We start from the raw sequence: 72089 nt of genomic DNA, 5'->3' as shown, positions 1-72089 counted from the left end.
CACAAATACCTCTCCCTAAATTTATAAGATCTGCATTGCTGTCAGATGCCCTCTAGCCTCTGTTTAAAAATCTCCAAGGAAGGAGAGCCCGCCACCCTGTTCCACTGAGGAACTGCTCTAACAATCAGGAAGTTCTTCCTAATGTTGAGCCAGAAACTCTTTTGATGTAATTTCAACCCGCTGGTTCTGGTCCAACCTTCTGGGGCCACAGAAAACATCCAGGTTGGGAAACTCCTGGAGATCTGGGGACTGTGGTTGCCATCCCACCCCCCTCCTGGCCAGAATAAGGTTGGGAACTGATCTCTGTAGTCTGGAAATAAGCTGTTATTTTTGGAGGATCCTCAGGGCCCACCTGGAGGCTGGCATCCTTAGCTCCCCCCCTCAGTCCTGCATTCTCTCTTTCAGATGTTTAGCAACTTTTTAATGCAATGGTGAGGTCTAGATCAGTTGCTTTTGGTCATTTTAGAAGGGGATGTGTCAGCTGGCTGTTGTTTTCCTTTCTCAGTCCAACATCAGAAAGGGCCAGTGTTGCTTGGAACAGCAAGAATCTTGTACTAAAAACTGGGATAGATGTCAAATTGCAGAATACCATCTACCAATCAAATATCTGACTGTAACTAATAACAACCACCACCACCACCACCAGCAGCAGGAGGGTTGGGGGAGAAAAAAAATAAAATAAAAGTTAGACCTTGTCTACTTACAGAAAGTTTTGACTGTAAAGTTCTTTTTAAATTCCTAGAACTATATGGAAGTGACAATGTATTGTCATTGTTAAAAAAAATTTGCCAAATAAAAAAAGCATAGCTGAGGGAATTTCTGCCAATTCCTAGAGGTACACTTTGTCATTTCCAGGTAGCACCAGTCATTGCCAGGAACTCTATGGTCAGAACTTCCTATAAGCAAACGAGGCCTTATTTCTCTTTTGAATTTTTCTCCCAAGGATGATTCCCGCCCCCTCCTCCCCAGTTTGGCCCCAGTTTCTGCCTGCCAACCAGATAAGCATCAGCAGACAATTATTGAGATGTTTCCTACTATAGAAGAGCCCTGTGGCGCAGAGTGTTAAAGCTGCAGTACTGCAGTCTTAAGTTCTGCTCACAACCTGAGTTCGATCCCCGGTGGAAGCTGGGTTTTCAGGTAGCAGGCTCCAGGTTGACTCAGCCTTCCATCCTTCTGAGGTTGGTAAAATGAGTACCCTGCTTGCTGGGGGGAAAGTGTAGATGACTGAGGAAGGCAATGGCAAACCACCCCGTAAAAAGTCTGCCATGAAAACGTGAAAGCAACATCACCCAGAGTCGGAAATGACGGGTGCTTGCACAGGGGACCTTTCCTTTTTTCCCTTACTACTATAAGCATGCAAATGTGAACCCTATTTGACTCACCCAGTACAATTTGGGGTATGTCAGTGTTAGAAGTCCTACTTAGCCAGTTTTATTCTATCAGTAATTTGGATCTAGCCCTATACGGATACAAAGCTACAAAACTGCTAATAATTGTTAATTTTCAGTTGCTTCTTGAGGAGCTGCCTCTATCCTCATCTCCATTAAGTATGTACACTTGTTATGTTTTTATACAGCAAACACACATGGCAGGTCCTGGTAGCCTCTTCTGTATATTTGGCCCAATGTTAGACAGGGCTGATATATTCATAAACTCCATATGCATGATCAGGGAGTTTACCAAAACAAAACAAACAGAATTCCTAATTGTGTGGTTAGATCCTATTCAACCTAGCTCATTCTGAAGTATAACATCAGAAGGAAGAAGAGCCTGTAGACATGATTCTGCTCCTTCCTGTGTACTCCTGGTTAAATTTCTTTGGGTTGTCTTTCCATCCTGCCTGGTGAGACATTCTGTGTCTCTTGAGGTTCTGCATGCTTCTCTAGTGGCATTAGTTTGATTTTTAAAACGATGTTACTCAACTTGGATATATTTCCTGAACCACTCATTAAAAATATTATGATAATGGAGAATTTTGGAGATCAGCTTGAACCATCACAAATAGAATGTGCTTTTAAATGAGAAATCCCCACTTAACTCCCCTTCTCCCCATTATCACCAGATGGCACCCGTCACACCTATGTAAACAAGCAGTCAAGCAGGCAGTCTGAATAACTCACTGCTCTGCTATTTGAATTTTTCAGGTGCAAAGGCTCATTGGTTTCCTAGGCATTATTACTGCATTTCCTGACACAGTCCGGGCATTTTGTCTTGAGGAATGCAAGGAAGTCAAAATAGAGACATTAATGGAGCTCAAGAATCAGAGTTTTCATGTTTATAGTTCACAGAAACATGGCAAGTCAATAAATACCCCTGCCCTCAAATCAGAAATCAGTTTCCTCATTTCTCTAGATCTTTGAAGTCATTTCCAGTCTGGATTCTGCAGATCTCTATATTGATATGATCTGTCAGGGTAGTTTAAGATGATAGATCAAGAAGTGAATGGACTGGAGAAATGAACTATTAGCTCAGCTCAGAAAGTGGATGTCCATAGGTGGTTTTATCTAACTTTGGCAGGGTTAAGATATCCTAAAGGAGCTAATATGTGGCCAAACTGAGGGAAGGAAACATTTATTTATTCACTTTATTTATAGCCTGCCTCTCACTGACACTGAAGGCTGACTATGAAGATATGAAGATATGAAACTGCCTTATACGGTCCATCAAAGTCAGTATTGTCTACTCAGACCGGCAGTGGCTCTCCAGGGTCTCAAGCTGAGGTTTTTCACGCCTACTTGCCTGGACCCTTTTTAGTTGGAGATGCCGGGGATTGAACCTGGGACCTTCTGCTTACCAAGCAGATGCTCTACCACTGAGCCACCATCCCTACATGGAATAAAGCAGTGCAATTAAAATAACATGATAGCATGAGATATTTAATAAAAAATGCAATATGGCTATATATTACCAAAATCAGAAACGTGCAGACAAGTACCAGATATGGTGTCAAACAATGCAGATAATGGAATTATAGAATTAGAACATGATAAAGAGCAACATAGCACATGCTATAAGCAGATATATACCATAAACAGTGGTATAGGCTATTCCCTTTATAAAAGTATATTCCTTAGCCATTCTGCAGCCCAGTGGTACTTGCTCTACGGCTCACAGATAGCCACATTGACACCTGTCATCAGCCAAGGGTTTGGAGGCTGTGGCTGATTGGTTAAAACAGAGTCAACTGTAGTTAAACTCAGCAAAGATGGAGGTCCTGTACCTGAGCTGCAGAATGATGAAGTCAGGGGTCCAACTTCCAACCCTTGAAAGAGCATTATTGACACCAATGTCTACATTTTATTTATTTATTTATTTTTATTTCAGATTTTTCTGCTAAGTTGGGGCCCTTTTTACCTGTTGCTTAAAGCTAGAGGTGCTCCTTTAATCATTTTTAGATTTTTTTAAAGCCCCCATTTTTTTATTTTACAATTTTCTGCATACCTATGGCTCTTTTTCATGTTTGTAAACAGATCTGTCTTGGCCATTCACAGCTCCGGCAACCAGATTTAAGTATCCAGATATTTGGCTGACTTTGCTATTAGAATACAGATGTATAAATGTACGTTCTGTTTTGTGGATATATTTAATTTAGTTTCTTCTGAAATTATGTTTTTTTCTAGAATAATGAAACTCCCTAAATCCCCATGTGTAAGGTAGTGCCCCGTGTTACAGAGTGGTAAGCTGCAGTATTGCAGTCCAAGCTCTGCTTATGACCTGAATTCAATCCCAGCGGAAGTTGGGTTCAGGTAGCCAGCTCAAGGTTGACTCATCCTTCCATCCTTCCAAGGTCGGTAAAATGAGTACCCAGATTGTTGGGGGCAAAGTGTAGATGACTGGGGAAGGCAATGGCAAACCACCCCATAAAAAGTCTGCTGTGAAAACATGATTATGTGACATCACCCCAGAGTCAGAAACGACTGGTGCTTGCACAGGGGACTACCTTTATCTTTAGGGTAGTATATATACCTAATGACTTGACCATAGCCATATTTCATCAGAAATATGATCAATGTTCTGGATAGTCTGTGGATCTTCCTATTATCATGAGTTAAGGTTTTTAAAATTATTAGTGTAGCTATATTACTATTATAGTACAGTAGTACTATTACTATTACAGTAGATATATTATTATTAGTGTAAATACTTCCCCACATGCAAGAAGTTATTTTGTCCCTGCAGTATCATGTTTTGATTATATCTAAGTAAAATGTGTGGGAGGGATTAGACCCTTGTGGGTTAGATTGTGTGTGCTTGATCTGCTGAGATTTCTGTCAACAAGTGGACAGTAGTGAATATGTATAGTGATTCTTAGCTTCTGTGATTTCAACGGGGCTTTCTCCTGTCAAGTAAATATGTTCAGGGTTATAGCCCTAATATAATTAGCTTCCTCAAAAGAATGCCCTAACAATTAAAAGAGACAAAGAGACAGCCAGTGTGCTAAACACTCAGCACAGCCCTAAGCAGAATTACAGTTATGAGCTGACTTTCTATGAATCTGAAGAGACTTTGAGAAATGAAATCAAAAAGGCAACTACAAATCCCATATATTGCAGATACAAGGGGCTTGTGGATGCTACCGCATGCAGTTTCTTTTAATAACTCCTGTTCTTAATATTGGGATATTAGGTTAATATGGCAGAGTTTGCCCAGTCATAGAAATGTGATATTGAGTGCAGTAAATAAATCTCCCAAGAAGTATATTGCAAAAAAGGTAAACTTCCAGTTCACATTCAGGTTGCAGTCAAAAGGAGAAAAAGAAGACTAATCTAAGCAGTACTTTCGCTATCACAGATGGCCAGCTAATCTATCATCATGTGTATGTGAGTATGGGGGCATTGCTTCTACAGAAGAGACCTGCAAAGACTTGTGTCTCCATGGAAGTCTATGTGAAGCAAGTGAGAGGATAAAAAGCAGGGGGGTTTTTTGTAGCTGGAATTCCTTTGCATATTAGGCTACACTCTCCTGATGTAGGCCCTGTAAGAAGAGCCCTGTAAACTCTTGGAAGATTGGCTACATCGGGAGGGGGGCGGGTAGCCTAATATGCAAAGAAGTTCCTGCTACAAAAAAAGCCCTGATAAAGAGTTCCCAGGTAAAGACAAATAGAGGCATCCCATCCAATGCCCAGGTATTCTGAGTTGCTCATTCCAACACTTAAGGAGGAGGAGGAGAAAAGCTGGATTTATACTCTACCCTTCACTTGGGGTCTCAGAGCAATTTACAATCTCCTTCCCTTCCTCTCCCCACAATAGATATTCTTTGAGGTAGGTGGGGCTGAGAGCCCCCTGAGAAAACTGGTCTTGGGAGAACAGCTCTGAGAGAACTGGGACTGACCCAATGCCACCCAGCTGGCGTCATGTGGAGGAGTGGGGAATCAAATCCAGTTCTCTGGATTAGAGTCCACCACTCTTAACCACTACACCAAACTGGCTCTCTTTAGGAATGCTTCCTAAGGGTGCTGTGCCTAATATCAGTGAATCTTAATATTCTCTCCCTTAAAATCCAGTTTGGGACAGATGGCAGTATAGTAAATATGCCAAATGTGCTTCTGCTGTACACAGTGGAGCTTGGAAGCATACAGATGTGATTATGACAAAGCTTAGCATATCTTTTGTTCATGAGTCCCAGACTGCCAAAACTCTGTAGGGTTATTATTATCCTAACCTGTCACATTGAGTTGAACAGGGAGACAACTGCAAACAAGAATAAAGTTCAGAACAGTTGATGAAAGGTTAGTGTCATTCAAAGTAGAATGGATTGAAGGTTTATGGTCCCCCCACCTTGTTTGTTTATATTTACAGATCAATAAGTAAGGAGAAGGATACAGCTGTTAATACAGGTAATATCCCCAAATAAGGTTCATGTTGTCTTTGGATTCCAACATTCTTAGAAGCCATCAGCCTAAACTGCTCCCTCCAACTCCCTCTGTTCAGCTGCTCACACAAGAACAAGGTTTTCTTCTCTGTGTAGTTATGTTAGAGAGTCAGAAGTGTAGTGGCTAGATCAGGATCTGGAAGGTTGAGATTCAAATCCACTATCTGCCATAGAAATGTGTTGGCTGACCTTTGTCCAGTCACTTTATTTTAGGCTAACCTACCTCACAGAGTGTTTTTTTAATTTGTTTGTTTGGATTAAATAGAAGGGGAGAGAATGATATTATAATCTGTTTTGGATCCCCAGTTGGGAAGAAAAACAGGATATAAATACACAAATAATTAAAGACTTAGAGGAAAGCCTGCCTCGTGCACACTTCTAATGGCTTAGAAGGGAAAAAGAGGTTATAAGAGATACTTCCTGGAGGAGGTGTTGAATTCATTCTTTTGAGTGATTTTAGACTAGGGTGACATGTTAGGCTCAATAGATATATTACTGATATTTTGGATAAATTCTTAACATGGTGGTTTTAATCATGTCATGCTAAGCAGCTGAAAATTATGCAGATAAACTTTGGGCTTCACCAAGGATAGCATAAATGTATGAACTTGTTATAAGCAATAGTTAACTCATGCCAAGTGGATGGGAAATTGTAACAGCCCTGATAACTTAGTGCCTTGACTTCTACTGATGAGTAGTTCTATAATATTTATGGGTATACTACTGATAATCAAGAACCCAATGGCGCAGAGTGGTAAAGTTGCAGTACTGCAGTTGGAGCCCTCTGCTCATGACCTGAGTTCGATCCCAGTGAAAACTGGTTCAGGTAGCCGGCTCCAGGTTGACTCAGCCTTCCATCCTTCCAAGGTCAGTAAAATGAATACCCAGCTTGCTGAGGGGAAAGTTTAGTTGACTGGGGAAGGCAATGGCAAACCACCCCATAAAAAGTCTGCCATGAAAACCAAAATGGGGGTGGAAAGTGGACGGTCCTCTCTTTCCACTCCCACACCTGCATGCACCTATCTGTTTGTGTGTTCTTCTCCAGCTTCCAAGCATTCCTAATGCCCATGTTCAATTGCCTGCACCACCTACACACTCCTTCCTCAACAGTGCTGGCCAGTGTATGCAGTTGGGAGTGCTGTTGCCATTGCCATCAGCAATGACAGCACTGTGTATCACCCACACTGGGCCCTGGCAGCCGCTCTTCCTCAAAATATGCTGAAACATTTAGTAGGCCCTTCCTTCAGCTGCTACTACTGGAACCCTGACTCAAGCTATAACCAAGCTTGCTTGGTTTCAAGAAAATCTTTCGACAGCTATTTTTCATACTTTTATTTGGCTGAAACACTGGGAAATTGCTGTGAAAGGTAGCAGAGAATTGTACTACAATTAATGAATTAACTTCCAGTTATATGAAGTTCATACAAGCTTTTCTGTAGTTATCCCAAAAAGGATATTTATGAGGGGCCTGCAGCTTTTTACTGGCTGTGTTTCCCATGCCTTTAAAAGCAACCTGTTTTGCAGATATTTAGCCAGTGAACTTTTTAAATCCTTTTTAATATCTACGGGAGGAGTTTAATTTTGGTGTCAGACAGCTGTTAAAAGCAGGACTAGTAAAATCGCGCCAAGTTCATAGTACCATCACTTCCAGTGCTGTTGAGATATACTGCAGTAATCTCCAATAATCTCTTTCTGCCCTACACCTCTCACTCTCACTCACACAGAAATCTCATAGAAAGACCAGCTGGCTACAACTGGGGGTGCCAACTTTTCATTGGCAGAGCACCTATGTCTGCAACAACAGTATGATGAACAGAAAAGTTTCATCCAGTAAAAATGGAAGGAAAGAAAGAAAGAAAGAGAAAGAATGAAATGGAAGGAGAGGAAAAGAAGACATAGAAAGAAAGAACATAAGAGGAGCTATGTTGGATCAGGCCAGTAGACTATCCAGTCCAAAATTCTCTCATACAATGCCCAAAAAGCACCAGAATGTCCACCAGTGGCGCCAGGGCACTAGAAGCCCTCCCACTGTTGCTTCCCCCGCTCCCAGCACCAGGAATACAGACAGAGCATCACTTGCAGGGAAAGAAAGAAAGAGGAGGAGGAGGGAAGCCTTGCTCACCATCAGATGACCCTGGCCAGCAACAATTCTGCCCAGGGACCATTTGAATGCCCCTACTGGAATGCCCACTCCCCACCACTCCTGGCTGAAAAACACACACACACCGTTCTTTGCTGCCCAGACCTCCTGGGGAAATCTCCCAAAAGAGCATACTGCAAGCCACATGAAAGCTCATACCCTGAAGAACACTTCATGGGTCTAAAGTGCCAGTGGACTCCAGCTTTTCTCTTAAACACTGGGAGGGGGGGAGAAGGAAGTAGAGGCAGCCCAGCTCCTCTCTGCACAACACAGAGACGGGGGAAGGAAGGAAGTCAAACAGAGAGGCTTTGCAGCCTGTCAGTCTTCAAGGCTAGCTTTTTTCTGTACAACAGAAAGACGGGGGAAGGAAGGAAGCCAAATGGAGCGCAGGCTTTGCAGCCTTGTCAGTCTTCAAGGCTAGCTTTTCCTTGGGGGAAGGAAGGAAGCAGAGCAGAGGTCATGCTTTGCTGGGGGCGGGGCTAGCTTTGGTTTTTCTTGCGACCTGGTAGTGAAGCTTCCGTGGCCTGGTACTGGGTCACAACCCTGCAAATGGGAAACACTGGTCCAGACCATGTGTAGACATAGCCTAGAACTCTTAGTAGCAATTACTGAAGTAATAGATTTTTTAAAACCATCATGACTGTGGATACCACTAGGATACCTGTGGTTATATCTGTACATTGGAGTTCTCTTTTCTCCCTATTGTTTTGTAATTCTATCTTTCCTTCCATTAGGAGAGCCAGTTTGGTGTAGTGGTTAAGTGTGCGGACTCTTATCTGGGAGAACCGGGTTTGATTCCCCACTCCTCCACTTGCACCTGCTGGAATGGCCTTGGGTCAGCCATAGCTCTCACAGGAGTTGTCCTTGAAAGGGCAGCTGCTAGGAGAGCCCTCTCAGCCCCACCCACCTCACAGGGTGTCTGTTGTGGGGGAGGAAGGTAAAGGAGATTGTGAGCCGCTCTGAGACTCTTCGGAGTGGAGAGCGGGATATAAATCCAATTATGCTTTCCCTATTTCTTCATCTATTTCCCATTCATCACTGGTTCCTTCCCATTCACCATCTTAGACCTGTAGGTTTCCTGTTGTTCCAAAAAGGCAGCTTATCCCACTTATCTTAGCATTCAAAAGTTTCAAAGGTGATGTGTTTCAAGGGTATGGTTGCCAGGTCCAACTCAGAAAATGTCTGGGGACTTTGGTGGTGGAGCCTGGAGACTTTGGGGTGGAGCCAGGAGACTTTTCCATTCCCTACAATAAATAAAAATAGAGCAGTGCAGTTCCCCTGAATACAGTCTTCATTTCCTCATCCCCCAGCAGCTGCACTTCCACTAAATGAAAGTGAACATGCACACACACACTCTCACAAAGCAGCAAAAATGAATAGGTTGCAAACAAACATTTTTTGTGATCTCACTGGGGGAACTTATTCATGAGAGTTGCTGAATGTAACCATCTGTTATTTTTCAATTAACTTCTTCAGACTGACAAGAAAACAAAAGGACAGCCTAGGGGGTGGAGTTTTGCTCCAAACAAACAGAGGGACTGTGCTGACTTCTCTTGTTTTCTTACATGCTCCACACACTTACAGGGTAGAGCCACATGGCACTGTGTGCTTGCCCTGCCCATGCAGCTTTTGTCCTGTTGAGATTTAAAGGCACACACACCTTCTGAAACATAAGCAGTTTCCAAGCTTCTTTTAAACCTGCTGAGGTTTAAAGGTGCATGGTGGCTGTTGGGACAGGGCTTTCCCTTGCTGGCCAGCTGGTTGGCAGCTGGGAGGAGGCTGCAAATCCAGGGAATTCCCCACTGGAACCTGGTGTTGGCAAACCTATTACTGTGCAATTAGAACACTTGAGGTTTGTGGTATCTTTATAAACACTGTTTATTTTCAACAACAATGAAACAGCATTTCAGAGGCCAAAAGATAGCTAAAGCAGGCAACATAGTCACTAATCCTGCATCAGATCCAATAGCTACAATAACAAGGCCATATCTGGCTAACTCCAGCTGAACTTCTAGTTCCCGAACCCTGTTTGTTTTCCTGATAATTGCTTCAAGGCATCCCATACTCTGATGTTTCTGCTACTCCAGAGACTGGAAAGAATCAGTGCTTTGATTTTTTTTTTTGGGGGGGGGGGGGAAGGTGCCAGTACTCATATATCAAGTTGTGCCTATATTCATCAGTTCCCTGTTCCCACTTCAGATCTCTACTAGGCTGTTCCTGAGGGTCCACTCTCTCTTTCTGAGTGGGGTAGGCCAATGCACAAGGATCAAGACTGGGAGAGCCCCCCAAAATAAAACAAAACAGAATTAGCACTCAGTATTGGTGAGTATCGTCTCTCTCTCTCTCACACACAGCCTGTCTTAGGTTATACTGAAACTTCATTTACAATAAACAAAATGGCTGAACTCATAACAATACATTGAGACATTGGGGAGGTGGGAAACTCTCCAAAAGATCTCTCGAGGGCTGTTGCTTCATAGAGTTAAAAACACTGATTGTAACAGATGGTATATGTCAGACTGCAGCCATTAATGTAAAATGAAGTTTTTCTATTGAAATCAATCATTTGAATTCCCCTTGATGGTGTTTTTTTTAAATTAAATATGCTATAGCTCTTGGCTATATTTAAAGAATCCCGGTTTTTTTATGCTTCCTATTCACTCTTGCTTCCATTGCAGTATCTCTGAAAGGCCAAACACAAAGTGCCATTCAGACCACTCTCTTATCAGCACTTGCAGGAGATCCACAAGAGAACTAAGAAAAGCAAGTGTGAGAAGATACCAAGTGCCAACCATTTGGTCTTATTCTGTGAACATCTTTAGAACAGAGTATGTAAATTAGATTTATTACCACACCTAGAAGGCATTTAATTAACTCAGTAGAGACCCAATACTCCAAAGGCATCAACAATTTAGTTACTGAACCAAGTGGATATAAATTCTGAAAAGTGTTTGGGTTTCTTTTCCTTTTATTTCCCTCCCCTTCCCTCCCCTCAACTGCCCATCAATAAAATGTTTGTGATTGTTTGTGAGCATTGTTGCAATCCTTTAGTACGAGGCAAACAGTGTGAAAAGCTGAACGAAAGCCATGTTCAGTGGATTGGAGAGATAGCGCTTTCTGGCTCTGCTGTATAGTAGTCCTTTTTATCTGCACTGTGAAGGAGATAGTTTAGACAAGTACCATTCATTCATTGAATTTCCCCACATGTTTTGAAATGCCAATGAATAATTCATGGATATGAACAGCTTTACAGGAAACAGCTTAATATAATAGGGAAAGGTCATTTTCTCTCTGTGTGTATGCATGTGCGTGCATGTGTATGCTTGTGCGTGTGATCTCTGAATATATTTTAAAAACTCCCCGCCCTTGTTCTCTGCAGCTGCAAAGGAAAGGCTGTTTTGGCTGTACAGAAGTTTATGGAATTCAGACTCATGGTAGTTCCCTCCCCCCTTTATTATAGCCCTAATCAATCCCACCTTAAAGGTTCAGAGATGATTCCCATTTTTTTAATGGTTGTCCATTGAAAAGAGAGTGAAAAAGAGGGAGGGTGTTATTCTCAGGGGGAGAAATCTTACAGTAGAGTCCTATGCAGACCTAGGCTTAGACTATGTACACTACAAAAGTGGAAAGAGTCATGAGCAGTCAGTTTTTCTCTTCCACTTTTCCTTGTTACACGGACGAAGGAAAAACTAAAATGGATGGTACTATATTTATTTGTTCTTCCTAATACTCCAAACTGAAACTTTATGGGGATGGGATGTGGGTAGGATGCCAGCTTTCAAGTGGGTCATGGAGGGCTCCCAGAATTAAAACTGATCTCAACAGAGATCAGTTCCTCTGGAGAAAATGGCTTGTGGGTAGATTCTGTGGCATTATACTCCACTGTGAGCCTTCCCCATTCAAAATCCTGATGTCTCCAGGCTCTAATTCCAAATCTCCAGGATTTTCCTAACTCGAAGGTAGCAACCCTAATTATTGGGTCAGGGAGACACCCCGCCCCCCATTCACATAAATGCAATACAGTCCAGTTTGCTCACTATGTTCACTACGTTTTTTCAATGGCAAAAAGAAGGAAGGAGATGGTGGAAGGAGTTCTCTTGAGAAAAACTGGCCCCTCCCAGCCGGGCTGGCCCTGCCAGCGATAGGCTGGGGGACGTTGTTGCCGGCCCGGAAGGAGGGAAGGCTGGCCCCGTCATCCCGGGCCTGCGGGAGCTTGGTTTTGGGCGTGGGTCGGGGCTATATAAGCATCCGGTCCCACCCTGCATCACGCAGTTGCTTTCGGGAGGAGAGCCACGTCGTTGAAGGCTTCTCGGTCGGGCCTTGCGGGGGCAGAGCCGACGCGATCAGCCGTGCTTGCGAGGAGCATTCCAAGGGGACTGCGGGCTTCACTGGGTGCCTGCAGCAGGGGCCAGTTTCTTTGCGTGAGCGGCAACAGCGTGTGGGCTGTGTACAGGCCGGCGGGGAGTGCGTTGTAGGCTGGTTTGGACCCGGTGGGGTGGGGGCATCAGTGGAAGGTCCGCGTTGGTGGGGGGCTTGGCCAGTAGGGCCTTCCCCCCATTGATATATTTCGTTGCAGTGCTTACTTGGGGCTGCTTGGGGGTTGGTTCCCTCCCCCCCATATCCATCACATCACCAGTGTGCAGGGGGGTATTTGTTGAGGGGGTAGCTATCCCCCACACCACCACCTTTTGTTTGGTTATTCCACTCTTGCTGGGCACTAAGTGAGAGAGGTGGCAAGGAGCTAGGCAGGCCGCATAGCCCCCGGACCTCTCCCCCCTTTTTAAAGTGGGCCTACACATCAGTAAGTTGAGGGGGGCTAACCTGGGCCGAGTAGTGCAGGGCTGTGGTAATGGCTCCAAAGAAGGGTCAGGGCCCCTCTAAGGGGAAACAGCTGGCCAGGCCTGCAAGGAGGTGGGGCCAGGAACCTGGCCCTTCTGGTGAAGGGAGACAGGAGGCCCAGATAAGGCAGGGCATTATGGGCCAATTAGAGGCTTTGAAGCAGCAGAGGTGTGCTGCAGGGGCGCCTATATGGGAGGGGCGCTGCAGGGCAACAGGCTGATCTTCCTGGTTGACTTTTGAAAAGGAGGTGCTGGCCCATCTTTCTGCGTTACAGGGCGGAGCCGAAGGTGTGGACATGAGGCACGATTTGGACCAGGAGGATGGCGCGGACATGGGGGAGTTGCCCGGTGGGGAGCCCCGGCTCATGTGGCAGTGGAAGAATTTGGACAGTAGGCTCCTGTTGTCACGGTGGCCGTCACCCCCTTGGGGGACGTGGGTAAACCTTCCTTAAAACACCAACCTCAGGCGTGGCCTTGGGGCCCCTGGGGCTTGTCACAGTCAACAGTGTCCCCAAGTATGGCGGGTGGGGCAGCGGCAATGCCTGGAAATGTTGGGCCTTGGGTACCCCAGGGTTTGGCTAGGCTGTCATGGGCTTGGGGCACTCCTTTTGTATCACCACCAAGCCAGGTTGGCGCGGGGGCCGCTTCACAGGCTCCTTCGCAGGCAGTTGCCTCAGTGGCTTCACAAAGTACCCTGGCACCACCGCCCACCTCGGACGTGCATCCGTGGGGTGGGCAAGGACAGTTGCCAACGCACGGGGGGTGGCCAGGTTCCCTGTGCGGCATGTGGAGCTATTCACCAAATCCCTATGAGTCCATAATGTTTCAGGTGCTCCCATATGGCGACACTGCACTGCCATTGGGGGATCACCTGTCAGTGGCTACAAGGGATAAGATTTTGGGGGAGGGGATATGTTGATGTTTTCAGCCTCCTTTTTAGAGAATTGGAAAAGAAGGATAAGGAGGAGCTAGACAACAAGGAGAAGGAAAAGCTAAAGCGGAGAAAGGTGGATAGGACCTGGGCCAATTGGCTGCCTGGCTTCTTAATCTTTGCGGGGGTTATAACAAGGGCGCAGCCGGTCCAGGCGGCTGCACTTTTTCAGTATTGCAACATAGTGTACTGCGCATACACTGATTTTGCTGGTGCGGCCTGATTGCAATATGATGAGGCCTTTAGGATGAGGGCGGCAGTCAACCCAGGGCTCCCTTGGAACCAGATTAATCAGCAGCTCTGGCTGCAGTTGATGTCACTGGTGAAACCTAATTTAGGTGACAGGGCTGATAGTGGACACCTAGTGCACAAGCAACAGATGAGTGTAGGTGTCCGCAGTACAGCGGGCCAGTCGGTTCTACCCCGGCTGTTATGTTGGGAATTCACGTCTAAGGGCGTGTGTTCCAGGAAGGTGTGTAAGTTTAAGCAGGAGTGTCGGCTGTGCGGCGGGTCACATGCCTTTTCAGCCTATAGCAAGTCCAAACCAAGGGTGGGTGCTAAACGCTCCGGGGGAGGGGTGGCCGGCAGCCACCTGGAAAAGAAACCCAGTCCCATACATCTGAAGGTACTTAGGCAGTTGCTGGTCAATTATCCCCTGGTGGCGGATAGGACCTATTTATTGGAGGGTTTTTCCTTTGGATTCCGGATTCCGTACCAGGGACCTAGAGTACCTTGTTCTGCCCCTAACCTTCGTTCCGTAGTAGGAATGGAGCATGTAGTAAGGGAAAAAATAGCTAAGGAGTGTGCGGAGGGGAGGGTCCTAGGCCCCTTTGAGGCTTCGCCAGTACCTACTTTGCGGGTATCTCCCCTGGGAGTGGTGTGTAAAAAGGCACCTGGGGAATACCGTTTGATACATCACTTATCTTACCCCAGAGGCGGATCAGTTAACGATTTCATTCCGGATGTTCTGTTAAGTCAGGTACACCTCGTTTGACCAAGCAGTCAAAGTGGTTCATAGTTGTGGTGTGGGGGCTGAAATGGCAAAATACGACATTAAGTCAGCCTTTTGCCTTTTGCCGGTACAACCAGAGGACTTTGATCTGCTGGGCTTTAGTTCTGAAGGAAAATATTATATGGACAGGGCCTTACCCATGAGTTGCTCAGTGTCTTGTGCTGCTTTTGAGCGTTTTAGTTCCTTTATGGAATGGGCACTTAGGGCAAGGTCTGGGCTTAGTGATACGGTTCACTATTTAGATGACTACCTTTTCGTTGGCCTGGCGGGGTCTGGGCAATGTGCAAGGTTATTGCGGTAATTTGAGGAGCTTGAGGTACCGTTGGCACACGAAAAGACAGAGGGCCCTAGTTCGATTCTCACATTTTTAGGCATTGAGCTGGATACCACGCAACAAGCTTTGTGGCTGCCTGTGGAAAAAGTCTTAGAGAGCGATTGGCTGCTCTTAAGAAGCAGCTCCAGCAGATTGTGGGGCATCTCAACTTTGCATGCAAAGTTGTGGCCCCGGGGAGAGCCTTTTTGAGGCGGCTATGTGACACCATGGGGTTCCTGCGGCTCTCTCATCACAGAATTCGAGTGACTACAGGCTTGTGGAGGGACTTAGAGGTTTGGGAAGAATTTTTGGATTCCTTCAATGGAATTTCATTTTGGCGGGACGACTTGAAGATCGAAGCGGAGCTCCAAATATCTTTGGATGCGGCGGGTGCCACTGGATTTGGAGTATATTTTCAAGGCCACTGGTGTACGGAGCACTGGCTTGCCGGGTGGTTGGCCAGTGGGCTCTGCCGTGACCTCACTTTTTTGGAGTTCTTTCTCATCGTAGTAGCTGTTTGGCTTTGGGGGGAGCAGCTGGCCAATCACACAGTTCATTTCTGGTGTGATAACATGGCTGTTGTACATGTTATCAACTCCTTGTCATCCAGGTTGGAATTGGTTATGAATTTGGAGTGAGTATTTACATTGCGATGCCTCCAGTTGAACATTCTATTTCTCGTATGGCATGTTCCGGTTGTGTGCAATGGGGTGGCGGATGCTCTATCTCGCCAACAGATTGAGCGTTTTCGCCAACTTGCTGCAGAAGTGGACCAGCAGCCAGCATGAATGCTTCAGGAACTATGGCAGCTTGGGAAGCTGAAGCCGGTAGGGCAATTCAATTAGCTTTGGCTCTGAGCACCCGAAAAGCGTATGAAAGGGCTGGCTTGCAGTTTTGGGTGTTTAGGAGTGCTGCTGGGCTGCCGGACAACTGGCCGGTCCCAGTGGCACACATTATGCAGTTTTGTATTCACCAGAAGGATAGGGGGTTAGGGCTGAAGTCTATTAGGGGCCAGTTGGCAGCGCTTGCCTTTATCAGTAAAGCACAGGGCCTTCCAGAAGGCACAAGTGATTTCAGAGTCAGGAAGATGCTGGAGGGGTGGGCTAGAAAGCGTGGGCCATGGGCGGATGCCCAGCAACCCATATTCCCTTCTGTCCTGCAGGGACTTTGTAAGGTTTGGCCCAGTGTGTGTTCATCCTCCTTTGAGGCCACTCTGTTTCATGTGGCCTCTTTGGTTGCCTTTTTTGGAGCACTTCAGATTAGTGAGTTGGTGGTGCAGTCAAAGAAGGATAATACTGACCGGGTGCTGCGTGCCAGTGACGTCAAATTTGAAGGAGGGCAAGTTCGGCTGATGGTTCGGCGATCCAAAATGGACCAGCATCGAAGGGGCACGTCTATTACAATCGGCCAGTGTGTAAACCCAGAGTTGTGCCCCGTCAAGACTCTGGAACAGTATTTACAGCTCAGGGGGGAGGGGGATGGCCCCTTGTTTCGCCATAGCGAGAGTTCCTCCCTGATGAAATACCAATTCTGGGCAGTGACAGGCAGGGCATTAGCTAAGTTGGGGTTAGGGGGTGTTAAATTTGGATCACATTCGTTCCGAATTGGTGCTGCATCTAAGGCAGCAGCAATGGGCTATCCAACCCCTACTATACAGCAGATTGGTTGGTGGCGGTCAGCAGCCTTCAAATCCTATGTGCGCCCGTTGGTCACTTAGGAGCGTGGGGGGGCTGGTTAGTAGTTTGTTGTGCCGGTTGGCAATTATTTCCTGGTGGTGACTGTTTTCTGTTTTCCAGGTGCTGTGGCTCTTAGAGAGAGGCGTCGGATCCTCATCTGGGGGCACAGTATGGTGTTCTGGGCGACCCACCAGGCCAGCAGATTGCCAGTTGGCATCCAGCTGGGCCTCAGCAAGTGGGCAACAGTAGAGTTGCTGGGTTGCCATGGCCTGCGTTGGCCGGGGATTATGCCACTGCTGTTTTGTGGGAGGAGGGTGCCTCCTCCGTACATCCAGGTCATACACTTGGGTAGTAACGACCTGGGATTTATGAAGGGGAAGGCCCTTTCTTTACAGGCGCAGGAGGATCTTCAGGCCATTAAGCGAAAATGGCCAGGTGTTGTTTTAGTGTGGTTGGCAATTCTGCCACTCGGGGTTTGGCGGTCCGCCCTGTCTTCTGGGGGGGATAGAACGGGCCAGACGCAAGGCCAATTGGGCCTTGCAGAAGGCTATGGAAGGGGGCTTAGGGATATTTCTTCCCCATTCGGCCATACGAGTCAAGAATGCCGACTTGTATAGGCCGGATGGGGTTCATTTGTCTGAATTGGGTAACCGGGCCTTTTTGAATGAGTTAAGGCAGGGGTTGCAGTCGGCTCTGGGCCGTCCGGTGGGCGCTAATGCCTAAGCAGAGGCTTGGCATTGGCGTTGGCAGGAGGAGGTTTCAAGGGAGCACCTATGGCTGAGCACCAGGTGGTGCAGTTGGTCTGTATGAACAGCAGATGGGCTTTACGGCTCAATGCTGGGAGTGCAGATCACGACAAAGCCTCACCAGGGTGGATCTTTCCAGAAGGATTGATACTGGACTAGGTGGAGGTAGGCTTTGGGCCTGGCTGCTCAGCACCAGCCAGAATATACTGGGCTCGTGCTGGGAGCAGGATGGCTTGCCCCTTTTGAGACAAGGCGGGGTCATGGGGCTGACCCCAGGGTTTGTATTGTTAGGCCATACCCCTTTGCCATTCTAGTTCATTCAAGTTGTTTAATAAAGTGGCCCGGTTTATCCAACACACTGTGTCAGCCTCTTCATTCTGACTGGGGAGGGGGGGGGGCAACCTGAGCTTATTACTAAGAACAGAGAGAAAAAGGATCTACACATCCATGAACCAATCAGTGTCTATTTGAATTCATGGGTGGTCTGTCTGACAGAGTAATGTTTATTTTTTTTCAAATATGTGTAATATTGTAGCCTGTCTATTGCTCTACATAAATACTAGTTTTAAGGAGATTATGTGAGATTACAATTCTGTGAGTAGAAAGCACAAACTAACATTTTCTTAACAAATAAAAAGTTAGAAAAAGGAAGATTTTGTTAGAGGTGAAGAGATTAGGAGTACTTCAAATAAGCACAGATATATTTTTAATGACAAGAGCTATGAAATGGTGGGATTTGAGCTTTGTATTTTTTTTTCCTTTCAAGTATTTTTTTCTTCAATAGTTTCAGTTACCAAGCTGATTTAATAACCATGCTGGTCATGCCAAAGTTTTCTTTGGGGAAAATGATTTGTATTCCATATAGGATTTATCTCTAACAGACTTCTTGGAGAATGATGTTCTTAAAAAAACACAAAAAACTCTACACCCCCCCCCCCCCCGATATTTTACTATGGAAATTATACAAGAAGTAGTCTCCCCAAATAAACTTACAGGAGCAGCTATCCCATTTTAAGAAAATAAGAACATAAGAGAAGCCATGTTAGATCAGGCCAATGGCCCATCCAGTCCAACATATATATACAAACACACACATATACACACTGTGGCTAATAGCCACTGGTGGACGACCTCTGCTCCATATTTTTATCTAAACCCCTCTTGAAGGTAGCTATGCTTGTGGCCGCCACCACCTTCTGTGGCAGTGAATTACACATGTTAATCACCCTTTGGGTGAAGAAGTACTTCCTTTTATCCGTTTTAACCTGTCTACTCAGCAATTTCATCGAATGCCCGTGAGTTCTTGTATTGTGAAAAAGGGAGAAAAGGACTTCTTTCTCTACTTTCTCCATTCCATGCATTATCTTGTAAACCTCTATCATGTCACCCCGCAGTCGACGTTTCTCCAAGCTAAAGAGCCCCAAGCATTTCAACCTTTCTTCATAGGGAAAGTGTTCCAGCCCTTTAATCATTCTAGTTGCCCTTTTCTGGACTTTCTCCAATGCTATAATATCCTTTTTGAGGTGCGGCGACCAGAACAGCACACAGTACTCCAAATGAGACCGCACCATCGATTTATACAGGGGCATGATGATACTGGCTGATTTGTTTTCAATTCCCTTCCTAATAATTCCCAGCATGGCGTTGGCCTTTTTTATTGCAAATGCACACTGTCATGACATTTTCAGTGAGTTATCTACCATGACCCCAAGATCTCTCTCTTGGTCAGTCTCTGCCAGTTCACACCCCATCAACTTGTATTTGTAGCTGGGATTCTTGGCCCCAATGTGCATTACTTTGCACTTGGCCACATTGAACCGCATCTGCCACTTTGACGTCCACTCACCCAGCCTCAACAGATCCCTTTGGAGTTCCTCATAATCCTCTCTGGTTCTCACAACCCTGAACAATTTAGTGTCATCCGCAAACTTAGCCACTTCACTGCTCACTCCCAACTCTAAATCATTTATGAACAAGTTAAAGAGCATGGGACCCAGTACCGAGCCCTGCGGCACCCCATTGCTTACCGTCCTCCACTGCGAAGACTTCCCATTTATACTCACTCTCTGCTTCCTCAGCCAGTTTTTGATCCACAAGAGGACCTGTCCTTTTACTCCATGACTCTCAAGCTTTCTAAGGAGCCTTTGATGAGGAACTTTATCAAAAGCTTTCTGGAAATCAAGGTAAACAACATCTATCGGGTCTCCTTTGTCCACATGTTTGTTCACCCCCTCAAAGAAATGTAACAGGTTAGTGAGGCAAGATCTTCCCTTATAGAACCCATGCTGAGTTTTCCTCAATTACCTGTGTTCATCAATGTGCCTACTCATTCTGTCCTTGATAATGGTTTCCCGGTATTGAAGTCAGACTGACTGGCCTGTAATTTCCCAGATATCCTCTGGAACCCTTTTTAAAGATGGGGGTGACATTTGCTACCTTCCAGTCCTCAGGAATGGAAGCAGATTTCAATGAAAGATTACAGATTTTTTTCAAAAGATCCACAAGTTCAACTTTGAGTTCTTTCAGAACTCTCGGATATATGCCATATGGAGCCGGTGACTTATTAGTTTTTAATTTGTCTATAAGTTGTAGGACCTTCTCTTTTATCACCTCAATCTGACTCAGGTCTTTCAACACCCCTTCCAAAATTAGTGGTTCTGGGGCAGGCAAAAAGTTCTCATCTTCCACAGTGAAGACGGAGGCAAAAAATGCATTCAGCTTCTCAGCCATTTCCCTATCCTCCTTCAGTAATCCTTTTACCCCATGGTCATTCAAGGGCCCCACTGCCTCCCTGGCTGGTTTCCTGCTTGTAATATATTTGAAGAAATTTTTATTGTTGGTCTTTATGTTTTTTGCAATATGTTCCTCATAGTCCCTTTTTGCCTGCCTGATCACAGTCTTGCATTTGATTTGCCACAGACTGTGTTCCCTTTTATTAATCTCACGGACTGGTTTTCCACCGCTTAAAGGAGTCTTTCTTACCTTTTACAGCTTCCATTACTTTGTTTGTTAACCATGCAGGCCTTTTCTTATGCCTGTATGTGCCTTTCCTAACTTGTGATATGTATTTTATCTGAGCTTCTAGGATTATAGTTTTAAATAGTCTCCAAGCTTCCCCAAGGGTTTTGACCGTATTTACCTTTCCTTTCAGTTTCCTCCTCACATGCCTCCTCATCTCAGAGAGTTTACCCCTTTTAAAGTTAAACGTGCTTGTGGCGGTCTTTTTGGACAACTCCCTATTTATTCAAACGGTGAAATCAATAACATTATGGTCACTGCTCCCAACTGGCGCAATCACTTTTACATCTCTCACCAAGTCTTGAGCATTACTTAGGACCAAATCCAGGATCGCCCCACCCCTGGTAGGTTCTGTGACCATCTGCTCCATAGCATAGTCATTGAGAGCTTCAAGAAACTCGATCTCTTTCTCTCGACCAGAACACATATTGACCCAATCAATCTGCGGGTAGTTAAAATCACCTATTACAACACAGTTTTTACGTTTAGCCGCTATCTTTAAGCCTTCCATCATATTATAATCATCCTCTCTCTTTTGATTTGGTGGGTGATAACAAACTCTCATAATTAAATTTCCTTTTGGGCCCTATATTTCAACCCAAAGCATTTCTAAAGGGGAATCTAAATCTCTGACCTCAGTCTTACTGGACCGTATATCCTCTCTGACATACAGAGCCACCCCACCTCCAACCCTTCCCTCCCTATCCTTCCGATATAACTTATATCCAGGAATCACCATGTCCCACTGATTCTCCTCATTCCACCAAGTTTCTGAAATTCCCACAATGTCTATGTTTTCTCCCAATGCTAAACATTCAAATTCTCCAATTTTACTTCGAACACTTCTACCATTTGCATACAAACATCTATAATTTCCCAGGCAAGCTAGCCCCGCCACCTTCCTCCTTCCACCTCGAGACTCTGGCAGACAGTCCATACTGTTTGTCACCATCACAATGGACAACTCTGATTCGTTACCCGGTAGAAAAATAGCAGCCAACCCTTCATCTCTTTGAGATGAGTCCTCCCGAACCAGAGACATTTCATCTCCTGTCGGCTTTCCCCCAAGATTTAGTTTTAAAAAAATGCTCTGCCGCCTTTTTGATTTTAAGCGCCAGCAGCCTGGTTCCATCCGGAGACAAGTGGAGACCGTCTCTTTTGTACAGCTCCTGCTTGTTCCAGAAAGCATCCCAGTGCCTAACAAACTTAAACCCTTCTTCCTTACACCATCGTCTCATCCACACATTGAGACTTCTAATTTGTGCCTGTCTCTCCTGCCCTGCACGTGGAACAGGTAGCACTTCTGAGAAGGCTACCTTGGAGGTCCTGGCCTTAAGTCTCCCACCTAGCAGCCAAAATTTTCCCTCCAGGACCTCACGACTGCATTTCCCCACATCGTTTGTGCCAACATGCACCATGACCACAGGCTCCTCCCCATCACTGTCTATCAGCCTATCTACTACACGCGTAATGTCCGCCACCTTCGCACCAGGCAGGAAAGTCACCATACGGTCAGTACACAGTTTCGCCCCCCCCCAGCTGTCTACTTGCCTAAGGATCGAGTCACCAACTACCAAACCCCACCCCTCTCCCCCTGCCCAGGGATGGTTCCTTGGCGCGAAAAGATTTCCCTTTTTGCTTCCTCCTTTCTCCCCCTATTTCTCTCATATATTTTCTCTCTCCTGCCGCACATTTTCTTACTCTCTCTCCTCCGTGCCTGTCCCATCATCTCTCTTTTTGCCCCTCCTACCCCATCACTTTCTTTTTCTGCCTTCCCATCTCATCACTCTTTCTCTCTCTTTCTGCCCCTGACTCCATCAATCTTTTTTTCCTGCCTCACCATCACTCTTCCAGGTTCCCACTTGCTTCCCTGCACAACAGCAGTGGTGGCAGTGGCAGTCCCAGCAGCCCACTTGCTCCTTGCCTAGCAGCAGTGGCAGAGGTTGCTCTCTAGTAATCACAATGGATCTCACGACTATAGAAATCAATTCCCCCTTAGGGTTGCCAGCTCCAGGTTGGGAAATTCCTTGATATTGGGGGTGGAGCTTTAGGAGGGCAAGATTTGGGGAGGGAAGCAACCTCTGTGGGGCACAGTGTCATACATCCACCCTCCAAAGCTGTCATTTCCTCCAGGGGAACTGATCTCTGTTGTCTGGACAGCAGTTGCTATTCTGGGTGATCTCTGGAGGATGGCAACTCAATTCCTCTGGGGAAAAAATGACTGCTTTGGATAGTGGAATTTATGACATTGTATACCTTGGAGGTCTCTCTCATCCTCAATCCCCACCATCCTGGGGTTCCAACCACAAATCTCTAGGAATTTCCCAACCTGGAGTTGACAACCCTATCTCCCACCTAACAACCAACCTACCTTTATCTATCTGCCCCTTGGTTTTAAGCTTTCTGTCTGCATGGCAGCCACCACTAGGTTCAGCTGGGCTCGCTACTGCTGGGCCCAACAGGTCTCCTGAGCTGTGCAGCTGCTGGTGGCATGCCACACCTGGCTATTGCTTCTGGACCCAGTGGGGCTCCTGCACTGTGTGATTGTTGCTGCCAGGCCAAGCATGACTCATGGATTACAGCAGTCATTGGAGGTAAATCCTCCTTTTAAGGGGATTTAACCTCCATGTATTTTTTTTTACATTTTTCTTGTGATTAATTTCTTTTTATTTCTAATTATTATGATAACAACAAACATAAAAGAAAAAACAACAACAACAACACAACAACAAGAAACAATGCTGTATACGAAACTCCCAATAAACAAAAATACTGGAGGGTGAAAACTTTAGTCTGCTATTAACCACTTATTTCTTCTTACATATACACAATTCTTCTTTTTACATAAACCCTCTCCCTCTTTGCACCTAATCTTCCTTATTTAACCACTCATACATAGGTTGCCATACTTCTTTACATTGGATTATAATCCCTTCTGTCAGTTTTACTGAGAGGAAGTCCATTTCCACTGTTTCAAGCAATTTCTGTACGAATTCTTCTTTCTTGGGTATCAGTGCTGTCTTCCAGTGCCTTGCATATACAATCCTGCCCATCGTAGTTGCTTGTACCAAAAATTTAGTTTGCATCTTGAAGATGGGGGCTTGGCACATGCTCAAAAGGTAAAATTCAGCCATTTTTATGGGAAGGGCGGGATACAAGTCATAGAATAAATAAATAAATAAATAAATATTTATTTTAAGTATCTCTTGTAACCATGTATGTATTTTGATCCAAAATCTCTTGGCCTTCTCACATTGCCGCGACATGTGGTAAAACGAACCAACTGTCTTCTGACATTTCCAACATCTATTTGAGCTATTCAAGAACATCTTTGATAGCTTCTCTGGGGGTAATGTACCATCTGTACATCATTTTATATATATTTCCTTTGAAGGTGGATGATCTAGTCATTTTTATGTTCATTTTTCATAGCTTCTCCCAGTCTGCTAGCGCTAACACATGACAAATATTTTACATCCACTTAACCATACTTTCTTTAACAATTTCTTCTTGCATTCTCATCCCTAATAATAAATTATATATTTTTGTAATCGATTTCTTGTCATTACCAGTCCATATTTCATCTAAATCATTCAATTTTTTTGCAAAGCCGAGAGTTCTATCTTTTGCGTACTTGGATTGAATTTGCATCTTGGTCCACCAATCTAACTGTAAATTCCCCTCAATCTTCACATTTCCTTGGCTATCTAATAATGTGTGATAAGTATAAGTTTCCTTCCAATTAAATAAGTTTGGGTGACTCGAAGCTTCTACTGGGTACAGCCACTTCAGCACCGCGTTATAAAATTGCGCTCTAATCCATTGCCAGGTTCTATATATTGCTTTTCTATTTTCATGTCTGATGAACAAACTATTTTTATTGGAGGGTTGGTACCAGCTATATGAATGCCATCCTCTCGGAAGATCACCACCTTCTATAACCAATGTCTTCTTTTTCTCTAGAATAATTCAGTCTTTTGTTCACACCAATGTGCAGGCTTTATGATACAGCTGCCAATCTGGGAGACCAAAACCTCCCCTCTGTTTCACATCCTGCAGAACTTTCAATTTAATTCTAGATCTCTTATTTTGCCAGATGAATTTAGAAACTAAGGTATTTAGCTGACGAAAGAAAGTTTCTGGAAGGATTATTTTTTCTTTTTCTTTTTTTAGTCTAAAAGCCAGCCATCTGCTGGTTTTGTTGGCATTTTCAAAGAAATTTTGCTTGGCCCATTGCAATTTTTTTTCTAGTTCTTCACTTTGTAATAAATTAATCTGATGCTGTAAATTCTGGATCTTAATCTTAATTTCCTCACTACTTTTTTCTTTCAGTTTCCTTTCTTCCTAAATTTTCTAATAGTTGTTTATAGGCTTGTGTTTATAGGAGTATCGTATTGACATTCCCCTAAAAAAGGCTTTAAATGTATCCCAAATTGTTTGAATTGGAGTATCTTCTTCCACATTCTTTTCAAAAAAAATCTTAATTTCGTCTTTGGCTTCTTTCAAGAAAGCCTCTTCTTTCAAAAATTGAAGGTTTAAGGTCCATCAGGGTCTATTTCTAAAGCTTGACAAAATAATCTGTATTGGACTATGATTTGCATAAATTAAAGGCAAAATCATTGCATCTTCAAGGGTATGGAATAGAGTGGATGAGATCCAACACATGTCAATCCTAGACCATGAATCATGGGCTTCAGAATGGAAAATAAAATCTCTAGATTTAGGGTTTCGTGTTCTCCAGGCATCTATTAATCTAGTTCTTCCACTATCTTAAAAAAGGTTTTTGGTAATTGATTTCAACATTTCTTCTTAGTCTTCTTCCCAGATTTCCGATCTAGTTCAGTGTCAAATATGGCGTTGAAATCACCTATGATGCAATGTTCTTGATAGTCCAGTCCAACGATCTTATCATGTATGGTTTTATAAAATTTCTCTCACTTTTTGTTTGGAACATAAATATTACCTAATAGCACTTTTTTTGCCATTGTGTATGACCTCAACCAGAAGCACTCTTCCATCCTCTGCGGCATACAATAATTGGGATTCGATCTTTTCCTTTATATAGATTGCAACCCCTCTCTTTTTTACTTGATCTGATGCTATATACAATTTTCCTAATTTCTTGTTTTGCAAATATCTTTCTGTACAATATGCATCTCTTGTAGACATATTACATCAGCTTGTAGTTTTTTCAGTTGCAGAAAAATCTTTACCTTTTCTGGGGTGCATTCAGGTCATTAACATTAATCGATGTTATTTTTAATTCTTCCCTATCCATTATTTCTTTGGATTATTATTATCTGCCATCATTTCTTTATCCTTTTGGGTTTGAGATCTTGTTTTCATCTTCTCCCTCTTTTTCCTTTCCTTTTTTTCTTTCTTCCCTACTTTACTGCCATCCTCTTCTTTCTCATATTCACACTCTCCTTCTTCCTCAGAGTCCGATGACTGCCTATTACCTTCTGCATAACGGTCCAAAAAGTCTTGTGCTTTATGTATTGAATTCAGGTTGAACCTTTTATCCTGATAACACCTTCTGGTATTTGCCACCTAAATTGAATGTCATTTTCCATCAACCAAGCTGTTAATTTTTTGTATCTGCTTCTTCTCTGCCTCATACTCCAGGGAACATCTTTTAAAATTTTGATTTTGTTTTCTTTCCAAACTAATTCCACTCCTCTTGTAGCTCTCAAAACGGCTTCACAGATTGATATTTTTGTAAATTTTACATGGATCTCTCTCGGCAAATTTGACTTTCTAGTATAAGATGAAGCCACTCTTCTGGTCCAATCAATCTCTTGTTTAATATCTTTTAGCACTGCTTCTACACTTGATACTAGGAGCTCATTAATTTTCCTAGGTATATTTTCTCCCTTCTCTTCCGGGACATTCTGGAATCTCAATTTAATTGTTCTGTCATCAATTTCTTTACATTTATCTTTCCAATCTTGTAGTGTAGCAGACATGTTTATCATTTTCTCATCCAATTCTTCCACTTTAGCTGACAATTTATGGGTTTGTTGACTGTTAATTAACAATTGCTTTTGAAATTCATCAACTTTTTCATTAGTCTTTCTTATTTCTTCTTTGAGTTTCACTTTAATCCCCTCTAATGTATCTTGGTTTTGTTTGAAACCTGCCATCATCATATTCTGAAGTTTTTCAATGGCATCCTGGTTTATAGCTGTAGCAACAGACTTGTTTATACCTGGTGAGGCTCCTTGTCCAAACTTTTTGATCTTAGGTTCTAATTTTTTTTCTCCCATCTTCTCTCTCTCTCTTCCCCAGTTCTGCTCTTTTCAATACATTTGTTCAATACACTTCCGTCAAAATGTTATAGTAATGCACAAATCTCTAAAAATTATTTACTTTCTTATATTTATAGCTTCCATAAACACTTTACCACTCCAATCAATTTAAATCAGCTCTGTTCAGTTTTGCTCTTTCTATTCACTCCGTTCATTTAAATTTTGTTCCAATACCAATTCCCTATCAATTTATCAATTTATCAGTTTATCAATCAACAATTAATTAAATCACAAAACACAATCTAAACTAAATAATTTAATTCAATACAATACAAATCAGTTGAAATTTATTTCGTTCAAAGCACCTACTGCGTTTTATAAGATTTCCCTATAATTGTTTCTGTCTTACTTCCTCCTCTTAAGCAACAAGCTTTGTCTCTAGAGCGTCTACTACAACTTGATACTGTCCTTCCTTCTTCCTGGTTCTTCTTCCCACAAGCCCCCGCAACAGTCAGTAATACTCTACGTTGGTTTAGTTTACTCAGTCAATACTTTTTATATCACTCCTTCCAATCCAAAATTCCATTTAAGTCAACCCGCGATTTTCCCCTCCAACTGTCTTACCAATCTTCTCTTCTCCACCTCAGTCAACAGTAGTCAGCAACCCTTTCTTCAAGGAAGAGGCAGCCACGTAGACACTAAGAACCGCCTCTTCCCCCTTTAACTCCACAAAAATGGCGACTCTCACCTTCCATGCACTTTCTCCGACCTTGTACTCCCTATATCCTCTTTTCAGCGTCCCCTTTGCCTTTCAATTTGTTCCACTCTTGTCTGGCATGAACTCTATCTCAGTCACTTCACCGTTCATCTCGCTCACTGCTATCTCACCAACTCTTTGTTCTCTCTCCACTCCTCCTGCTCCACGTTCCACTCACCACCTCCAGGCTTTGCAAACCTCCTTCTTCTCTATCAACACCCCATTTCCCGTCTCTTTTAAATTCGCCCCCTCTCTGCTGCCGCAGCAACCTCTATGTACCACTCATCTTCTTCTTTATCAGCATGCTGCTTCCGTCTCTTCCCAGTCCATTCACTCACCACCGTTTCAACGGCACCGCCACCACTGTGTTTCTCCACCTCAGCTTTCTCTTCCCTGCCTCTGTAGTGTTGCCGGCACCTCCACCACCACATCTCGCCACCTCGGCTCCCTTCCTCCACCAACTTTCTCCTTGCCAATATTCACACAGTTAGGTATGTACTTCTTTTACCTTCGATAGAGGTGATATTCTATCTCCACTCTCTGTTGGGGTTTCAACACAAATTGATGTAATTTTTGTGTACTTGCTCCTCGAAGCTCCGGAGACCAAATTGAGTCACTGAAAGCATTTACTAGCCTCGGCACAGGACTGGTAGAAACATGGGAGGGAGGACCTCCGTCTCTCCTCCTATGTTCCAACCAACTCCTTTTGCTGTAGAGAGTCTTTCTGATTCTCTTTTTGGGGGTACCCCTGTTGAGGAGTCCCCTCTAAGACTAGTAATCAGTGCACTTAGAGAGGATACTCAATCAAGTGCACTGTGTCACTGTGCCATCTTTTTGGAAGGGTTTTTTTTTACATTTTTCTGCAAACCTGGGGAGCATCCCAGGTCTGAAGAAGTACATTTTTAGCCTTCATGTAATCTCAGTCCATGGATTTAGCTATCTGCAGATAGCCATTAGTGACTAATAGTATATAGACACGTAGGGGTTCATGAGACTCACAGGGGGAATCCCATCTCCCCCTCCCTACTCTCTTGCCAAGTGCAGAACAACCCCCAGGTGCTCCAGTAGCTGCTGCTAGGCCTTGGATTGTATGGCATTGAGCCTTGGATTGTATGGCAGCTGCCATCAGGTCCAAGCACAGCCCCTGAGCTGTCTCTGGGTTGTGCCACCAGAGCAGAGTCCTGGGCTGCAGGGTTGCTGCTGCTGGGTCTGGCATGGCCCTTGAGCTCTTCCTGGGCTGTGTTGCTACTGCCAGGCTCAGTGTGGCTCCTGGGATTTGGTGACAGTGGCATGCCCAGCATAAATCCTGGTCTGTGTGGCCACTTCCAGGTCCAGCACAGAGCTGCTGAGCCTAGTGCTGCTCCTCGTCTGTACAGCTGCCACTCAACATAGCATGGAATTCCAAGGTGTGCAGCCATGCTGAATCATCTGAGGTGATGATGATGATATTGGATTTATATCCCACCCTCCACTCCGAAGAGTCTCAGAGCGGCTCACAATCTCCTTTACCTTCCTCCCCCACAACAGACACCCTGTGAGGTGGGTGGGGCTGGAGAGGGCTCTCACAGCAGCTGCCCTTTCAAGGACAACCTCTGCCAGAGCTATGGCTGACCCAAGGCCATGCTAGCAGGTTCAAGTGAAGGAGTGGGGAATCAAACCCGGTTCTCCCAGATAAGAGTCCGCACACTTAACCGCTATACCAAACTTGCTCTCCAAGTGTGTTCTTTGTGCTTTCAGGGGATTTAAATCAGAAGAAAAACAGCCACTCAGCTGAGCCTTTGGCACTGCTATTCCACTATCCAGTTGCCTTTCAGGAGGGAGATAAAATGTTGGAGATTGCTGTGGATGGAATCCTGTGGGTGGAACCCTGAGGATCCAACCTAGTGGCTAGTCAGTAAAAGCCTAATTAAACTTGAAGGCATTAAGGAAAACTCACGCCACTATCTGAGGCAGTAACTTGTTTAAATTAATGTGCCTCAGCTCCCTTGTCTGTACTGCTTATCTGTTCTTTGAAACCAACTTGTAAATAAATTAATCTTTATCAAAGATTTCAGGTTTTCACGGCTGGTAACATCATTAGGGTTGTAGAATCTTTCGGGCTCAAGTGCCGTGTTCTACTGGAGAAAGTTTTCCTTCCAGACGTTTCGTTCTCAGCTGCGGAGAACATCCTCAGTGGCGTTGCAGCCGGAGCAGGCGCTCTGACCTTCTTGGCTGCTGTGCATTGAGTGGGGCCAGGGCTGCTGGAGAGCTGCTATTTCTAGGCTGGAGGGGGTGTGATGAAAGGGCAATTGGTTTGTGGATGTGCCCATTGTTTGGTGGGGCTTCCTGGAAGGGTAGTGATAAGGAAACTGGCTGTTGAATGTGACCATTGTTCTGTGTTAATTGCTGGGAGGGTTGGAAGGGGTGTGAAGATAAGGAAGATGGTTGTTGTTCTGTGTAATGTGCTGGTTGTTCTGTGACTATAAATTATAGTCTGTAGGGTATTTTATCCTTATCACTACCCTTCCAGGAAAAGAGCCAGGGCGCCTATCTGTTATCTCCCACCTACATAGCAGCTTCTCCTCCTCTGCAATGGCCTTGCTTGTCTCTTCCAGGTGCCTGGGAATGGCTAGATGTTTTACATTTCAAAGGCCTGCTGGTATTCTGACTTCCCCCCTCCTGGCCATCTCTCTACAATACTAGTGTTAGTGTAGCAAAAGGCATGGGGTTAGTTCACAGTAAATAAACAGTTCAGGTCATAAAGCAAGACTTCAGTGTATACAAGCTGACACTTCAGCCCAATGAGGGCCTGGCATATGATGGCTAGGGTTTGGGATTCTCACTGCAGAACTAGATCAGATTTGCTATATCTCAAGGGTTTTTTTCTGTATTTGTGTGTGTGTGTGTGTGTGTGCGTGTGTTCAGCAAATAACATTTAGCACCAGTATTTGATATTCAACGATTTTGCTGAAGAAGTTAATATTTAACTAATATACAAAATATCAGCCAACAGTTAAAGACTTTAGGAAGCGTTAGCCCCCTGCCCCCAGTTCTACATCAGATTCTACCTAGAGACAGTCCTTACTCTGTGATTTCACCCAAAATAAATCTTCTACATTTACAAAATCCATACCTCATTAAGAAGGTGTCATCCAGGAAAAATTACTAATGTTGATGTTGAATTATTTTGGTATTGGTCTATTAAAGGATGAGATGATTATAAAGAAATAAAATGTGAGCTTGCAACCTATATTGTACATTATTGAGCTTACAATTTACTTGTGTATTAGAATAACATAAGGCAAAGAAACATTTTTAATTGAATTATATTTTGCACAAAATTTGGGTATGCTCTGTGTAAGCAATTGAAAAAAATGTAACAAATGTGTATTTATAATTTGCCTATTGCCTATTTTAAAAGGTCTAAATTAAAACATTTCACAATGGAAATTTTTTAGGTCAAAATACATATTTATTCCCAGGCTGAAAATGAGTGCTATGGGCAACTAAGAAGGAAATAGCAGTTTAAATCATCTGAGGAGACTGATATACAATATCTGTTTGAGAAACAGTTTACAATATGTAAAATATATGAAAAAGCCAGTTTGTTTCTCAAATGCAAAATGTGAAGATCAAAAGACTATGTTTTAATGTCATCATCAAATTAGAAGTTGACTTTCATGTGTAAATGAGTCTTCACAAATTCAGCATTACACTGAAATCTTCAAACAGAAAGCCTGTTTGTGTAATTAGTTCACACATTCATTTGCAAGTCCTCATGAGAAGAGTATACAAGTGATGTACATGGATGTGTGAACTAACCTGAGGTTCTAACCAGAGGGTATATGTTCCCCTCCATGTGATCTGCAGTGAGGCAAGAGGGAGTTCCTAATGCATCAGTCCATAGAGAGGTTTGCTGTCCATTATACTATCCTCTGTCTCTAGACCCATTTTGTGAAGAAACCAACCACACAGACTGAGCCTACATCGTTCCCCCTCCCTAACTCCAATAACTGTATAAGGTCCACTAGACTAAGTTTTTGTGAATCACCTAAGTAGGGTTGCCAACTCCATGTTAGGAAATTCCTTGAAATTTTGGGGTGGAGACTGGGGAGGGCAGTGTTCAGGGTGTTACTGGAGATGCTGGGGGTCTTTTTAAATGGGGAAATTAGCAAGAGGGAGCCCTAGGTGAAACCAATTAGAGTGGAGACCTTTTCCACCAATGATGCAGAGGTCCAGTTTCAGAAAGAAGACTTCAGAATAAATTTTAAAATGTTTATTATAAAAATATGTAAGAAATACAGTTACACACACACAAGCAAGATAAAAAGCACAATCAAGAGTTAGGAAAATAGAGATGAGTGATAGGGAATTTTAAGGATTGTTGAAGAGGGCAATATTACCTATTTCAGATGTGCAGACAATCATTTAGAAGAAGAAGATGAAGATATTGGATCTATATTCCGCCCCATACCCTGAATCTCAGAGTCTCAGAGCAGTCACAATCTCCTTTACCTCCCCTCCCCCACAACAAACATCCTGTGAGGTAGGTGGGGCTGACAGAGCTCTTACAGCGGCTGCCCTTCGGACAACTCCTAGGAGAACTATGGCTGACCCAAGGCCATTCCAGAAGCTGCAAGTGGAGAAGTGGGGAATGAAACCTGGTTGTCCCAGATAAGAGTCTGCGCACTTAACTACTACACCAAACTGGCTTTGCCACATACCCCTGACATCACTGGAAGGTGTACTAAATTATATCAACTCAGCAAATACCTTAAAATGCTTCTTGAATTAGAATTGTCGTAATAAAACGTTATGCCCATCATACTTTTAAAATTACTTTCTCCTATGTGGCCACAGTGGCATGATGAAAATTTTTCATCTGCTTGCTTTCTTTGTTTTGGTTTTTTTCCCATTTTTTGTGGGGAAAAATATTAGATAGTTTGCCAAATCTTAGAGTTCAGCAAAATTCTCACAGGGGGTTTGAACAATGAAGCCCAGAAGCAAGTATTGGTCCAGTCTGGACATTCAGCAAGCTGGCGTTGCAATTTGTGTTTAGGATAGTCTAATTCACACAATTCCCCTCTACCATGCACCTGAAATGTCATGTGATGAGCATGTCCCATACAAACACGTGATCTGTTATGCTTCAATGTCTCTTCCTTCACCATGTGTTTGGACATTTGCATGACATATTCATTTCACATATTATGTAACATGTATTTGGAAGAAGAGAAGCACATGCACACTCCTTATGAGTTGGAATTAGTGGTGACAACACTTGAAATGCACACATCTGTCGAAGGATAGATCCTATTCAGTGGTAGAGCCCAGCCAAAGGCCCTCCTGTCAGGGCTGGGACCAATGACCTTGATCAGAAGCTCTCAGTGGAATCATGGGTCATAACCCATGTGCTTTCGGACAGAGTGGAGAGTTCAGAGGGGTTAAATTCAGAGTTATCAGAAAATACTATAGTGCACAGCTAGCTCGTTGTTAACTGTGCCCAACCCCTGCCCAGACTAGCTCTTTGTTAACTGTGCCCAACCCCTGCCCCATCTTTCTTTCTCTTAGGGTTGCCAGGTCTGACTCAGGAAATATCTGAGGAGTTTGGGGGTGGAGCCAGGAGCAAGGTTGTGACAAGGATGACTGAACTCCAAAGGGAGTTCTGGCCATCACATTCAAAGGGGCCATGTTGCTTTTAAATGCCTTCCTTCCACTGGAAATAATGAAGGATAGGGTCACCTTCTTTTGGGGCTTATAGAATTGGACACCCTGGTCCAATATTTTTCAAACTTGGGGGGTGGTTTGAGGAGAGGCACCAGATGCTATGCTGAAAATTTGGTGCATCTAACTAAAAAAACAGACCTCCCAGAGCCCCAGATACCCATAGATCAATTCTTATACTGTATGGGGACCAGTTTCCATTATCTGCTGTGGGGTGAAATCCTCCCCCCCCTGGCCACTTTTTGATAACCCTGAAGTGGAGGAGGGCCTGCAAACCAGGAGATCCTCTGGCCCCAACTGGGGATTGTTAACCCTACCTTCTCTTTATTTATCAGAGGAAATATCAAGAGAAAGCAGAAATGTCAACCAAAGGCAGTTGCTGTTTTTACAGAAACTGCTTTTAAGGCACCAAAAAGCTTGTACAGAAAATAAAAGTTAGAACCAGGGGTTGTTTTGTAGAAAAAAAGGTGATGGAGCTCATCTAGGGATTGTCTTGCAGCTGCACCTACTTTTCAATGGACAAGGAGGTGGAACTCTCAGAAAGGTTCAGGAGCTGTGCTCCTGTGAGCTCCCACTGAATCTGAGGCCTGGTTAGAACAGACTGCAAATCTCATATAACAAAGGTCTTAGACTGCAAAGTAGAGCAGATTTGTTGGCTTATAAAACAATGGCTTATCTCAATTCTATGAGAAAACTCTCAGCTGACAGCCAGCCAGAAATGGCAAAAACTGGTCATGCCAGTGGCATATGGGTCAGTTGGCAACACTAGTTGGGGCATCTGCATCTGTCTGGCAAGTGTCTGAACCAGGCTCATAAATGTATTTTAAAAACCTTGCTTGAACAACATGTAAAATTTGTAGTAAATGTCAACTTTGTCGCGTTAGTTACATAACAAGACTTTAGAACACAATGAAGAAAGAGGGGGATTCCTTTACCTGAGTTTTGATTCGAGCAAAATGTCAGTGCTATGTTTCTGCAGTATAGAGTTATGTCTGTCCGTGAAATTCCCCCAATTATTTCTGCCTGTCATACCTTTTCCTTATCTGTGACTGCTTTTCTCATTATCTTTTCTTACAACTAGTGCCATTTTTACACAAAGAGCACAGAAGGAAAAATGTAATGTTTGAAGGTTTTTTTTAAAAAAAATCCCTTTGTGTGTACTGGATTAGTAAGAGATAATATTGCAAGAACATAAGAAAAAACATCATGATATCTTTAATAGGACCCACTAAAAGTCACAAAGCAATTAGCTGGCATTTGAGTTGGAGAGAACATATTCTCTTAAATGATGTAAAAACAAAGAAAGGTGGGCATTTTCTGTCTCTTCTCCTTTTACATTAATGTCTTAGGCAGAGCACTCTGAAACTTGAAAAGTAAACTCATTACTTTATAATTTAAAGTTATTCTTAATAAAGGCATTTGAATGTGTGGATTTCGTCTAATAAACCAATGGCGTTCCCTGAATTTTTTTTTAAGTCTAGTAATGCTTAAGTACTTCAAAGGTGCTGTTTACTTCTCATTTAGTATCTTTTCAGTTGCCTTTAGAAAGAAAACAAACAGAAGAAATCTAATCAAAGTTTGCTTTGGGAGAGATAAAAGGTCTCCAAGCAGGAATCCATTTTATTTCCCTGTTTGGACACAGTTAACATCTTTATTATCAAGAAGCATTGTGTGGTTGGTATATTAACGAACAGAAGAGAATAGCACTGTTGTCTGTGGATTAGACAGCAAGACTGGAGTGGTCATAAATGCTGTCAGATGGCAAGAGAATGCATCATAATACTTTCAGAGGCACATTAATTCTCCCAAGGGAACATGAGCATATTAGAACTGTTTGTTTTCTTCTCCACAACTCCTATTCTGTTTTGCTCAAATGTGGAACAGGATAGTCTCTTCTCTTTTTTATGGCTTTGGTTGGAATGGCCTGCTTTTAAGCTGACAAAAGAGTTATGTACTGCTCTTGAAATCTTTTGATGTCTTGTGAAAAAATGCTTCTTCAATTGAACATATGAACATATGAAGCTGTCTTATACTGAATCAGACCCTCGGTCCATCAAAGTCAGTATTGTCTACTCAGACTGGCAGCAGCTCTCCAGGGTCTCAAGCTGAGGTTTTTCACGCCTATTTGCCTGGACCCTTTTTTAGTGGAGATGCCAGGGTTTGAACCTGGGACCTTCTGCTTCCCAAGCAGATGCTCTGCCACTGAGCCACCGTCATTCCCCATTCTTCAAGAGTCCCCAACCAATTAGAGTGGATGCCTAATCACCCTTCCTCTTTCTGGTTTTCCTGTTCAGATATTTTCCTGTTTTAAAATATATGTTTGTTGTTTTCCAAAATGTCAAAGAAAATAATTGAGAAGAGTGAAGGGTTTGTGTGTGTGAGAGAGAGATAAATATGGTTTTCAATAGGTCCTAAAATATTTTCAAATTATCAGATAATTTTAGGTTGGGTTGCCAACTTTCAGGTAAGTAGCTGGAATTTCCCCAGAATTACAACTGATATCCGCACTACAGGGATCAGTCCATTTGAAGGAAATGACAGCTTCAGAGGGTGGACTCTGGCATCACAACTATGCTGAGTTTCCTCCTCTCCCCAGACTCCACCCTCTCTGAGCACTGCCTTGTGCATTCCCCCTCCCAGTGCACCACCTGAGGGCAGAGGTAGGCAGGGGAACCCTTGGCTTTGCACCAGCACTGCTGCCATACTCACCCTCACTGCTGCCCACCTCTCTGCCACCCTCCTCTGCCTGGATGGAGCAGCAAGGAAGAGGCAACAGTGGCAGCGGCACCTCTTCAGGCCTAGACAGGGGAAATATGGTGCTTGCACCCAATCCAGCATGCCCCCTGCTGCCTTGGGGGATTCCTGAAGCTGCCATCACCTCACCTGGCTTGATGAGCAGCTGTGTCTGGCTGTGGCCATGGCTCTGATCCCAACATACCTGAACCCAGCCACTGTCCTGGTGCTGGTCAGCTGTGACTTGTGCCTCATGCGTACAAATAACTGGCTGGTCTGATCTGTAGCTTCGCCCATCCAGCCTGGCAGCCTACCATGAGTGCTGTGGGTGGCGGCAGGGAAAGGACTGATTAGGGGCGGTGGGCTGGCATGGTGGCAGGTGTGCTTGGAGGCACAAGGAAGTATTCCCACTTGCCCCAGGCAGGAGAGGGTTGGGCCCAGCCAGTGTACTAGCCTGCCCTTATCCAGCCGCGCCCCCCCCCCCTCCCAGGCATATACTGGGATTGGAAAAGCCTGACTTTGCCCATGGGTGGGGGGGAAGGAAGGGTGCAGGCAGCAGGGCAGGAAGTTGGGGGCAGGAGGGCTTTGCCTAGAGCAACAAAAAACCTGATGCCTTCCCTGGGTACAACTAGAGGATGTCCTTGGAACTGTTAGTGCAAAATGGTGATATGTGTATTGTTCTCTAACCTAACCCAGTAGCTAACTTTTTTTTTTTTTGAATGGCAAAATACTAGTGATCAGTTGTTCAGGAAAGGGAGGTGAGTAAGACTTTCAGTCTTCTTTTTCTGCCCTGCCATCAAATGGTTGATTAGCATCATTCAAGTCCTTTTACTAGGCCAAGTTCATGCAGCCCCAGTTCCTCTATGTACACTATGCAGAACTTCACACTACATAAATTGCATCGATAGAATATAAATGTGCAAAAATAAAGGAACTGTATTTTAACATTCTCCTTTACAAAATTTGCATTGCAAATGCCATTAATCCAGAATGATAACAGTTTCTAAAAGAAATTAAATTACTTTTGGCCAGTGACTTTCTACTTCATGTCAAATGAGCTAAAAGAGCGGTTTTTTTCTTATCCTTAGTCCGATACTGTGGGTTTACTGCATCCTGTGAAGTGCTACACTGGTCTTATTATACCCTATGTTACACACAAAAAAAAAATGAACTCTGTACAGTGTCTATTTTCACCTCAGTTGTAAGGATTAAACATGTTTCATACTCTAATAGAGCTTCCAATGAGAGCTTCTCTTCAGAAAGCGATAGGGATATGAAGAATAATTTAACATCTTCTAAAAGTACTGTGTTTGCTAATTTACTTGAAGATAATTCCCTGGACCTCAGCAGTTCCCTTGTCCATCACACCCTTTTCTTCCTTGTTGGGGCTTTAAAAGCCTTGGAATTGGGAAGGTTTTGTCAGCACCTGGTCCTCCTTTTCTCTTTTGGGTCTGATCTGAACAGCTGAGAGAGAGAAAGAGAGAGAGAGAGAGAGAGAGAGAGACTCCAGCCACCTCCAAACTGGTCTGCTTCTAAGCCCCTAATAAGACCAGCTTTTTTCAAAGAAGGAGATAAACAAAACTGTGAAGGTCAGGTTAGAAGTAGGAATGGACATGAACTGGTTCACAAACATTGTTTGCAATGAATTTTGGCCAGTTTGTGGTTTGCAAACTGCAGCCCGGCCATGAACCGCCACAAACTTTTAAGACAGTTTATGGCGGTTTGCGGGTTTCTGAGAAGCAAAAAACAGGGGTTTAAACCCCTGCTTTCTCCTGCCCACCAAAACTTCCAAGAGGTTGGAAACAGCTGAGCCAAGGGGGCAGCCTGCTCCCATGGCTCAGCTGCTTAGAGCCCAAAACAACTGAGCCTCAGGAGCAGGCTGCCCCCATGGCTCAGCTGTCTTGGGCACAAATCTCACAAACTTGTTTGGTTCATATGTGAACTGACTGGGTTCATGGGGTACGTGGTTCGGTTCATTGATTGCCCACAAACTGAACCATTTTTTTGTGTGGTTTGAAGCCCCTTGTGTTACTGGCTTGAGAATAAGTGTGATCTGCTAGATATGGGCATCACTGGGACTGATGTGGTTAATGCTGTAATCACATGTGCAGGAAAGTGGTTAGAATCTTTAAAATGATGGAGCTCAGCTCTGTATCCCCCCCTTTTCCAATCCTTTAAGAGACTTTTTTCAGTTCACAGCTAAGCCGTAATACTTTAAGTCCCACATCCCAGCTCTGAAGGAAGAAAGGGGAGTTCCTGGGCCACAGGGGGCCTGGCATGATTGCTGGTGTATTACTGCTTCCATGTCAACACAATGTGAGGATAGGAGGATAGCAGCTCATTTTAAAACACATCCCTGCTCTATTTATGGACAGGAGCATGTGAACAAAAAGCATGGCTGCTGCTGTCACATCCATTAACCTTTGTAGAGTGTCTTACAGTGCAATCCTGCGCAGATTTGCCCTCTTCTGAGTCCAGTAAAATCAATGGGTTTATTAGAGTGTTACTCTGCTTCAGATGGCACCATTAGTTTTCGCCACTCTTTTATTGTGACTTTCAACTAATACCTATAATTTTATTGTGTTTTTGTTATTCATATGCTCTCACCTACATACACTAATAGTTACAGCAGCCCTGATAGATAAGTCAGCATATTTCAAATATTTATTTTGACTCTAGCTTTGAGGGAGGTCACAGTACCATCACTGCAAGTTCTCCCTTGGATATTATTCAATGCCAGCAACGATTTTTTTCTTTTGCATGGATGTTTTCTTCCTTCTTTTTAGCACTCTTCAGAGGAGAGAAGGATGTCCTGAACACTATATGGGTCCATCCATCCATACCGTGAGTGTTCCTGTGGCACTTGGTTGCTTAGTGTAGACCTAAATCACAGATTATTTGATCCTGTTGTGTGATTCATTTTGGAATGTGACTGAAACCTCATATAGCTTCATCCTGATCAGGCTTCATGAAACCTCCTGTAAATTAATTGCGTAGCAGATTACATGGCAGCCTTATCACTCAATGTCCTGGCTTTCATTAAGAGATCACAACCCGAGCCTTTTTTGAACAGGGATGCAGTTCCAGCTGGCTTGGCATCAGGGGTGTGGCCTAATATGCAAATAGGTTCTTGCTGGGAGTCTACTGAAAAAGCCCTGATCATAACTAATACAAAACTTTGTGTACATCAAGCACAGCTGTTCTCAGCATTTCCCAGGGCACATCACACTTTTCCCCTTGTTTGCTTATATGTTATGGATAGATAATGATATAAATATTTACTGCAGGAATGAGTAACCTTTTTTAATCTTCCAGTTGTGTCTGAAGTCCCACCTCACCCTAATGAGAATGATTTATCTGTTCAAGAATGCAATTGTGTAAACAATACTGTTTAACAATGGTTACTATAGCAACTATGTTCTGTAGATTTTTATACTCATATTTGAATATATCCCCTTTTCTGTTTCTCAAGTGCTCTTCATGTGAAAATGTTAAAACGAACTTGAAAAATGTTGTTCCTCTACCTCCCCTTCATATTATTTAATCTGGCTGATATGACAGCGGTATCATTTTTCTTGATAATGTGTCTCTGAAAAGACAATAGTCACATTTCAGAAATAATGAAGGAAAGAAAACACTCATTTATTACTTTTTAAAAAAAAAATTAGTCTGCTTTCGGGAAATTTGATTTTTTTATGCCAACCATGTATTGAACAACAAAAGTTGACAGTCTCTCCTGAAGTCCATGTCTGTTTCATGTTGCATGGTTTTGTACAGAAGATTGATCATACAACAATGCAGTGAGTTGTACAGTAGTGTCCTTAGGCCAATATGAAGGAAATGTGAACTCTTTGGTCACAAACGAATTGATCCCCTGTTCAGATTGCCTTGATGTTGCTGTTTGAGGTCAGTTTCAAATATTTTCAAAACAGCTATACAATAGCTACTTGTGCTGTCAGACCATAGCTTTGTTACATCTTTTCCCGCTTTTCCTTTTAGTAGTCAATGCATGTGTGTGTTCCAGGGGCATTGTTGTCAGCAGCGGCTCAAGGCAGAACAGCACCCTAGGCATGGTGCCCCACCCCCTCCAAAAATGGAGGAGAGCAGCCATGTGCTTTTGCCGCAGAGCACACTATGAGGCTGCCCTAGCTCTGCCGCTGCATCTGATGGAGCCAGCAGAGTGACGGGCAGCTCCACAGTGCGCTCTGCAGTGCAGGCACATGGCTCCCCCACAGCCACTTTCACCAGTATTTCCCTTGCTGCGGAGGCAAGGGTGGGTGGGAGGGCCATTCCAGCGTCCTCTTGGGGCTCGCACCTGTGCCCTTGCCAGGGCTGCACCCCAGGCAGCCGCCTGAGCTGCCTAGTGAAAGGGCCGGCCCTGGTTGTTGTAATAGTCCCAGATATAAGTTTCAAACTGTTAAAAATGTTTTTAGGATATTTTTTTGTTAGAGGGCAATAAACCACAACCCTCATAAATCTACATGGGAACATGTATGCGCAGATTGATCTAGGCAGCTCGACAGTCATTAGCAGACAACAAATTATTCTCTCCATAGTAAGGCACACAGATATAAGGAGTAAATCTAAAAATGTAAAACTTTGTGGGGTTCTTTTTTTGAATTTTAGCAAATTACCTTTTAAATTGGAGGCAGCAACTAGCAGGGCAAAGGGAAAGGACGGCAATTATGAGAAATCAATCAGTTCAAGGTCAAGGGTCCAGGAGTCAGGCAAGGTAGAGTTGGTGGCTTAGCATCTATCATACTCATTTTGTCCATGCCTAGCAGCCTGCCGTGGCTGGTTTTATAGCCCCATGCCTAAGGATCATTTTTGCAGCCGGCTGCTCAGAAGCAATCCTGCAACTACTTATCTTTGTTATCAGCAAACAGCTGGCATTGGGTGAGGAGGTGTGCACTTTTCTGCCTTGTCAGTAGCCATGTTCTTAGTCTTCATCTGTAGAACTCTAAGGGTGTGGATGATACTGGTGAGCTGGAAATGCCTAAATGTGGTACATCTGCTGACTCAGGGCTGGAGGGTGTTGCTGGCTCTGCATCAGCTGTTGACTGTGAATACTGACAAGTCTGTAACTGATTTCCTGTAGGTCAGCTTCTGTTGACTCAAGGCTGCCTACACTCTTCTCCTGAGGAGTCCTTGCTATTGCTGAGCTCTGGCTGATGCATGACATAGGCCTTTCTATCTTTCCTAAGAAAAACAGAGACAGTTTGCCTCTCTGGAAAGAAGTGTATCTATCGTTTCAGCAAGAGATAGCTAGAAGACTGTCTTATTGCCTCTGAAGGTCACGTGTTGTCGCAGAAGAATAAGACTCTCCAGAGGCCCACCATAGGGGAACATACAGTACCAAGGTCCAGATAAGACTCCAGAAGGGTCTGCCCTATTCTGTCCTCCTACACTTGCATCACATCACCTTGGTCATGTGTAATCACATGTTCAGCACAAGCACTTGCAACATGTGCTGAACATGTGATTACACATGACCAAGGTGATGTGATGCAGGTGTAGGGGACTATTAGTTTGAATACTCTATGAAAGGGGAGCATTTAGAGCAGGAAAAAGGCAACCCTCCTCTTGCTAAATGGAGTTGCTGTTGGCCTACCATCTGGACCCCAGGCTTCATAGCAACCTGACAGGTTGACAGGTATACTTTGCTTCTTTGTATGTGTGTGGGAGTCTGTGACAGATGCTGTCCTGCCTTGGAAGGTGGAAAGGGATTTGTCTTTGGGAAAGAGATGGTCTCTTGCCTCTTGGGAGGTGGCAGAGGGCTCGTTGTCAGTTCTCTATTTTTCTACTGTGGAATACTGTGCTTTAACTGTAAACTTGTTCTTGAGTTTCTCTGGGCAAAGAAGAATAGTTGGAACTTTGTAACAGTGCAGTGCGCAATCCTGCCCTCTTCCCTCCACTTTGACAGAGGCAGCTGCATAATTTGGCCCCTTGGGGTAGCAGTGTGAACTGGTGGGTCCTTCCATGACTATCCAGTTCTGCAAAGCAGGACAGCACCAAAGAACACTCAGACCCTAAACTTTATCTAACAGAGCTTTAAAAAAGGTAACCCATTGGAGCCCCACTGGGGCTGAAGTAGTGGCAGAGCATGTCAGTCTAGGAGGAATACTGGAGTAACTTCCCCCATGGAAAGAAGCCACTTTGTAACAAGGGATGTTGCTAAGTAGCCCATGGTTTCTGCTCTTCTCTTGCATGGGACCAGTGGCCAGATGGTTAAGCAGCCATTTCTGACCCTGTTTTACCCTCCTCACTCACAGTGATAAAACCTAATCTGTGGAGGATCTAGATATACCTACATATGTATCCAGTCACAAAGGATGTTCTGCATTTTGTGGGAACCCTTCTTATTGCACTCATATATACCCATTTCCAAATTGGAATGGCTGGCTTTCCAAAAATATATATAAAATCTGAATCATAATTGGCTTTTTGTACTCAAATAAATTAATTCATTATTTTTAATTAAAAGGAATGTTTTTTATTCAGCTTTGCAGCCACAATAATATTAATGAGCTATTGTACAAAGAGAGTTTATCCACTGTAAGAAGCTTTAGATCTCTACCTTCACAAAACAGAATTGGATTTGCTGGACAAAAGATCATCACCCTATTAGGAAAATGAAAATCCTTCTCCCCAATGCATGAATTTTCTATAGACAGGGAGATATTTTTAATTGTGTGGAAGCACTGAAAAATGTTAAACCCCCCTTTTGCTTGTACACTCTAGTGGACTGAAGTCACAGTTTCATTTCAACCAGGGAAGATAAGAGAAGGAGGCATTTCTTAACAATCTAATGGAATAGTTATTTTAGGAGAGGAAAAGTTGTCCTAGGAAAGGGAAAAAATAAATTTGGTCAAGAAAAGCTATGCCTGCTAGACTACCGGGGGGGGGGGGGGGGGGTCATTTCCTAGAAAAAGAGGTGCTGGAGCTCATTAGTGCAACTCACTTGCATATGCCCACACACCCCTGACATCACCGAAAGGTGGACTAAATTATATCAGCTCAGCATCTACCTCAAAATGCTTCTTGAATTAGAATTGTCATAATAAAATCTTACTCCCATCATACTTTTAAAATTCCCTTTTCCTATGTGGCCACAGTGGCATGAGGAAGATTTCCATCTGTCTGCTTAATATATTTTGGTTATTTTCCCAATTTTTGTGGAGAAAAATATTAGAAAATTTGTCAGATCTTAGAGTTCAGCAAAATTCTCACAGGGGTTGTTTGAACAATGAAGCCCAGAAGCAAATATTTGGGAGGGGGTAAGAAAGAAAGAGCACAATAAAATTTAGAGGAGCTCTGCTCCAGTGAGCTCCTGCCCAACGTGAGGCCTGTAGATTACTATCAACTGTTAAAGATAAAGGTCCCTTGCCCTCCATTGCTTCTGATTACCTTAAACACTCCTCATGTATTTCTACCTTGGCTGTGTAATAGGGCTGCCAGCTCTGGGTTGGGAAATACCTGGATATTTTGGGGGTGGACCTCAAGGAGAGTAAGGTTTGGGGAGATTTCAATGGGGGATAATGCCATAGAGTCCACTTCCCAAAGAGGGCATTTTCTCTAGGTGAATTGATCTTCATCCCCTGGAGATCAACTGTGGAAGGAGGAGGAGACTGGATTTATACCTTGCTCTTCACGGCTTACAATCTCTTTTCCCTTCTCCTCCCCACAGCAGACACTCTGTGAGATAGGTGGGGCTGAAAGAGCTCTTTTGAGAACTAGTCTTGAGAAAGCAGTTCTTTCAAGAACTGTGACTGCCCAAGGTCACTCAGCACCTGCATGTGGATGAATAGGGAATCAAAAAGTGAAGGTGAAGGACAAAGAGATTTGAAGAAAGTTAATGTATCCTTAGCGAAAGGTAGGGATGGACATGAATCGGGAAAATGCAGCTTGGTTTCTGATGTGCCTGGTTTGCAAACCATGAACCATCATGAACTTCTTTATGCTAAATGAACTTGTTCAGTTTGTGAGGTTCATGATGTAGTAGAATGGTCCCCTGGCATGCTGGATACACGAAACTCACTGGAGATCTCTGGTTGACTCTCTTCCACCTGCCTTCCAAGTTTGGTGAGAATTGGATTTACAGGTTCCAAGTTATGGCCCCCCAAATGTGGTGACCCCATCCTCATTTGTTTCCAATGGCAGGAAAAAACCCAGCCAAAACAAAAAAAGAAGGGCAATAGAAGCCCCGCAGAACAGAACCAAAGTCTCAGAGAATCTCTGCAGTAGAAACTGAAGGCGGGTGCCATTTTTGCAAGCCCAGCAGAACCAGTGCCACTGTATCACTGTAAACCCAGCAGAACTAAGGTCTTGCATGACCATGAGCCCTGAGTCCACCTAACTCCCCAACCCCAGGAAGGGAAAGGGGTTCACAAAAAGGAGAGTATTAAATGTGGGTCCTCAGCCAAGGCACCCAGTAGCTAAGCCCCTCTACTTAAAGAGATGGGGTGGCTCAGAGCCCTGAGTTCACCTAACACCCAAACCCCAGCAGAAGAGAGTTCACAATCAGGAGGGTATAAAATGTTGGTTCTCAGCCATGGCACCCAGTAGCTAAGCCCCTCTGCTTGGCATGATCAGAGTGATGGGATGGCTCAGAGCCCAGAGTCTTACACCCAAACCCCAGCATGGGAGAGGTGTTCACAATCAGGAATAAATCATAAATGTGTTCTCCTTTTAACAGGTTCCCAGCCTCACTGTCTAACTGCCAACAGCCAACAGAAGAGAGGATGTGGATCTGAGGAGGAGCTAATATATAGCATTTTTGTGTAGTGATTAAGAGCCAATTTGGTGTAGTGGTTAAGTACGCGGACTCTTATCTGGGAGATCCGGGTTTGATTCCCCACTCCTCCACTTGCAGTTGCCTTGGGTCAGCCATAGCTTTCATAAGAGTTGTCCTTGAAAGAGCAGCTGCTATAAGAGCTCTTTCAGCCCCACCTACCTTACATGGTGTCTATTGTTGGGGGAGGGGAGGTATAGGAGATTCAGAGTATAGCATGGGATATAAATCCAATATCTTCTTCATTTTGATCTCAAAGAGCAAAATGGGAACTCTGTTATTGGCAGTGACTATTAAGCTTTGGAGGGCTCCTTTTAGTGTTTCCAAGGATGAAGAATTTCTCCCTCCCATTGCAATAAAACTGTAAGCTGTAAACAGTTTTATTGAATGAAGACAGTCTGTCTAGAAATGTATCCATTCATGGACTGCGTCGAACAGTACAAAAGCTCATGGAATGTTCATGCCAGTCACCTCACCACAAACATTGCTTTGTGAACCATAAATTGGCCAAAATTCATGTCAGACTTTATTTTGCGAGCTGGTTCATGCCCATCCCTAGCCAAGGGTAGGAGAGGAAAATTATGGGGATGGGCTTTTTTTGTAGCAGGTGCTCCTCTGCATATTAGGCCATGCCCCTCTGATGTAGCCAATCATCCAGGAGCTTACAGTATGCCCTGTGCTAAGAGCCCTCTAAGCTCTTGGAGGATAGAGAATTGGGAACAAGAGAGAGGACCTGGAAGGGAAGTTTATAATTCAAAGTAGAATGGGAGAAATTAGCTCATACCAGAGTATGAACAGCAGATCTGGAGATCCTGCTTCCAAGAGGTAGCAATGGAAAAGGTTTCAGAATGGAAAATCAACTTAAACCAGGGGCAGGGAGCTTTTGGAGCTTTTCTGGCTTGTTGGGAATGAGTGGGCTGGGAAGGTACTAAGACCCTCATAGGATACCTGTTTGCCTAATGCCATTCTATATGACCCCTTATGGGGTTTCTCAGTCACTGTTAAAGAAGAGGGTGAGGGTGTAACACTCCTGAATTAATCAAGTTGAAGTCCAGCTTTGATGTGCCAGGAGATGAAGCTGTTGTACCTTATTAAACATCTGGTTAAGTTTTTGGAGAAACTGGTACATCAGGGATATATGTTGTTGATGTTAATCATGCCTAGGGTGTATGAAACCTTGGAGAGTCATAGAAAGTCTTGATTAGGAATGTGCAAAATAATGGTATTTTTTTTTAATTTGGGTTTATTGGAACTGAAAAAATATCATTAAATACCAAATTTCCTAAATACCAATTCTGGTATGGTATTTTATTTGCATAAAATTCAAGAATTCAGGGCAATTTAAAAGTATGTGGTAAATAGAGTCAGTGCAATTAAAATTGCAATTGCATGTTCTCTCTGAATATGGAGTACCAGTGTATCTACCTGTCAAGATTGTAGATGGTAGATCATTAAAATGCACTAACCTAAAGATGTGTCTATATTTAGGATATATTAGATCTCAAAAATATATTAGATGCTAACTGCTGGAGGAATGCCAACTGTGAAGGTTAAGCAAAGTCTTCTTGGTTTTATTGCTGCACATTTATAATCCAGATGTTTCAAATGACTTTCAATCAGATGTCTTAGTTCATTGACATTTACTTTCCCCATCAAGTCTATTGAAATTTCTAGGCACATTAGCTTATCATTCAACAATTTATCACAGTTGCTCTTATGATTGTCTAATTTCATAACACCGAGCAAACTTAGCTCTGAATCTGATTGCAGGACCTTTAACTTTAAATTAATGCTCTTGCTTTGTGAAAGATTTCTCCCATTTCAGCTCTTAGAACAACACCAGCCACACATTTTGGGAGGCCCAATATACCACAAAGTTAATTAGTGGTGGATCAATATTCTCCATAACAGCCTCTATCCATACACCAGCCACATAACAAATGGCCAGTTACCTTCAAGTTAAATAGTCTAAGTGCTAAAGGTACATATTGTCACTCTAAATTATAAAATAATCTAGTGATTGCTTTCTCAATGTTGTTTGCAGCTCTTATTACCAATGTTGCATGAATTCTCCAAGATATTCTCCAAGAAAGATGAGCATTGAACAATATCCCTACATATTTAAACTGAGTGACTGGTTGTATAGGCAGACTAGCCATGATTCATTTATAATCCCTTACTTTCTGTTTCCTGCTAAAAATAGCAATCTTAGACTTTGCTATATTAATTAGTAAACCTTCCCAACAGCAGTATTTAGAAAATAGATACGTTTGCCCAGACCCACTGTGGGTCTAGACAGCAAGACAGTGTCATCTGCATACAGGAGAATTGGCCATTTCACCAATGCTAGATAAGGTGAGAGACAATCCTCTTGTCACAATTTAAAAAAAAAATCATTACTATATAAATTAAATAACACAGGGGCCAAAATGCACCCTTACTTAATGCCCTTATCTAGCGAAACAGGATTTGTCAGTACTCCTGAAGGGCTGCACCTAACTTGGGCTGTTGGATAGTCATAAAGCTGATAAATAAGAAATAAAAGGCATTTGTCCATAGACAGTTTTACAAATTTTGCCCATAGTTTATACCTAGGTATAGTATTGAATGCAGTTATAAGATCCAATGATCTTACAATGATCCCTTCTTATTACTGATAATTTATATATTTTTATATTTATTAATAATACAGTGTAGAACATTTGAGTCCAGTGGTTTGTCAGTCAGTAGGAGATAACTCTACACAGCCAATCACCCCACTTCAAAGAAAAAGATGCTGTAAGGTAGCCTATAGACTTGAGAGGAGACAGATGGCATATAATAACAGGGTCTCAGTTTATTATTCTCAGCATGCCACAATTAAGGATACGTCTGCCCATCAATCTCCAGTGTTGATACATTTATTTCCTTCACTATGTCTCCCACACACACCCCTCTCTGAATTAAACCCAAACAAATGGTAACCATTACTGCTCACCCTCTACCTATATGTATGGACTGGTAATTTCCTTTGTGTTGTATCTGAAGAAGTGTGCATACACATGAAAGCTTATACCTTGAATAAAACCTTGTTCATCTTAAAGCTACCACTGGACTCAAACTTTGTTCTGCTTTAGACTAAGGTTGCCAGCCTCCAGGTGGGTCCTGGAGACCCCCCACTTTTACAACTCATCTCCAGATGGCAGAGATCAGTTCCCCTGGAGAAAATGGCTGCTTTGAAGGGTGAACTCTATGCCATTATTCCATGCTGAGGCCCCTCCCCTCCCCAAACTCTGCTTTCTCCTGGATCCACCCCCAAAATCTCCAGGTATTTTTCAACACCAACCTGGCAACTCTACTTCAGAAAATGGCAGTGATCAATTGCATTCATTCCTCTTTGGAAGTCATATTATTCTTTCTCCAAGATTGTCTTGTTTTCCAACCAATATCAACTTAGCATACAGCAGGGATGCATATAATTTACCCACAACTAACAGGTTGCTAGGACAGTAATTACAGAGGCCTGATGGGTCTTCTTTTCTTGTGTATTAGCACAATGATAGCATGATGCCAAATCCTAGGCATTATATTTGTATCATTAACTTGCATAAAAATTGGCACCAAAACATTTTCTGCCCACTAAGTTGGGTTTGATTTAAATAATTCAGGGGGGACCCTGTCTAGGCCAGAAGCTTTTTCTTACTTCATTTGTATTATTAGTTCTAACATCTTCAATTGAGACAGGAGGCCGTACATTGTTGCCAAAAGATAAAGCCAGCTAAGCATTTGAGTCAGCCACAGAAGGATCAGAAAACAGAGCTCTAAAATGGTCTTTCCAACAATCAGCAGATATAGGATATCAAACCAGAAGCCTAGAATTAAATTATTCCACTACAGTATGCCAAAAGGTTTACTAACTTTCTGCTTAGCAGTTTGATACCAGAGATAGATTCTTGCTGCACAAGACCTGTGGATTTGTGGGGGCTTTAAAAATGACTCTTGGGGTAGAATCAATATGTGTTGGCTTTCCACAAGTCTGATCAAAGATCTAGTTGAGACAGAAATTCAAACAAGAGTTATTTCAGACCATAGTCCTGTAATGATAAAGTTCAAAGGTACACGGATGAGAAGATCATGGAGGTTAAATATCTCAATTTTGAAAGATAAAGATTTTCTTAAAGACTCTAAGGTTGAAATGGAATCCTTTTTTAAACCTAACGTGACGTAAGATGTAAAGATGCAAGTAGTCTGGGACACTGCTAAAGCTTATTTCAATGGCCTTGCAATTAGATATAGTATCAAGAAAAAGAAAGAACTGCAAATTTTCAAAAATTAATGTCACAAGTGGGAGAAGCTGAAAAGAATCTTAAAAAACAACCGACAAAACATGAATTCCAAAATAAGGTGAAAGAAATACAACACCAATTGAACTTGTTACTTATGGAGGAAACTGAGATAAAACTGAGGTATGCTAGACAAAATTTTTTTGAACATGCCAACAAGTCTGGATGAGAAAAGAAAAGGCCAAAAGAATAATTCCAATCCTGAAAGATGAGAATAATAAAGAGAAAGCTCAAAACAAGAGATATGTCAAATCGTGGAACAGTTCTATAAAAAATTATATGAAGATAAGCAAGTTCACAAAATAGATCTAGAAGATTACATTAACCAAAACAATCTTAGCAAATTTACAGAGGAACAGCAAAAAAACTTAAATGAACCAATAACAATAAGAGAACTTGGAGACGTAATGGCATCCCAAAAGAATGGCAAAGCCCCGTGTCCAGACGGACTGCCTGCTGAATTCTATAAAGCCTATGAGGAGTCTTTATTATTACCATTTAAGCATCTCATTGAAAAGATTCAAGATGAAGGCCAAATACCAGTTTCATGGCAAGAAGCTACAATATCCTTGATTCCAAAAGAAGATACAGATTTGAAAGATATCAAAAACTATTGTCCAATCTCCCTTTTAAATGTGGATTATAAATTTTTTTGCTGCAATATTGGCAAAACGTGTGAAAAAAGTTTCACAGTCTACAATACATCATGATCAGGCAGGGTTCCTTCCTAGAAGATACCTGAAAGATAATGTTAGAACAGTTTGTAATATTTTGGAATATTATAAAACTCATCCGGAGAAACAATTGGCTCTAATTTGTTTGGATGCTGAGAAGGCCTTTGGTAATGTTCGTTGGCAATTTATGCTACAACAACTGAAAGGCATGGAATGTGGTGAAAATTTTTTGAGAGCAGTAGAAGCAATATACTCTTTTCAAAAAGCAAGAGTGACAGTGAACAGCGAACTAACAGATGCAATTAATATTCAAAAAGGTACAAGACAAGGCTGTCCACTGTCACCACTCCTTTTTATTCTATCTTTAGAGATACTAAATAACCAAATAAGGGAAGATACAAGTATCAAGGGAGCAGTGATAAAAGGTGAATAATACAAACTGAGAGCTTTTGTAGATGACCTAGTTTTAATACTAGAGCAACCAAATGATTCAATAGACTGTCTTATAAACAAGATCACACAATTTGGTTACTGGGCAGGATTGAAGATCAATTACCACAAAACAAAATTTCTGACAAAGAATATGATGATGAAACAAATCCAATCTCTTCAGCAAAATCAGGGTTTTTGTATGAGAAAAGAATCAAATACCTAGGTGTGTTTGTTTCAAATAAGTGCAGTAATTTAAAAACAGAAAATTATGATAAACTACTTAAATTTAAAAAGATTTGGAAAAATGACATGACTTGAACTTATCTTTAATGGGAAGAATAGCCTTAATAAAGATGAATATCCTTCCAAGGCTATTATTTTTGTTTCAAACTATTCCAGTAATTTTAAATAGTGGATTTTTTCAAGAATTGAATAAGATGGTCTCCAAATATGTTTGGCAAGGCAAAAAACCTAGAATCAAACTAAAGACACTGCAAGATTCCAAATTTAGAGCAGGTATAGATCTTCCAGACTGGCAATTGTATTACAAAGCTTCTGTGCTTTTGTGGGTAAGAGACTGGCTATTACTGAATGACAAGAGACAATTGTTGTTAGAGGGACATGATCTCACTATGGGGTGGCATGTGTATCTATGGTATCAAAGGCTTGAAGGCCATTCCTATTTTAAGAACCATTGGCTTTGGAAATCCTTGCACCATACATGGTCATTGTTAAAAATGTAAATTTATCAAAAAATTCCAAGATGAGTCTCCCCAATGGAAGCATTTACTCATCCAAGTCTTTTAAAACCAAATCAGTGTTATAGATATGATGACTTGTTGGGAAAATATAATCAGCTGAAAACTAGAGAGGAGTTGGAAAATATGGATATTAAAATGAACTGGTGGTTGAGAATGCAAGTTGAATCTAGGTATGTCAAAGACAAAATGACAGGTTTCAATACAGAACAATACCCATTTGATGAAATACTTTTAGGTCCGCAGGAAAAGCTAATATCTAAACTATATGCATATCTACTGCAGATGAATACGCAAGATGAAGTTGTAAAAGATTGTATGGTTCAATGGGTGAAAAATTCTGGTCACAATATGACATTAGAAGAATGGAATCGATTGTGGAAGTTCAATGTTAAATTAACTAGGTCAGTAATTTTTAAAGAAAATGTGTATAAGATGTTTTATAGATGGTACTTGACTCCACAGAAATTGTGTAAGATCTATACTAATATGTCTAACAAATGTTGACAATGTACTAAATAGGTTGGTTCCTTTTATCATATGTGGAGGACATGTGAGATGGTGAAGAACTATTGGAAAATGGTTCATGAACTACTATAGAAGATTATAAAGACACAGATTCAATTCAGACCAGAATTGTTTTTATTGAATATATTCCCTGAGGACTATTCCAAAGAAATGAGACATTTGTTGGCACATTTCAATACAGCAGCTAGGATTCTCTTGGCACAGAAATGGAAATCTCAGAAAATTCCCATGAGAATGGACTTGGTGGGAAAAATTCTCGAAATAGCAGAGCTGGACTTCTTGTCCCAGCTGTTGGCTGGAAAATCTAAGGAAGAAGCAAGAAAATATTGGATGAAATTTTATGTCTGGCTAGATACTCAAGACTCTTAAGATTCTCTGGTGTGAAATTATATCTCTTTTTTCCTGTATTTTGCATTACAAGATTGCCTTTATTGGAATTGTCAAAAGTAATAGATATCTTAACAAAAAGATACATAATATAAAATATTAAAATGTTAATGATGTATAGTTTAGAGATAATATGTGACAATTTATGTATTTTAAGAAAGTATTGCAGATGTAGACGCATTCTTTGAAAGTATTTTTATTCTGAATAAGATTAATATGTATTTTGTTTTCTATTCTCTCTATTCCCTACCCCTACTTTTTCTGAAACTAATAAAACTTTTTAAAATGAAAAAAAAAATGACTCTTGGGAGAGGGGAACTTTTAGGTAACAGCATCAATGAAGAAAGGTTAAAGCTTGGGGCTCTTTAGCTTGGAGATATGTCAACTGCGGGGTGACATGATAGAGGTTTACAAGATTATGCATGGGATGGAGAAAGTAGAGAAATAAGTCCTTTTCTCCCTTTCTCACAATACAAGAACTCGTGGGTATTCAATGAAATTGCTGAGCAGTCAGGTTAAAATGGATAAAAGGAAGTACTTCTTCACCCAAAGGGTGATTAACATGTGGAATTCACTGCCACAGGAAGTGGTGGAGGCTACAAGCATAGCCAGCTTCAAGAGGGGATTGGATAAAAATATGGAGCAGAGGTCCATCAGTGGCTATTAGCTACATTGTGTGTGTGGTGTGTCTGTATAGGCCACTGTGTGATAGAGTGTTGGACTGATCCAACATGGCTTCTCTTATGTTCTTAATGGTTTTCAGACCATCTTCTGTGAGCTTATTAGAGACACCCCAATAAGAAGTTCTATAATATCAAACAAGCTCCCTACAAATAATTGTTGATTTTCCTCTGCAATACTCAGTTATAAAGAGATTAGTAACAGTTATTTTGTAAAAGCTATGCAAGGTTTTGTTTTTGGAAATGTGCAATATGATTCCTGAAGATAGAAAGCTGAAAACCTCTCTGGTATACCATTGTGTAACAACTGCCAGTAAGTTCAAATATTAATATATCTAATTCTTGATATGGCGCAATTTATGTGTCATCACCTCCTCCAGCCCACTCAGTGATTCTGTTTCAGAATAGCTAGAAGAGGAGCCAAGGTTAGTTTCTGAGGAGAACCATACGGACCAGCAAGAGCTTGGCTCTACAGAGCCACCTGCAGATGATGCCCCTCAGCACCAGAGGCTACCTTGCCAGAACCTGCAAGGGAAGCTTCTCCACCAGCTCCAAGAGAGAATTTTTAGGCCTCTGCCATACAGGACTCAAGCCTGACCTTGTAGCTCCCCAGAACTCTTTCCAAGACCACAGGAATGCTGGTGGCAGAGGGCCTAGGTTGAAGTGGCACAAAGGAGGTGAAGTGCCAGACTGGCTGCATGCAACACAAGAGCTGAGCTGTGCATGGAGGGTGAGTCCTTGCAGGATCTTACCCAGATGCAGAGGTCAGAATACCATGGATGCTTAAATCTAGAAAATAGGACCATGGACAGAATCAAGAGATCTTTCTACAAACTTGAGAAAAGCCCCAGGTTTGCAGAAAAATCTGTAGTCCATAAAAATATACTGGGGTTTTTAAAATTCTCCAAAATGCTAGAAACAGTGGTTATGGTATAAAGGAAACAAATGCTCTCAGTGACCATTGCTAAGCAACTGCAATAGTATTGCCAGATTTTAAGGCTTGGTTTCTGCCAGTAGTAGGAAACTGGGTCCTGTCCAGGGCTGTTTTGGCCTTTAAGAAAGTACTCATCAAAGCCTGTCCTGGCAGCAACCAATGAGAAATTTGCTGCCACGTGTCTTGAATGATTCACTTAGGCCTGGCTACAAACTACTGTTCAACAGTTACTTCATGCAAGAGTCACTGTGATAGAATTTCATACCAAGATCTGGTCAAATCCCCACACTGACATGTAAGCTCACTGAGTGACTTTGGGCCAGTCACACACTCTCAGCCTAACCAACTTGTAGGACCCTTTCCAGATTGTTTTGGCCTTTCAGAGAAAATTCATCAGGGTGAGGTCTTGGTACCACCCAAGCTGCTTGACTCACTTAGGCCTGGCTGCTTGCTGCTATTCAACAAAAGATATTCTTTTAAAACAAAGCAGTATGGTGTAGTGATTTCAGTTTCAGACTATGATCTGAGAGACCCAGGTTTACCATGGGAGCTCTCTGGGTGACTTTAGGCAAGTTACACATTTTCAGCCTAATATACCTCCAGGGTCGGCCCTAGGCCACGTGGCACCCCAGGCAGACTCACAGCCCACCCACCCCTCTGGCATTTCGCTCCACCATCCGCACTGGGCAGGCAAGCTACATAGTAGGGAAAGGAGTGGGCAGGCAGAAGAAGATGACAGCAGGGAGGACGAGGCGGGGCAGGTAAGCTACAGAGGAGGGGAAGGAGTGGGTGGGTGGAAGAAGAGGATGAAGGCAGAGAGGATGAGGGGGGCAGGTGAGCTACAGAGGAGGGGAAGGAGTGGGCAGGCAGAAGAAGATGACAGCAGGGAGGACGAGGCGGGGCAGGTAAGCTACAGAGGAGGGGAAGGAGTGGGTGGGTGGAAGAAGAGGATTGGAGTGGGTGAGCTATGGAGGAGGGGAAGGAGCAGGTGGGCGGAGGAAGAGAACTATGACATGGAGGATGAGGTGGAGCAGATGAGCTACAGAGGGGGGGAAGAAGTGGGTGAGCGGAGGAAGAGGATGATGGCAGGGAGGACAAGGTGGGGTGGGTGAGCTACAGAGGAGGGGAAGGAGCGGGCAGGCAGGCAAAGGAAGAGGATGGCGGGCAAGCTATCTCCATGAGGGTAAAGGAAAGAGACTTCCTTTTGTTTCTAATAAAAGCTGGGAATTCAGAAAATCTGCTAAAATCATCAGTACAACAGTATATTACTACATCAATAATTTAGTGACCTTAAAATAAAGAAAAAAACAAAGTCATCCACTGGCCTAGTGCATGGGGTTCTGCTGCCTGAGGCAGAACCCCAATGTTTGCCCACCCCCCCTGGGAAAAAGTTATTGCACATGTGTGTGGTGGTGTGGTGACATCATCATGCTGGGCACTCAGTGCTTCTCCTCCCCAGCACTATCCAAGTTTGGAGGGCACTGAGGATGGAAAGTGCCGTTCTTTCTGGGAGCTGAGGGACCAAGGAAGCTTCTCCAACCCCTCTGCACCTAGAAAGAACATGCACACTTCCCCTCCCCAGCATTCTCTGAGTTCAGAGGGTGCCAAGGACAGGAAGTGCTGTTCTTTCTGGGCACTGAGGGGCCGAGGAACTCCTCCAACCCTTCAGCACCCAGAAAGAACATGCGGCACTTCCCCTCCCCGGCGCTCTCTAAGTTTGGAGGGTGCTGAGGATGGGAAGCGCCATTCTTTCTGGGGAGCTCCTCCAACCCCTCACTCCTTCGACCCCTCAAATCCCAGTCAGAGCCTCAGGGACAGTGTGAGTGGGGAGGGGGTGCTTGCCTCCGCTTGGAGCTGGCACCCTAGGCAATTGCCAGCCCTGGTCATGCATCTTCAGGTCAGTGGGGAGGAGAGTGGGTTTATGATGTTAACACTCCAATCATAGAAAAAGTAGGCTGGAGGTGGGTGGGAGCGTGTGGGACAAAGAAAACCAACAGAAACATGCATAAAGAAAAACCCAACTCAAAAAATCACCTTCTAGGGGGAAAAAGATTGGGGTCAATGTGCTCTCAAAAGAAATGGATCCCCCAGAGGAAGAGTGAAAACTAAACACAAAAAATGTGTGTATAAATCAAGGACTAAATTGAAGCAGTATGGGGCTCAGAACCAATGAGAAAACTCCCCCTTGGATATGCTGTCAGGCTAAAATCTGTAAATGCTGAAGAAAAATTTGAAACAAATTAGATTTTGCTCTGGAATTAGTGCTAGGTGTTAAGGTATTTCACTGTATTGTACAGGGTTGAATGTACTGGGTGTAACTCCCCTTCCTTCTTCACATTTGTGGAAGGACTTCACCTCACCTGGGGCTGCAGCCTGGCTGAAATATATTGGAATCTCCAATAGACTTGAGACATATGCTTAGGTTTTAAGGGCTTCAGAAATACTTTGGAAAAGAACCCTTGTTCTTTGGATGGATAGTTGGGTATCTAACATACCAACATTAAAGAGCAAGGAGCCAGTTTGGTGTAGTGGTTGAGAGCATCAGACTCTAATCTGGAGAATGAGGTTTGATTCCCCACTCCTCCACACAAAGCTAGCTGGGTGATCTTGGGAGAAAATGAAAATGAATGTTGGCCAATAAAACACAAATGTCTCTTTGGGGAATAGTTCTTTCCTCTCTCAGGCCCCTATAAACAAGTGTAGCTAAGAGCTAGAACTTGCGGCTGTCAGACAATCCTAGGCTCTCCTGGCTATTCTACCCACAATACCATATGATAATTATTAGTAAAATGTAATGGTAGCATTGCTACCTGTGTCACGCACAATGAAAATGAATGTTCATCAATAAAGCACAAATGTCTCTTTGGGGAATAGCAGGGATGTGGTCTGTTTCAGTGGCACCTATGCATGTCAGCTTCTGAAGTTACTGTGTAAGGTCAAGAACTGCAAACGGTAAAAAGCAGCTGGTATAACTTCTTTTTTCCACTCCTAGGTGCAGGAAGGCTGTAAATTTATAGAGATGACATTTTTATTCTTGGCTGCAGCAGCCTGGCTTCAGCCCAGTTGGAGACCGAGGTGGTTTGTTTTTAAATGAACGCTCCAAATGCCAGTGAAGATGAAAGATTTTTTTTAAAAAAACTTTGCAGCTGTCATTTAAGAAATGCTACAGTCTTTCTGATAAACTTATTCTTGCAAAGAACACATTTCCGGAGAACTAGCAGTATTTCTATACTTGTTTTAAGAAGAGTGCTCAGCTAAAAGGCCGTGTCCATGTCACCCCATTGTCAATTATAATGTTTATTTTATGTTTTTAACATATCAAAATCGGTAAGTTTTCTGGTAGTCATTTAAGTTATCGTATTTGTTGCTTAGACCCGCAGGAGATAGTGTTTTGTTGACTCTCCTTGTTTAGACCAGAGATGAAACCAGAAGCTTTTTATTGGCAGCCAAGGATTATATGACCTATTGTTATTCAAGAGGCTTCTTTGTGGTTTGACATAGCTCCCTCCTTGGTGCAGGGCTTGATATGGCTCAGAGACTGAATCCATGACTGCTGTGCCTCTCGACTGCCTGTATGGACTGTAACCTTAGGTTTAAGGTTACCTTATGGTTTTATATGTTTTATGGAATGATTGTTTTTATGATACTGTAAGCCGCCCTGAGTCCGCTTGCGGAGAGGGCGGGATATAAATGCAAAGTAATAAATAAATAAATAAATTTATTTATTTCCATTAATCTAAATTTAATAGTTTGGATGCCATGGAAAATCCCTGCTGAAGAGATTTCTGCTAGCAGATTGTAACCTCCTTGTTTCCCCTCTCCTGTTGCAGTGCAAAATGCCACCAAAAGAGCTGAGCAATAAGACAACCTTAGAGGTCTATAGCAGAAGGGGGCATTGGCAAAAATTTCCACCTGGTTGTCAAGGGAACTTTTCTGGTGGATCCAATTCAATATAGTATACCCAATCATCTTCCCTTCTGTTGCGGCCCTCTGAGGGCCAAAATATGCAATACAAAATCCAGGTGATCCCATCCTGACTCACAGCAGGAACTCATTTGCATGTTAGGCCACACACCCTGATTTCAAGCCAGTCAGGACTGTGTTCCTGTGCATTCCTGCTTTTAAAAAGCCCTGTACTAAAACTGTACCAGAGGGCCCTGTTTGCTCCACTCTCTGGCTTTGTGTGCCTGTTTCTGGTGATAAAAATGTAATGGCAGGGAAGTCCTAAGCCCTTCCTCCCCCCCACACTAGTTTGCAGCCAAACAGAAGCATTAATAGCTTTTAAAAGGTGAGTGTATGCTAGAACATATAACTCTCAATCAGATCAGGAAGCATTGTCCTGTCATCTGGATTTTGTAATGTGTAATGTGGCCCTTAGCTCTCTGAAATATTTTCCTGTGATTCAACAAATGCCCGAGAATAAGAGTGGGGGGCAGAGTAGGGCTCTGCAGTAAGGGTGAGTTGGTGGAAATTACTGCCCCATCTTTTGAAACAAGAAACACTGTTCTGTCCAAGGAATTACAATGCTACTTCAAGCCTATTTTGATTGATGCTAATAACAGGGAAAAGTTTAAGTCTAATCCTAAACATTTGTATTCTGATGTAAGTTCCACCCGATTCAATAGAGTTTATCCTCAAATAAATGAGGCTTTGCTGCCTTAAATAGATCTAAGCCAAAGGCTCTAAGCAAGGAGCACATATTTAGCCTGCAATCATGAACTTTTACTATCAAGTCCCATTGAACTTGCTGCAGTTTACTTCTTAGTAAACAATCTAAGGATCTTACCGCACAGGTAATTCCTTTTATTCAGCGGTGCATGGGTCATAATTTTTATATTCTTTTGTATGAGTAATCTTGTCTTCATTTTCAGCATGAATAAATGTTCCCATTTTTTTTCTGGAAGGTTTTGTTCTGTAATTCAGTTGTGACAACCAGCTGGCTGAGAGAGTTCTGTACCAGCTCTTGTACCATCAAGCCGGAAAGCCTATCATGATAATGAGGAGTTTGCTCAGCAGAGCAGTAAATGTGCCTGGGAAAGTTTTTAGTCATTTAGGATTGCCAGACTTTTAGAAGTTTTTAGACCCACTTTAGGGTTGTTGTTTTTTTTAAAGTTTAGTTTGGTTTATTCGATTTATATCCCACCCTCCCCGCCAAAGCAGGCTCAGTGTGCGAGTTTCGAAGCTTTTTCAAGTAGGAGAATGGAATCTGGTTGCATGTATTCCTTTTTGACACTGGAGATGGTTTTGTGTTCAGCTGCAAAAAGTAACATGTGCAACTGTTAGTGAGAAATTGGTCTTGTTATTCAAGAAGGCAGAAAGACCCCCCCCCCCCCGGTCCAATCTAGTGATGGTTGTAGAATCTGGCCTCTTCCATATCCTAGATTTCTTTGCATATAGTGATTTGTTTATCTTCCATTATTTATGCCTCAACACTTCAGTCCAATTGTATGTGATGGGTAGGTGAGGAAACAGTGGGTTTGGGGGAAATAAGTGGAGGTTCAACAGTAGGTTGGGTTACTTCTTTTTTGTAAGGGGAAAATGGGAGTTCTGCAAACCCCCTCTTCAGGGGTATCTGACTTGCCTATGCTGAGAAAAAGTGCATCAGGAATATAAAGAAGGTAGACTTTAGTTTACCAAAGACAGACAAGACAGTGGTCTACAGCATCTGTATGCTAACCCTGTAAAATATGTTAGCAGTATTATACTACAGTTATAGATGAGTGATTGAGAATAATGGCTTGAGCATCTAAACTGAGGTTTGAATCAGGGACGTGTTGGCTCATAACCAGTACTCTCAACCCAGCTGTGCAAAGGTAGAACAAAGCAATCCATTCAGTAGGGCTAGTCTTAGCTCTGACCCAAGTTCTGACCCTGTCCCTGATTGCCAATCTTTAGTCAGCTGTGGGGCTGAGTTGTTACTGCTCTAGTACAAATGGAGGTCCTGGCAGCAGCCCTGATGACCGTTATGACCCAGAAAGAGAAAGGCAGAACCACCCAACATGGGTGGGAAGATCACCAGAGCAACAAAGGCCGAGCAAGTGAGCACAGCAAGGCTTAGTTGCAAGGAGTGTGGCCTAGTGGAGCTGTGGATGAGTATATAGCTGCTCAAGACCAAAGAGGGACTTCCATACAGGACCGCCTTTCCTGCACTGTCCCTTGGAGAGCAATATTCTCATTGGATCAGCAGCTGGTGGTGGTCCCCCAACCCAATCCATTTAGCCTTGATCAGAACCTTTTGAGCTTTGGAATGCTGTCCAGGATGATACAGGACCTTGCAAGATCTGCTTCAGTTTCACAGGGCCCATAAAACAGAGATTTCCACTGGACCTCTGGTTGAGGCAATATTCTACACTCCCCATACACACCTGATATGTTCAATGACTGGGGGGGGGTGTCCATTGTTCAATTCTGGGCATTTTATAGACCCATAGGAGCATTATGTCCTATGTTTATGGGCAGAGAAGGGCAGGATAAAAATACTAGTAATAAATAAAATAAAAAACTCCAAGGGAACCCAGAGACCTGTTGGAAAGAGAAGGACTGAGGTGAAGACTTGAAACATTCTCTTTCCAAGCTGAAGTATGGGGGAGTTCCCAGAAGGACAGGAAGTATACTCTGTCATAGTGTGTTCATTGCAAAATTTTATTCAGATTGCACTCAAGCATTTTCTAAGAGTCAAGAATACAATTCAGTAGGGATTTGCATCAAAACATTTGTGGATGTTTCCAAGATGTCTTTATCAGCAAATCTACAAAACTAGCCCAGAAATCTTATACAAACAGGTTTCTTAAATCACCTGTTTTGTCCTCTTAGCTTTTTCAGGGATGAAGAACAGCCATTTAAACAGAAAGAAAGAGCTTGTCTAAATTTCACATGGTTTTCAATTAAATTATTTTATCAAGGAGAAGGGAAGGGTTCCAGGGAAGTGAGATTTTTCTTGCCCATTCATGGTTAGAACATGAAAATGGATGTTTAAGAAAGTGCTTGATGGCACAGTGCCCAATTTGTCACTGCATCATATCTCATGAATGGAACCTGATGATTTAGAAACAATCATGCTGACGGCTTTTGTTGTGATTCATTGAAAATGTGGAGTGAGGTGACTGTTTTCAGTTATTTTAGTCCTACTCAATAGAGTGAAGGGAACTTAAATAGAATTGGATGATACATTAAATAAGGAAGATGATAGTTGGCTATCTCTTAAAACAAAGCTTTATTTTTTATTGATGTAGCACATTTTTATCTTTTTATTTATTTAGTACATTTTAAGCCTGTACTTTCTCTAAGGAGCTCAGTACCATACATTATTTGCCCCTCTTCTTTTTACCCTTACTAGGTTTGCCATGTGGGTTACAGGGGCCCAACTCTGGTTGTAATGCTATGTCACTCAGTAAAAATCTAGAAGTGACATAGGGTAGCTCTAGAAATCACCAAGAATTACCAGAAACGCTACAGTAAAACTATAGCATTTCCAGCAATTCCTATGTAACTTCTGGGTTTTTACTGTAAGCAACACAGCGCCCCATGACACAGCACCTGTTTAAAATGTTTCTCTTGCCACTACTTCATAGGAGTAGGCAGGCCCAGACCGAGCCCTTCCCACAACTAGTCTGTTCCAGCAGGGATATTCTTATGTTGTTAATGCCATCTAAGTTAGTTTGTAGGTTTGTATGTTTGCCACCCATGTTTGAAATATTATCTGTTTTTTGAATATGCTGCTTTGATTTTATAGTAATTGTTTTATGATGTTATTTTAATTTTGATGCCTGTTTTACTGTTGTAAGCCACCCTGAGCCCACTTGCTGGATAGGATGGGGTATAAATCTAAAAATTAAATTAAATTAAATTAAATTATGATTGCCAACAACTAGGAGATCTCCTGGAATTATATCTGAACTCCAGGCTACAGAAATGTGTTCCCCTGGACAAAGTGGTTCTTTTGGAGGATGGAGTCTATAGCATTATACCCTACTGCAGAGGTCTTCCCCTCTGCAAACCCCATCATCCCCAGCCTCCACCCCCAAATCTTGAGGGATTTCCCAACCCAGACCTTAGTGGTTGTTACTACATCTTGTTGCAATTTATTCCACACATTAATTATTATGTGCTGTGTGAAGAAGCCACTTGTTTCATTTCTCCTGAATCTGTGGCCCATCAACTTTGTTCAGTGTTAGGGGAAATAACACTGGGAAATGTTGGTAAATTTCTATCATGTTCCCTCTGTTCCCTTCTTCTTCCCTTTTAAAACTACAGAATCATTATGGTGCTATGCACCCACTCAGTCAATTTGATTGTCCTTTTCAGTACCTGAAAAGTAGCTGAAATACTTGATCCTGATCTCCATAATTTGCTTGTTTTTTGCCTCAGCATTAAGCTTCAGTTTTCATTGTTATCTTTAGTGTGTTCTAGGGATTTCATTAACCATCTGACTCCGTTAAGTGCCATGAAAATCAACTGTATCAAGATGGTAAAGTCAAACAGGGCAAATCTTTGTCACACAGAAGTAGCATAAACCAAGTGTACTCAAAAGTAATATTTGCATACTGTAATTGTTTGAGAATATTAAAGCAAAGTGTGTTTCGCAAGCTACCTGTGGTAGTTTATTTGTCCACATGGCAGAACTGCAGTTCTGACTGAATAGCCATAATGGGAGAGAAATTTGATTAATTTTACACTCATCTGCAGATGACATTCTCCTTTGTTTAATGAGCTATATTTCTCTTGCTGCTGTATATGTGGGCTTTACTGCATGACTTTCCTGAATGTTAGTGAATCATGTCTTACAAAAGCAGATATATGTGGTAGAAGGTAGACATTGGGGCTTGGCTTTTGGTGGGATTTTGTCTTCTACCTTTCAACAGGATATTGACCTAATATTTTATTTATTTATTTAAAACATTTCCATCCCAAGGCCCCAAATATGCTCTCATTTCAGTATTCAGTATAGCTGACATAATTTAATTGGCAAGTGTATATGATACATACAGACCTGCAGAATGGGGATAGTATGAGGAGGTTGAGAAGTTCTACATCTGAAGGAAGTTCTATGGCAGGAGAGAAAGCAGAAAACCAAGAGCAGTAGTGGACAAGGGAGGAGGCATTGAAACCATTAGTCCTGCAGTCTAGGATAAAAGTCTGAACAAGCTTAGGTAAACCAGAAAATACATCCAAGAGTTTCAATCAATTTTACCATTTGGTGCATAGAACATGGAAGGTTGCCATCTTTGAACATGGTAACCAATGCTCTCTAGTGACTGATATCTCCTTTTCTAATTGTGTCATCATAAGCAGAGTCATGCCTGTCATGGATAGCCCAGCCTAGCCCAATCCTGGAAGCTAACCAGGGTTGGCTTGGACAGTACAGGACAACCAAGAAAGACAACCAAAGACTAACAGGGTTGTAATGCAGAGACACTCAATGGCAACCCCACAGGGCTGCCATAAGTCAGCTATGACTTGATGGCAAAAAACTACAACAGAGTTATATTCTTATGTTTATTGACTTCAGAGGTGTAACTCTCCTTAGGATGACATTGTAAGTATGGCACAAAGGAAAGCTTGGTATGTAACCCAATGTCTTCAAAATCAAACAATCTATTAGGTTTGTTTTCAAACCCATAATAACAAAAGAGATTTCCCTCTGTATAATGAAAAGGTACCAATTGTTGCTCTTTCAAAACAATAACTGAGTTCATTGTCAGTGTTAGTAATTAATAAATACAAATAACTGAACTGCTCAATTTATGGCGTTCTTAATTATTTACTGTGTATTATATTCCTGGTTGCCATACTGTTATTTACCAGTAATTAAACTGCAGTTCTTCTTCCCGCACAATCTGTTGTGGGCTCACTGTATTTCAGTCAGACTTCAGTTTAATTGAAAATAGTTACTTATTGACGTTGGCCATGAACATGACATTGCAATAAAACAATGGCACTCATAAAACACCAGTTAATATGGTAACAGTAACTGCATTAAAAGTAAAACTCTGTCTGTGTCATGCATAGAAGAAGAGGTATTAGGCATCAGAAAGCTATTGTGCCCTTGTTTGAGTGACTCATCTATCTCCTTCTGTTGTCAACTATCCGTGTCTGAAGCCTTTTTTGTTTTGATTTGTCTGGCATTCTCTCTTCTTGCCGAGTGTTTTAATAATTCCCTTTATGTTTTTATATGTATTTTAGCTCTGGTTTTAATTGTTTTAACAATGTGTTTTTAAAGGCTTTTTAGGATGTGATTTTATATGTTTAATTTGTTAGCTGCCTTCCATGGCCCTTATGAGGGTGGAAAGGCAGGGTATAAAATTTTAAGTAAATATTTAAAAAATGCTATCCTCCTTTGTTGAATGCACAGAATTGTGATGTCTATGGAAGTCTTTTTTTAAAAAAATCCTTAAATATATGGGCCAGGACTGTTCCCCAAATCCTGAGGCTTCATTAAGTTGAGATATAATTTAGCTTGCTTCATTTTGTCTACTATCCCAAATTTCCCTTTCCTTTGTCAAAATCCTGTTTATTGGTATGGGGATATGAACTTCCTTTATACATTCACCTATGGGCTGGTACAAAATGTGGGGAACTAGGGTGTCATGGGCAAAAAGGACAAGCTGGCATCTGGCCCTGCAGTTGATCCCTCTTGTGCTCCAGAGGTTGACAACTTGCCACCAGCAGTCTTCATGCCTGACCCTACAGCAGAGGAGAAGGAGGAGCAGGCACAGCTACAAGCAGGGAACCCACCTGACTTGCCCCCATGCACAGCACAATTAAGGAAATGGCTACACCATGACTTAGCAACCCAAAGGAGGGATGTACGCCTAAGAGGAAGGCGTTTAATTAGCCCTGAGTATTAGCAGGAGCTTCCCAATAGTTAATTGGAGCACCACCGGAGGCCCATTTAGCCTCTACTCGGGGCTGGTGTCTCTGTGGAAGCAACACATAGTTTTGGCACGACTTCCATCCACCTCAGTACCTTTGAAACTGATCTTTCAGCTTCTTGACTCCTGGCTTCAAACGACCCTGCTCTTCACTTGTGTTTTGGACTTTGCTCTATTGGTTCCTGTTCTGCTCTTTTGACTCTGACCCCAGATTGGAATTGGACTCTGTGCTTTGGACTTGTCCTTTGTTCCTTCTCTGCTTTGGACTTACACCCTGGCTTGGACTTGGTCTCTTCCCCTGCCTGTACTCCCAGCCCATGTCACAGGGCTCCCTGGAGTGCCAAGTACTCCACCTGGCCCTGTGTAAAGGAAATCGCTGCTCTCACTTCCTGTTTGGACATTGGAAGCAAGACTCAGCTTTGCCACTCTTTGCTCTTGTTGGCAAGTGCAGTTATCTTCACTCCCCCACTTCTTCTCTTTCTACATGTTGGAGATAGGATTGCCAACTCTGGGTTTGGAAATACCAAGAAATTAAAAGATAAAGCCTGGGAAAGTGGGGTTTAGGGAGAGGAGGGCCTGTGGTAGGATATAATGCAGGGTTACTAAGTCCTACCTTGGCTGCGGCGTAGGAGCCCTCTCATGTGTGTGAAGCACACGTGGCATAATAACATCCCCTGGAAGTGATATCATCATGCCAGGCATGTCATGCAGGGGTGCTCTAGGATTCAGGTTAAAACTCTATGATGCCATAGAGTTTTACCCTGAATGCTAGAGCATCCCCCGTGTTACATGCCCAGCATGATGATGCCATCACACCAGGCACGTTACATGATGATGGAGCTCTTTCATGATGGGGATCCCCCAGCAGCCTGCTCTGTGCCAGTGGGTTGGGAAACCCCAAAACTGGAGGACCCCCACTCCTAGTGGGAGCTTGTCAGCCCTAGTATAATGCCATGCAGTTCACCTTCCAAAGCATCCTTTTTCTCCATATTATGTCATCTGGAGATCAGTTATAATTCCAGGAGATTTCCAGCCATCATCTGGAGGAGGAAAGCAAGACTAGACTTAGGATCCCCAGCTTTCCACTGGAGGCAAGGGTTGCCCTGGTTTGGAGGCCCCTTAGCTGCTGGCAAAGAGCTTGCTAGCAGGGGGATCCCTGCCCCCGAAGAGCTCTGTTGGCACCTGATGTGCCCAGTGTGATGGTGTCACCTGGAAGTGTTGTCACTGTGCCAGGCACATTATGCAGGGGACATTCTAGCATTTAACCCAAATTCTAGCGCTTCCCCTGTGTGACGTGACCAGCATTATGATGTCACTTCTGGATGATGTCATCATGTCAGAAGTGCTTTGCATGTGTGAGGGACATCCCCTTTAAAGAGTCGGGTAAGACTTGGTGACCCTAAGCAAAATACACAAACAGCAATGACTGCTAGAAGTAACAGGAGCAGCCACCACCGCTGCTCAAGAAGAAACAATAGCTGCTCCTTTAAGGAGGTGAGCAGCCATTTCTGTTAGCTCCAGAGATTCTTCTCTTCTCTTCTCTTCTCTTCTCTTCTCTTCTCTTCTCTTCTCTTCTCTTCTCTTCTCTTCTCTTCTCTTCTCTTCTCTTCTCTTCTCTTCTCTTGGCATCAGGAACTTCCTTGTTGCCATTTGCTGCAACAATATGGATACCTCCAAAAGCTTGTGCTTGAGTTAGGGCAGCTTGGTAAATCTTAAGACTACCAATGGAAATCAGTCTAAAGGGGGAAGAGGAGACCCTGCTTATTAGGTATGCTTAAAGGGCTTTTGTATCATTTAAAGCTCTTCTTTTGTATCAGAATACACATATCTCCACCTCCCCCATTTTTTTAAAAGGCAGAAATGGAATAAGTCTCATGGCAGCATAGCTACTTCAGTGGGCTTGGCTTGTTTCTTTTCCCATTCATCATGACAGCCATTTCTCAAGGTTCCTCCCCCTTCTTCTCAGAAAAAAACGCTTTCTCTTCTGATCACTACCTTTCCTCCTAAAGGCAGTTACCGCTGTGAGAAGGATTCAGCCCCGCCCCAGCCGGGCCGCGAAAGCGGCTACACACCATGGGTCCGTCCTTTGCCTCACTGGAAGGATGTGAGACTGAGAAGATCTTCCCAGGCATCCAGGTGCTGCCAGTGGGCAGAGGGTTGAGGCTATATATAGCCTCAGCCCCGCCCAAACGGCACAGTTGATTTTGGCTCTCGGCCGGGTCGGATGCACGTCAGGCTTCGGAGGCCGAGAGTGGGGGAGGCGCCAACAATTTGCGACAGGTCTTTGGCCGGGCGAGCTAGCATTCTGGGGCAGCAGCGGGCCATGGAGCAGTGATCAGGAGCGTCAAGTCTGTGGCCCGGGCAGGCAAGCGTGCGGCGGCAACAGCGGGTCATGGAGCGGTGCCTGGAAGTGTTTTCGGCAGCGCGAGGCTGCAGGTGTCAGCGATGAGCCCCTGGATGGGTGGTAGTACAGAGGGGGAGTGGGGGGCTGTCGGGGAGCAGCATAGCGGTCATGCCTTGTCCTTTATTGGTGGGGTGAAGCGGGGGTGATTAGCCTGGTGCGGTGTGGAGCCGGAACAGTGGGAGGTTGTGTGGGGGCATGGGGAGGTCGGACACCTTTACTTTTGAGAAGGAGGTGCTGGCAAGACTCTCTGCATTACAGGAAGGTATGAGTTCGAGGACGGCACCTGATCAAAGTCAGGTGGCAGGGACGAGCAAGGATGCAGTGACAGGCGATGGAATTGAGGAGCAGGAGATTGTAGAGGAGAGGCAACAACCAGCTCAACCAGTTGCGGTGGCTGTGACGCCGGCAGGTGTTGAAGATAAGATGACATTGACTCAGCATGCACCCACATGGGCATGGGGAACATGGGGTCACAGCGTTTTGCCTGGGCCTGGCGGGGTGGGGTAGGTTTCTACACCAACAGAGCAAGGTGGGCACTGGGTTTTCCCGGCTCAGCCCAGGCCATCATGGGCCTCAGGGAGTTCAGTTGCGGGGCGGGTACAGGGCCCCTCTGTGGATTGGTGCCAGCCGCCCCCTGTTTCGTCGGGGGCAGAGCCTGCCCACATGTCCTCTGCATTGTCACCATCAATGGGAGTGCTCCCATGGGGGGGGGGCACATGGCAATGGCCCAGCCCATGGGGTGGCCCAGTGTGCCTTGGAATGCTTGGAGTTATTCCTCAAATCCTTATGGGTCTGTGCCTTTTTTGGCCCTCCCCTTTGGAGATACTGCAATGCCATTGGGGGATTATTTGACCCCCGCAAAGCGGGAAAAAATTCTGAGGGGAGAATACGTTGATGTATTCAGTCTCCTTTATAGGGAGTTAGAGAAGAAGAGTAAGGAGGAAATGGATGAGAAGGAGAAAGAGAAGCTTCAGCGTAGGAAGGTGGACAGGACCTGGGCCAACTGACTGCCAGGTTTTTTTATATATTCAGGAGTGATTGCCAGGGTGCAGCCATGTAGGGCTGCGCCTTTGTTTCAGTATTGTGACATTATATACAGGGCATACAGTGATTTTGTGGGAGCTCCCTGGTTACAATACGATGAGACTTTTAGGATGAGGGCAGCAATTAATCCGATGTTGCCATGGTACCAAGTTAACCAGCAGTTAACCAGCAGTTATGGCTACAGCTGATGGCCCCGGTAAAACCCAATGTGGGTGACAGGGCGGACAATGGTTATTTGGTGCATAGGCAGCCAGGCGCATCAGTAGCCCGCTCCACGGCGGGCCAGTTGGTTCAACCCCGGCTGCTATGTTGGGAGTTCACGTCTCAAGGAGTGTGCTCACAAAAAGCGTGTAAGTTCAGGCATGAGTGCCCCTTATGTGGCGGTTCCCATGCATCTTCGGCTTGCAGTAAAGCCAAGCAAAAAGGGGGGACAAAATGCCCTGGAGGAGGGGGCAGTTCTCAGACGCATGGAAAAGGGGCCCAGTCCCATTTGACTGAGAATACTTAGGCATTTATTGGAAGGTTATCCCAGGGTCACTGACAGAGTATATTTGTGGGAAGGGTTCACCTTGGGGTTTCGGATCCCATTCCAGGGGCCTAAAGCGCCTTGTAGGGTATCCAACTTGTGTTCCATTGTTGGGTTGGAGCACGTGGTTAGAGCTAAGATAGCGAAGGAATGTGCGGAGGGGTGGGTCCTTTTGAGCCCCCCCCCCAGTTTCATGTTTATGTGTTTCCCTATTGGGAGTGGTGCCCAAGAAGTCAGAGGGTAAATATAGGTTGATTCATCTCCTTTCATATCCCAATGGTGGGTCGGTGAATGATGGAATTCCTGACCACCTTTGTTCAGTTAGGTACACTTCATTTGACCAAGCAGTCAAGGTTGTGAGGGGGTGTGGGCTGGGTGCAGAAATGGCCAAATGCGACATCATCGGCATTTCGCCTATTACCAGTGCACCCTGAGGATTTTGAGTTATTGGGGTTTAAATTTGAGAGTAAGTATTTTATGGATAGAGACCTGCCCATGGGGTGTTCCGTATCCTGCACTGCCTTTGAGAGGTTCAGTTCCTTTTTGGAATGGCTACTGAAGGATAGATCCGGGCGTACGGAGACGGTTCATTACCTGGATGATTTTTTGTTTGTGGGCGCTGCAGGGACTGGGCAGTGCGCCAAGCTTTTGGAGCTTTTTATGGAGCTGGCAGCAGAGCTTGGGGTGCCGCTGGCACATGAAAAGACGGAGGGGCCGGATACACAGCTTACATTTTTGGGTATCGAGTTGGATACCTTTAGGCAGGCTTCTCGGCTGCCAGTTGAAAAGGTTCGGCAGCTGAGAGAGTGGCTGGCAGCTCTAAAGCGGAAACGCAAGGTGTTACTTTTGGAGCTGCAGCAGCTTGTGGGGCATCTCAATTTCGCCTGTGGAGTGGTAGCACCAGGTAGGGCATTCCTTTGGTGCCTTTGTGATGCCATGGGGTCCCTGCGCTTACCTCATCACAGGGTGCGCATAACGGCAAGTGTGCACAGTGATTTGGTGGTTTGGGAGAACTTTTTGGAATCATTTAACGGAGTGTCCTTTTGGCGGGAGGATATGAAGGTTGAAGCCAACCTACAGATATCCTCGGATGCAGATGGTTCTACTGGCTTCGGGGTCTTCTTTTGTGGACACTGGTGTGCTGAGCAGTGGCCTACGGATTGGCAAGTGAGTGGCCTTTGTAGGAACTTAACATTTTTGGAGTTTTTCCCAATTGTCGTGGCAGTGTGGATCTAGGGGGAGCAGTTGGCCAACCAAGTGGTGCACTTTTGGTGCAACAACTTGTTGGTGGTGCACGTCATCAACTCCTTGTCTTCTAGGTCTATACCAGTTATGAATCTGGTAAGGGTGTTCATGCTACATTGTTTGCGATTTAACATGTTTTTAGCAAAGCATGTGCCTGGAGTTAATAACGGGGTGGCGGATGCTCTGTCTCACCGATAGATGGAGCGCTTTTGCCAGTTGGTCCCGGAGGCCGATCCTCAGCCGGCTTGGATGCTTCTGGACCTGTGGCAGCTTGGCAGGCAGAAGCTGGTAGGGCAATTCTTTTAGCATTGGCGCCTTACAGTTTAGTGTATTCAGGAGTTCTGCTGATTTGGGGGATAGCTGGCCCATTCCAGTCTCCCACCTCATGCAGTTTTGCATGCATCAGAAGGAGAGGGGCCTAGCGATTAAATTGATTCAGGGCCAGTTGTCTGCCTCAGGTTTCATAAGAAAGGCACAGGGGTTCCTGGCAACTGTGCAGGATTTTAGAGTGAAAAAGATGCTCGAAGGCTGGTCTAGGGGGCGGGGTGTGTGGGTGGATGCCTGACAGCCCATATCCCCTTCCATACTTCAGGGATTGAGCTGGGTTTGGCCCGAGGTGTGTAGTTCAGATTACGAAATTGCTCTTTTCCACGCAGCAGCACTGATGGCATTTTTTGGGGCCTTAAGGGTCTGTGAGTTGGTGCGGCTGTCACGGAATGACCAATCGGATTGGGCATTGCAGAGCAGCGATGTGAAATTTGAGGGCAAACACGTGATGCTGCAAGTTAGGCGGTCTAAAACGGACCAAGGGCATAAGGGGACCAGGATTACTCTTGGCCCCTGTGAGGAGACCGGTTTATGTCCAGTGCAGGCATTGCAACAGTACGTGGCAGCCAGGGGGGATGCCCAGGGGCTGCTTTTCTGCCATAAGGGGGCCCCCTCTCACTAAGTATCAGTTTTGGACAGTTGCGACTCGGGCATTGGATAAGTTAGTTTTGGGGAGGTTTAAGTTCGGGACACATTCATTTCGAATTGGGGCCACATTGACTGCTGCTGCAATGGGCTATCCAGGACCGGACATACAATGGGTGGGCCGTTGGCGCTTGGCCGCTTATCAAGCCTATGTTCGCCCATTGGTGTTTCCCTAAGGGGGTTAGGGGTGGACTGTCTTGTTTGTTTGAAGTTCAGTTGTGTTTGACTGTTTTCTCATTCCAGGTGCGGTGTCTGGGCAGGGTAGGCTGCGAATCCTCATCTGCGGGCACAGCATGATATTCTGGGCTGCCCACTATGCAAGGAGATCACCAGTCAGTTTCCAGTTGGGGCTGAGTGAGTGGGCTGTTGTTGAATGGCAGGGGCGATGGAGGCTTAGGTGGCCAGGGCTCCTGCCATTGTTGTTTTCAGAAAGGTCCGGTCTTTCGCCTCACATACTCATCATTCACCTTGGTAAGAATGATTTGGGGCTGATGAAGGGGAAGGCACTTTCCTTGCAGGCAGTGGCAGATCTTTGGGCCATCGTGAGGAGGTGGCCGGGGGTCCACCTGATTTGGTCTGCCATCTTGCCTCAAAGAGTCTGGCGGGCTGCCTGGGACCCTGTGGGTATTGAGCGGACCAGATGAAAGGTGAATCGGGCCCTGCAGAAGGCTTTGGAAGAGGGTCTGGGTACCTTCCTTCCTCACCCGGGAATTAAGGTGGATATGGGAAAGTTGTACCGGCCATAAGGAGTCCATCTGTTGGACGTGGGTAATCGGGCCTTTTTAAGTGAACTGCAGCAAGGGCTTCAGGTGGCTCTAGGCTGCCCGGGGGGTGCTAATGCCTAAGCAGAGGCTTGGCATTGGCGGTGGCAGAAGGAGCAAGGGGTTTATACCTTGCAGGTGAGAACCCAGGCCTCTGCATCTGTTTAGTGCAGTCGATCCTCAGGAACGGCAGATGGGCTTTATGGCTCAAAGCTGTATAATGCAGATCGTGTTTATGCCTCCTCCAAATTCGCCTCCTTCTGGTGATCGGGGCTGAAGTTGAAGGGGACTGTACAGATGACCTCTTGATGAACAATTACAGGTAATACCATGAAGTTGAAGGGGAGGGCTGTTTGGCCTGGCCGGCCCGGCATTAAACACATTCATGTGGATCATGCTGGGGGCAGGGTGGTTCACCCATTTTGGACTAGGTGGAGTCGGAGGAAGACCCCAGGGCTGGTCCTGATGCAGGTTGCCCTTGCCGCGTTAGTTTGTTAATTTAATAAAGTGGCCCGTTTCCCAACATTATGTGACAGCCTCTTTATTCTGATGGGGGGGGGGGGGCAAAGGGCCCTGGCATTTAGAGAAGGATTTGAAGGGAAATGGTGTGGTAAAGTTGAAGCTATTTTAGTAAGGATAAGAGGTCCAGGTGGCCAGGGAGTCAAATGGAGCTACTGCCTAGGGGTTGGGTGGGGAGGACAACCTTTTTGCTGCCTCTAAAAAAGGAGGTGCTCTTCTCTCTGTGTGTGTGTGTGTGCTTTGTGGACATATTTA

Source organism: Heteronotia binoei, chromosome 2, assembly GCF_032191835.1.
Source record: "Heteronotia binoei isolate CCM8104 ecotype False Entrance Well chromosome 2, APGP_CSIRO_Hbin_v1, whole genome shotgun sequence".
NCBI lineage: Eukaryota > Metazoa > Chordata > Lepidosauria > Squamata > Gekkonidae > Heteronotia > Heteronotia binoei.
The sequence above is the reverse complement of the archived record's forward strand: the minus strand, read 5'-3'. Positions refer to the sequence as shown.